The sequence below is a fragment of the Bos taurus genome, chromosome 7 (assembly GCF_002263795.3).
Source record: "Bos taurus isolate L1 Dominette 01449 registration number 42190680 breed Hereford chromosome 7, ARS-UCD2.0, whole genome shotgun sequence".
In the NCBI taxonomy this organism is placed as follows: domain Eukaryota; kingdom Metazoa; phylum Chordata; class Mammalia; order Artiodactyla; family Bovidae; genus Bos; species Bos taurus.
The window spans coordinates 40744480-40816568 of NC_037334.1; the positions used below are offsets into that span (position 1 = coordinate 40744480).

The window sequence follows — 72089 nt, forward strand, 5'->3', positions numbered from 1 at the left end:
CTGCCTCTGGAATAAGCTGCTGCAGCTGAGGGAAAGCAGTGTTGCTGAGATGAATTTGAGACATATAAGAAAGCAGGATGAAATAGTAATTCTGTCTCTTTTAGCCTGAGTACCATGCTTCTAAATGGAAGAATTTATAGGAAGCAGCCAACCAGTAAGAAGCCTTTTACTCAGAGTCCCAGTTCTGCAAAGAGGAATGCAAAGGAGTCAACTTGACATTGAGAGGCAATAACTTTAGAGCCAGCACAGTACTATTTAGTATGGAGTGTGAATAAAAATAAGTGAACATGAGAATTGAGTATGTGTGCCAAGAGATGACCAAGGGAGGTTTCAGGAGTTAGGGGTGAGGAGATGGGACTAGGGGAAGTTTTGGTGTGCCTCTTTTAGTTCAGCAAGGAAGATTTCATAAAATAGATGATATTGAGGTTCAAAGGAAGAAAATGATAAATCTCAATATACTTGGGGTAAGATCATGATTCTAATTTTCATGATGTGTGTTTCACACATTATATAGTTGAAACAGCAAGACCCTAGGGTCCTTGCCCCCACCTCCACATGTTCTCAGCTTGCCTTTCTCTGTGGAAAAACATTAGGCAAATAATAAGTTTCATCAGAGAAATGAGAACATACAGAAACAAAGGAAAGCAGACAAAGGAGACTAAATAATAATAGTTTAGTCATTAAGCATAGTCAAGGACCTTTGCTTCCTTCTCAGAGGCTATAGATAATATTCTGAATCATGTCCTGTGAGCTGTCTTATAGATACTGAAACATCTACCCTGTGGACAAGTTAATTACATGATGACCAGACTGTAGTGGTGACATAACCTGCCAGAATTCTGATAACTGGCCTCAAGGAAATGGGAACAAACTGACCCTGGAACCGAAGATCAACTGTACTTAAAATAATCAAGGTAAGGGGGAAAAGGACAGTTAAGGAGTTTGAGATAGACATGTACACACTTCTATATTTAAAATGGATAACCAACAAGGACCTACCGTATAGTACATGGAACTCTGCTCAATGTTATGTGGCAGCTTGGAAGGGAGGGGAGTTTGTGGAAGAATGGATACATGCGTATGTATGGCTGAGTTCTTCACTGTTCACCTGAAACTGTCACAGCATTGTTTGTTAATCAGCTATATCCCAATATAAAATAAAAAGTTAAAGCAAACAAACAAACAAAAAGAATTAAGATGATGCTTGTTGGACTACCAATGACCAATTTCAAGATGACTGCCAGAGCTGACTGTGCTGTTTCTGTCAAGGGGAGTTGGCCTTTGGACAGGCATCCACTCCCTCCACCTCCAACCGGTTGCCAGGCTCTGAAAAAAAGCAAGTTTTCATTTCCACCAACCTGGCCTCTTTCATGACTTTTGAGAAGTGAGCAGCCAAACCTGAGTTCAGCAACATAGTGAACAGATATCCTTGGGATAAAAGGGAATGAAAAAAGAAATTGTCAAGATGTGCCAGCAGTAATATCTATTTTCAACATCTCTCAAGGTCATTGGTTGTTACTATGTTCTAGAGATGGCCAAATGTGATGAATTTGAAAATATTAATATAAACCATGCACCATAATTGTATTATAAAATGCCAGGCCTGTCATTTTCAGTAAAATAAGCACTTAGAGAAACACTGTGATGACTTAACTGCATCTCCACCCCCAGAATAAAATGAGAGTAACAAGTTATGATCAACCTAGACAGCATATTAAAAAGCAGAGACATTACTTTGCCAACAAAGGTCCATCTCATCAAGGCTATGGTCTTTCCAGTAGTCATGTATGGATGTGAGAGTTGGTCTATAAAGAAAGCTGAGCACCGAAGAATTGATGCTTTTGAACTGTGGTGCTGGAGAAGACTCTTGAGAGTCCCTTGGACTGCAAGGAGATCCAACCAGTCCATCCTAAAGGAGATCAGTCCTGGGTGTTCATTGGAAGGACTGATGTTGAAGCTGAAACTCCAATACTTTGGCCACCTGATGTGAAGAGCTGACTCGTTTGAAAAGATCCTGATGCTGGGAAAGATTGAAGGCAGGAGGATAAGGGGACAACAGAGGTTGAGATGGTTGCATGGCATGACCGACTCAATGGAGATTAGTTTGAGTAAACTCTGGAAGCAGGGAGGCCTGGCATGCTGTGGTCCATGGGGTTGTGAAGAGTCAGACACAAGTGAATGACTGAATTGAACTGCACAAGACTTACATGTTTATGTGATATAACATAAAATGGTTATCCTTATGCTGGAGAATTTGGCTGGAATTTATGTAGAATGAAAATGTAGTTTTCAAAATCAACTGAAAAAAGGATGCTGCATTAGAACCTTATGCCTTGAATCAGTCTTTACAACTGCAATATGGATATAGGAGACAAGGATGAGCAGAGGAAGAACTAATGCCTGGTGGATGGACAGCCATCATAGGAGATGAAACTAAGAGAAAGGACAAGGATAAGCATATGTTTTATTTAGAAATTTGGGTTTTTCTTGAAATATAATGAGTTCCAAAGGCATTAAAAAAGTGAAAGCACTTGAAAAAGGTCAAATTTGTGTGCTTAACTTACATGATTTTTAAAACATCTGATAATTGCTAATGAGGGAAACATGGAAGATTGTAGTAATTCTTTAGAGAAATAAAGAATTAAAACATTTATTTTTTTTGTTTTATTTTATTTTTTATTTTTATTTTTTTCTCTAATTTTATTTTATTTTTAAACTTTACATAATTGTATTAGTTTTGCCAAATATCAAAATGAATCCGCCACAGGTATTTATTTTATTTATTTTATCTTCATGGACTAAGAGTGACCTGATTAGACTTTGGGTCTGCTAAATGATTAATGTCAGAAATAAGTGACATGCATACGCTGGCTTAAAACTCAACATTAAAAAACTAGGATTAAGGCATCTGGTCCCATTACTTCATGGCAAATATATGAGGAAACAATGGAAACAGTGGCAGATTTTGTTTTCTTGGGCCCCAAAATCACTACAGAAAGCAACTGCAGCCATGAAATTAAATGATGCTTGCTCCTTGGAAGAAAAGCTATGACAAACCTAGATAGCATATTAAAAAGTAGAGACATCACTTTGCCAACAAAGATTCATATAGTCAAAGCTATAGTTTTTACAGTCATCCAGTAGGATGTGAAAGCTGGACCATAAAGAAGGCTGAGTACCAAAGAATTGATGCCTTCTAATTGTGGTGCTGGAGAAGACTCTTGAGAGCCTCTTGCACTGCAAGGAGATAAAACTAATTAATCCTAAAGGCAATCAACCCTGAATATCCGATTGGAAGAACTGATGCTGAAGCTGAAGCTCCAATACTTTGGCCAACTAATGTGAAGAACCAACTCATTGGTAAAGACTCTGATGCTGGCAAAGATTGAGGGCAGGAGGAGAAGAGGGTGACAGAGGATGAGATGATTGGATGGCATCACCGACTGAATGGGTATGAGTTTGAACAAACTCCGGGAGACAGTGAAGGACAGTGAAGTCTGGCATGCTGCAGTTCATGGGATCACAGAGTCAGACACAACTTAGCAACTGAAAAACAACAACAAAACCATAATTCAAAAAGATACATGTACTCCAGTCTTCACCGGAGCACTATTTACGATAGCCAGGACATGGAAGTAACCTAAAGGTTCATTGACCAAGGGATGGATAAACTGAGATGTGGTACCTATATATAATACAATGGGATATCACTCAGCCATAAGAAAATATGAAGCAATGATGTTTGTAGCACCATGGATGGACCTAGAGGTTGTCATAGTGAGTGAAGTAAATCAGACAGAGAAGGAGAAATAGCGTATGATATCACTTATATCTGGAATCTAAAAAATGATACAAATGAACTTATTTACAAAACAGAGAGTTACAGATGTAGAAAATAATTTTATGGTTACCAGAGGGTAAGGGAGGAAGGAATAAATGGGCAGATCGGGATTGTCATATACAGACTATTACATATAAAATAGATATACCTACTGGGTAGTGCAGGAAACTACTCAAAACTATGTAGTGGCCTAGATGGGAAAACCGTCTAAAAATGATTCACTGAGCTGTGCAGCAGAAACTAACACGACATTGTAAATCAACTATAATCCAATAAAAATAAACAAAAATAAAAAAGAAATAAGTGCCATGGAAACCCTAGAGTTAATATCATTCTTTTTTTTCTATACAAATCTCAATAATTAATGATTCTGCCACAAGGTAATATGGCTAACAACTACCTGAATATTTTGCAAACCCCATATTTAGTGTGTGAAAAACCTTTATCGATCAAAGGCTGACCCTCTATAGGTGGCAGTGAAATTTTAGAATATATATTGCCAAGCTTTCTTGAGGAAGATTTTGATATTCTGCTGACTTTCATGTTCACTTCAAGAGGGTGTCTACTTAGGGTAGACACCTTGAGACACCAAGTTAGGCATTGAGTCATTTTGAGTAAAGTATCCAAGATGTGACCATTGAAGACCATGGCTTTGCTCTTAATTGGCAACATATAACTACTTCCAAGAACCTCTCAGAGAGTCTCTCTATATTCACAGTACAAACCAATATATTTCCAAATCTTTCTTGGGAAAAATGATATTTTTGAAAGAGTACATGAAGAACACACACATTCTATTATTTCCTTTTCTTAAGTTTTTCTCATTTTTCTACAAAGTAGTTACAAAGGCAGAGGAAAGTGAATTTCAAGAAGTTTACTGTAAAACAAAGCAGAGCACCAAGAGCATATAAAATATTTGGAGTCTTGTGTTTCATTATAAAAATTTACCTATATTTTTATATCTATCATGTCAGTTGATTGTAATATAAACATGTTTTAATTTATTTATTAGTTGAGTTATTTAAATATTTTCCCCTAAAATGTTGCATAACATTGATGCTTCTGGAAAATTCACCATGTTTACCTGTGGCTTTATATAACTAATATTGAATAGTCTAGGGGTTCCTAGTATTCTAGTTATCTATGGCTGCCTGCCACTGCCCTCTGCTGTCCCACCCAGAGTGAAATTTAGTGGCTTAGAGTAACAACTGCTGCTGCTGCTAAGTTGCTTCAGTCGTGCCCAACTCTGTGCAACCCCATAGATGGCAGCCCACCAGGCTCCACCATCCCTGGGATTCTCCAGGCAAGAGTACTGGAGTGGGTTGCCATTGCCTTCTCCAACTATTATTACTAGAGTGACAACTATTTTATTGCTAAGTCACTTCTGTTGTGTCCAATTCTTTGCAATCCTATGGACTGTAGCCCCCCAGGCTTCTCTGTCTCACCATTTTGTGGGTTAGGAATTTGAGCAGAGCTCAGCTGGGAGGGAGACTCATCTGCTCCATGTTATGTCTACCAAGGTCACTAGAAGGTCTTCAACTAGTGGGGAGGTCTAGGATGGTTCCACTCAGGTGTGGCACAGCTGGCTGGAAGCCTCGTTCATTTTGTATAGTAGAATTTACCTGCAGTTTCCCTAGCAAGGATGTCTTAGGATAGCTGGACTTCTTACCTAGGGATTTTAGGGACCCAGAAGGAATATTATTATCTGGAAGCTGCCAGGTTTTTCTTACAACCCTATCTTTATTTATTTATTTTTAAAAAATCTTTATTTTGTATTCTGTATAGTCAGTTAACAATGTTGTGATAGTTTCAGGCCTGAACAAGAAAGGGACTCAGCCAAACATATACATGTATCCATTCTGCCCCAAACTCGCCTCCCATCCAGGCTGTCACATAACACTGAACAGAGTTCCCTGTGCTATACATTATGTCTTTATTGGTTATCCATTTTAAATATAGCAGTGTGTACGTGTCCATCCCAAATTCCCTAATTATCCTTCCTCCCCTACCTTTCCCCCAGCAACCATAAGTTCATTCAAATGGTCAATCAAGTCACTAAGGTCAGTCCTCATTTAAAAAGAAAATTAGTCTCCACTTCTCATTGCAGGATAGAAAAGACCTTGAGATCATCTTTAATCTAGCATGTCTTTTGAGAAACTTAATACTCTCCATGTGTTCTAGAATTAGGTCAGTTCATTTCATAGCTGTATGTGTGGACTGACTTTCTTCCAGGTCACACTGCTTTGTTGAATTGGATCTGTGTCATCAGGAAAAATGAGAGGAGTAAGCTCTCATGCATCATTATGTATGTTTGCTACTACCCAGTGGCTGCTATATGGTCGCCCAGGGGGGAAAAGTCCTTCGTCGTCTTGGTACCAGGAATAGTCATGATTTTTTCACTTTTTCACTCCTCTTAAATCAAATGCTTTAGCTTTCTGATTCATATTCCTTTTTTTGTCCTTACTGTAGAAGGACTTCTTCAATTTTGCTTTTTCTTAATTTTTATACATTATTTATATTACTATTATTATACACTATTTCTTATGCTTGCATATTTGGCATATGCATGGCAGGGGGATAAAAATGAATGAATTAAATTTAAAGAAATCTAGAACAGGAAAAAACAAAATACAAATATAAAGTTCTAACATTATCATCTGTTTTACTACTAAGAGAAGTGGCCCACACGGTTCTGGTTTAGTTCTGGTCTCAGTTCTTTCATTTACTGGAAGGACATTGGCCAAGCTATTGCAACCTCTCTAATAATTAATTTATTTTATGATAATGAAGAATCATAACAGTGATTATACTATAAAGTTATTTGCAGATTAAACAAGATGGTCTGTGTAAATGCACTTAATGTAGTACTTACATTTTGGAAGTCTGCTACAAATACTAGCTATTGCAATAAACTTGAACTTGTTATTTAAAGTTTTTATTGTCATTAATTAGGATTGTATTTATATCCTGTGTTCTCAATTAGAATGCACTCCCTTTTTTGGAAAAGAGATTATGCCATTTTTTTTTTTTGTTTTTGTACTCATAGAACCACTATAGAGTTTTATATACTCACAATACATATGCTTGTACTAGTTCTCAGTAAATGGTGGAAAAAACTTTCTATAGAAAAAAACTTTAACTTGAAAAAAGCACCACCTAAGACAGGAATAAGAAAGTAATCTACTTCAGTTTTGGAATTTTTTCAAAAGCACATATAATTTATGAAGATTTAAATATATGAAGAAGAGCATAAATTTCTTATAAGTAGTATAAGATTGCTTAGTTTCACCTTATTTATGCTTAAAAGTAATGCGAAAAGGAAGAAAGTTTAGAAAGAGACAAAATGGGAGAAGCAGAAGAAAAACAGAAACATGAAAAGGGGAAAAGATCAGGAAATTAGAAGCTAAATAATTTGACACTTACTGGACATCAATTCAGTTCAGTTCAGTTTAGTCGCTCAGTCGTGTCCGACTCTTTGTGACCCCATGGACGAAGCATGTCAGGCCTCCCTGTCCATCACCACCTCTTGGAGTTTATTCAAATTAATGTCCGCTGAGTCAGTGATGCCATCCAACCATCTTATCATCTGTCGCCCCCTTCTCCTCCTGCATTCAATCTTTTCCAGCATCAGGGTCTTTTCAAATGAGTCAGTTCTTCGCATCAGATGGCCAAAATATAGGAATTTTAGATTCAACATCAGCCCTTCCAGTGAATATTCAGGACTGATTTCCTTTAGGATGGACTGGTTGGATCTCCTTGCAGACCCTGGGACTCTCAAGTCTTCTCCAACACCACAGTTCAAAAGCATCAATTCTTCAGCACTCAGCTTTCTTTATAGTCCAACTCTCACATCCATACATGACTACTGGAAAAACAATAGCCTTGACTAGACAGACCTTGGCAAAGTAATGTCTCTGCTTTTTAATATGCTCTTAGTTGGTCATAGCTTTTATTCCAAGGAGCAAGCATCTTTTCATCAATTCTGTTTAAACGGTTCCTAATTATGGCCTCTTAGAATTAAAGATCCCTGGGAAAGGTGGGACTTTAGATACTGTGAGAACATAGGAAGTGAGATACTTTGGGTAGCGAATTTTGGGCTCTCTCAAAAACAAGTACACTGTTTCATTATTGACTCCTTAATGAAAAGTACTCTAAGCACACAATACACCTGCCTAGTTTTCTCTAACTAATGGAAACTACCACATCTCAGGTCTGTACCTTATGCAGAACCTCCAGATCCTTGCCAGAAGTCTTCTCAAAGCACCCTTCACATCCTTGTTCCTTAGGGTATAGATGAAGGGATTGAGGGTGGGGGTGATAATGGAATAGAAGAGGGAGATAAATTTGCCCTGCTCTTGGGAGTAGCTGGAAGGAGGTTGCAGGTACATGTAGATGGCAGGTAGGTAGAAGAGGGAGACCACCACCACGTGGGAAGAACAGGTCCCAAAGGCTTTGTGCCGACCCTTGGAGGACTGAATTCTGAACACTGCACGGACAATGAAGCCATAGGAGAGAAGGATGAGAGCCAGGGGGACCAGCACAAAGAAGGCCACCAGCACCGCCAGTGTGGTGTCATTCACGGCTGTGTCAGTACATGATAGCTTGATCATGGCTGGCACTTCACAGAAGAAGTTATTTAACACCTGTCGCCCACAGAAAGGCAACTGCACTGTCAGGACCACTTGAACGAGGGAGTTGCCAAAGCCACTGAGCCAGGCCACAGCCACTAGCTGCTGGCATAAAGGGCGGTGCATGATAATGGTATATCGGAGGGGCTCGCAAATGGCCACGTAGCGGTCCAGGGCCATGGCTGCCAAAATGATGCACTCAGTGCATCCCAACCAGTGGAAAATTGCATACTGTACTGTGCATCCACTGTAGCTGATGGTCTTGCTGGAGCTGCCCATGTTGACCAGCATCTGAGGAACAGTGGTGGTGGTATAGCAGAGGTCCAGGAAGGAGAGGTGGCTAAGGAAGATGTACATGGGGCTGTGGAGCTGGGGATCCAGGCGGGACACCAAGATGATGGAAATGTTCCCCAACATGGCCAGCACATAGGACACTAGGAGGACCACAAAGAGAGGGAGTTCCAGCCATGGCCTGTCAGAAACACCCAGAAGGATGAAGTCCTTAAGGGGATCCCCCCAAATGCTTTGGTTGTCACTTCTCATGCTGAGGCACTTTCCAGCACCTGGGATGAATCGAGAAAGTTGGCGTAAAATAAATAAATAAATAAATGAAAAATGTCTTTCTCATTCCTGTGCTTGCTCTTGCTTTCACAAGTTCCACCTATCTGATTTTCCTTACCTCTTTGAAAGTGAAAATGAAAGTCACTCAGTCGTATCCAACTCTTCGGGACCCATGAAATGTAGTCCATGAAAATTTCCAGGCAAGAATATTTGAGTGGGTAGTCATTCCCTTCTCCAGGGGATCTTCTCAACCCAGGGATCAAACTCAGGTCTCCCGCATTGCAGGCAGATTCTTTACCAGCTGAGCTATCAGGGAAACCCAAGAACACTGGAATAAGTAGTCTATTCCTTCTCCAGCGGATCTTCTTGACCCAGGAATCAAACTGGGGTCACCTGCATTGCAGGAGGATTCTTTACAAGCTGAGCAATCAGGGAAGCCTTATCTCTGTAGGGACACTGAAATATTGGGGAAATCAGAACCATGAATTAGAAGAGTTACATATATGTCTTGCTCTCCTTCCTAGTCTTTGACCTTGACTATGCCATTTAATTTTTCTGAAACTTAATTTCTGCATCTGTAATGTGTGGAGAAAGTACCTGCTTCAACTACAGAGTCTTGAGGGTGATAAAGGGACATTAGGTTTGTGAAAGCAATTTTCTTCCAGTTTGGTCTAAGTCTGCCATAGCTCCCATCACTATCAGAAGGTTTGAATTCTCTCTACATAGTCATTAACAAGGCATTGGTCATTTTCTCAGGCATTCTTGTTTTGCCTTTTGGAGGTGGTAGTGGGAGGGAGCTTAAAGGTGGTATAAAATAAGAATAAGGGCTTTGTAAACAGATAAGGGGTTTCTTGATAAGAACACATCCTACTTACCTCCTAAGGCTTATATTGCCTCCCTGACCCTCTGTACCATGCTGGTCTCTCCCCCCATGACAGTTCATACATGTGCAGCACGATTATTCAATTTGTCAGTAAATAGAAAGCACAGTCCAACATCTTCTGAGTGGAGGAGTTAAGTCGCGCCCACCTTTGACTCAGTCATGTCAACAAATGAGACCCCGGAACGTAGAATTCTGAGCAAACGGGGAAAAGTGTTGGTCAGTGGAAGAAACATAGCACCTCAAGTTTTCTACTGAAAGATCCAATTGCCTCTAGAGAAAACAGACAGTTTGAATGACATTTGAATTCCCTCTACAACTTCTTTGCCAAGGAGCTGTTTCCTCTCGGAGTTGAAAGACACAACTGATTCCATTGCTGTCAGAAAGCAACTGGGTTGCTATTTGCTGATTCAAGGGGTCTTACTACTGAGCTGCGTCAATTTCCAAACTCCTGAACTCCCCATAGGACTGTACACCCTCAAGTTCTTGGTGGAGATGATATAATCCATGAAACTATTGAAAGGGAATTGAGTCCTGTGTGCAGGTAACCTATGAAGTATTCATTTTAAAATTATTTATACCAAATTCAGTTTGGTTGCTCAGTCATGTCCGACTCTTTGCGATCCCATGAACCGCAGCATGCCAGGCCTCCCTGTCCATCACCAACTCCTGGAATCCACCCAAACCCGTGTCCATTGAGTCGGCGATGTCATCCAACCATCTCATCCTCTGTTGCCCCTTCTCCAATTTTATTAAAAATTGGTATTTTTAATGCCAATTATACAACTGGCATTAAAATACAATTATATTGTATTTTAAATTGGAATATAATTGCTTTACGATGTTGTTTTAATTTCTGTTGTACAACGAAGTGGATAAACTATATGTATACATATATCCTCTCCCTCTTGAGCTTCCCTCCCCACTCCCCACCATCCCTCTAGGTCATTACAGAGCACCAAGTTGAGCTCCCTGTGTATACAGCAGCTTCTCTCTAGCTATTTATTTTACACATGGTACTGTAATATATATATATGTGTGTCAATCCTATTTTTCCAATTTATCCCACCCTCCCTTCCCCCCGACCCCATGTTCATTCTCTATATCTGCATGTTTGGTTTTATACATAAAATCTAAAATTCATAGAGATCTCTTCAGTATGCTGCTGCTGCTAAGTGACTTCAGTTGTGTCCAACTCTGTGCGACCCCATAGATGGCAGCCCACCAGGCTCCATCCCTGGGATTCTCCAGGCAAGAACACTGGAGTGGGTTGCCATTTCCTTCTCCAATGCATGAAAATGAAAAGTGAAAGTGAAGTTGCTCAGTCATGTCTGACTCTCAGCGACCCCATGAACTGCAGCCCACCAGGCACCTCTGTCCATGGGATTTTCCAGGCAAGAGTACTGGAGTGGGGTGCCATTGCTCTTCAGTCTAGATGAGGTAATAAGCATATTTCCTCCCACCCCCACAGTCTTACATTCTAAAGAACTCTAATACATTTGAAAAGAATTCAAACTCTGGGGTTGAAATGGATAAATAAATGCAAATTACCTTTCTTCCTCTGCTTTTTCAAAGCTATATTATAATATTTCCTATATTCTTGTGGAACATCCAGTTGCTGCATCTCTCCCCCACCCCCCACCCATTCTATCAAAAGTACTTCTAGGATAGTTCTTACTGAATTTCATTATTTTATCTCTAATGGGAAATCAGCACTCAGATTTTGATACATGAGTTGCAGCAGGGCAAAGTAGGGTTTTCTCCCTTTTTAAAATGAAAAGTGATCATGTCGCTTTCCTTTCCTAATTTCTGATTCTAAGGTTTCCTCTCAGAACCTAAAATATACAAGAAAGGGAACCGTTGCAGGGATATTGAAAAAAGATAAAAGTATGGGGGTAGTGAAGTCACTTAGTTGTGTCTGACTCTTTGCAACCCTATGGACTGTAATCCACCAGGCTCCTCCATCCATGTGATATTTCAGGCAAGATTACTGGGTGGGTTGCCATTTCCTTCTCCATGAGAACTTTCTGACCCAGGGATCAAACCTGGGTCTCCCACATTGCAGGCAGACTCTTTACTGTCTGAGCCACCAAGGAATCCTAAAGGTATGGAGGAAGAAAGAAAAATAGATACAGGCTATTGTAATAATAAATACAAATTATTCTTTTTTCAGATTTGGCTTGGCTTTATTTTTTATCTTATTTGAGTAAGCACTCAGTGTGAGTGAGATTCTTTAATAACAGCTTTACATGATTGACTTCCGTGGTGGCTCAGATGGTAAAGCGTCTGCCTACAATGCAGGAGACCCAGGTCCGATCCCTGGGCTGGGAAGATCCCCTGGAGAAGGAATGGCAACCCACTCCAGTACTCTTGCCTGGAAAAATCCCATGGACGCAGAAGCGTGGTAGGCTACAGCCCATGAGGTTGCAAAGAGTCGGACACGACTGAGCAACTTCACTTTCCTTTCGCTTTCACTTTTATATGATTATCTTCAGTTCAGTTCAGTTCAGTCGCTCAGTCGTGTCCGATTCTTTGCGACCTCCATGAATTGCAGCACGCCAGGCCTCCTTGTCCATCACCAACTCCCGGAGTTCACTCAAACTCACGTCCATCGAGTCGGTGATGCCATCCAGCCGTCTCATCCTCTGTCGTCCCCTTTTCCTCCTGCACCCAATCCCTTTCAGAATCAGAGTCTTTTCCAATGAGTCAACTCTTCGCATGAGGTGGCTTTAGGGCTTTAACAATCCAGTAAGGCAGATGTTTTCACTCCTGTTTTACTGCTAAGCAGACTGACTTGGGGAAGATAACTCGTTTACCTTAGATTATTTATGTAGCAGCAAGAGATAATCAATACTGAAAGCTATGATCTTAATCATTATTCTCTCTAGCACTTTGCCTTTTAATTTTTTAAATTAAGGTCTAATGGACATATAACACTATATTAGTTTCAGGTGTACAATATAATGATTCTCATATATATTGGAAAATTATTACCATAGTAATTCTATTTGACATTCTGTTTTCATATAATTACAATTTTTTCTTGTTATGAGAACACTTACAATTTACTCCCTTAGCAACTTTCAAATATACAATACACTACTATTAAGGCAATAATAGAAGGCAATGGCACCCCACTCCAGTACTCTTGCCTGGAAAATCCCATGGACAGAGGGCCTGGTGGGCTGTAGTCCATGGGGTCGCTAAGAGTCGGACACAACTGAGTGACTTCACTTTCAATTTTCACTTTCATCCATTGGAGAAGGAAATGGCAACCCACCCCAGTGTTCTTGCCTGGAGAATCCCAGGGACGGGGGAGCCTGGTGGGCTGCTGTCTATGGGGTCGCACAGAGTCAGACATGACTGAAGTGACTTAGCAGCAGTATTATTAATTATAGTTACCATGATGTATATTACATCTCCATTACCTATTTAATTTATAAGTGAAAGTTCATACCTTTTGTCCCTGTTAGTCCATTTTGTCCATCTTCCCACCTCTGCCAATTGCCAGTCTGTTTTCTGTGTCTATGAGCTTTTTTTTTTCCCTAGTAGTTCACATATAAGTACAATCAATCATATGGTATTTTTGTTTCTCTAACTTAGTTCACTTAGCATAATGCCCTCAAGGCCCATCAATGTTGTCACAAATAGCAAGATTTTATTTTTTTATCGTCCTGTAGTATTTCATGTGTATATATACCACATTTTCTTTATCCACTCATTCATTGATGAATGATGGGTCATTTAGCTTGGTTCCATATCTTGACTATTGCAAATAATGCTTCAGTGGGTGTGTATATATATCTTTTTGAATTATGCATATAGCTTGTTTTATTGAGGTTCACTTTATTGGCCTTTTCATTTATTATATTTTTTACAAGTTGAAAGTTTGTGGCAACCCTGCACTGAAAAATTTATTGGCATTATTTTTTCAATAGCATCTGTTCACTTCACATCTCAGTGTCCCATTTTAGTACTTTTCACAATATTGCAAACTTTTTAATGATTATTTTATTTATTATGGTGATTCGTGATCAGTGATCCTGTCCTCTTTTTGTTTTTAGCTGCACCACATGGCTTGTGGGATCTTCGTTTCCTGACCAGGGACTGAACTCAGGGCCTCAGCAGTGCAAGAGCAGAGTCCTAACCACTGGACCTCCAGGGAATTCCCTATGGTCAGTGATCTTTGATATTACTGTTGCAAAACAATTATAACTCCCTGAAGGCTCAGATAATGGTTAGCCTTTTTCTTTTTTCAGCAATAGAGCATTTTAAAATTAGGGTATGTACATTTTTAAAAACATGCTTCTGTTACACTTTTTTTTTTTTTTGCACATAAAGGGTTTATTTTAAATGTTTTAAGGATAGGATAGAATTACATCATAATTATAAAAATTACTTACAGAATTAACAGCTTTATATTGTTTATACTTCTAAATGCAGAGAACAGGGAACTGTCTACACATTGTATAAAATAAAATTAAAATTAAAAATGAATTCAAGCTTGAAAGATGAGGTCATTTACCTAATTTTAAAATGCGAACACGAAGACCTCTGAACTATACACATTCGTTCAACTGCACTAATGACACTTTTAATAGACTACAATATAGTAACTTTTATATGCACTGGGAAACCAAAAAAAAAATGTGTCATTTGTTTTATCGATATTTGCTTTATTGTTGTGGTCTGAAACAGAACCCACAATATCTCTGAGTTATGCCAGGATTGTTTTTGGTTTCTTCAGATGAATACCCAAAAGTGGAATTTCTGAATCATATTTAATTGTCCCACTTTTATTTTTTTCCATACCACTTACCATAGTGGCTGCACCAATTTACATTCCCACCAACAGTGAATGAGGGTGGCTTTTTCTCCATATCCTCACCAACAATTGCTGAATTTTTGGTGACAGCCATTCTGACAGGTGTGAGGTGATGCTTCATTGTGGTTTGGACTTGCATTTCTCTGATGATTAGTGATGTTGAACACCTTTTCTTGCTGGCTGTTTATAATGTTTCCTTTGGATAAAATGTCTACTCAGGCCCTCTGCACATTAGAATTGAATTGAATTGATTGTTTTTTATTATTAAGTTGTATGAATTTATATAGATATTTTGGATATTAACCCCTTATCAGTTATTATAATTTACAAATATTTTCTTTTATTTAGTAAGTTGCCTTTTCATTTTTCTGGTAATTTCCTTTGCCATGCAGAAATTTAGTTTTATGTAATCCCTCTTGTTTAGTTTTGCTTTGCTGTTTTTTCTTCTAGAACTTTGCTTTTGTAAAAGCGGTTAGTGACTGGGAGAGCAGCAGCATTTGTGCAAATGACTAAGACAGAAAAGAATGCCAGAAAGAGAAAAGTAATGTCAGAGGAGGGAGAGTGGTAAGAGAATTGAGAAGACATTTTTTGTAATTTCCAGTTCAGTGTATCAGGCATTTCTGGATGACCGTGCGTGCGCACGCGCATACACACACACACACACACACACACACACACACACACACACACACACAAACCTCAACTGCAAATCTGGGCTGTTTTACTTTATATCATATGCTTGATTTCATTATAGCTCAACCTCTACTTCTTTCATCAAGCATCCTCACTGATCCTCACTGTGGGTCATCCCCAGTAAAATCCCATAGACAGAGAGGTTTGAAGAGCATAGGTAACCATATCCTCGCAAGAAGCCTGAGGTATGATTTTTCAAGGTGTTTTACTTACAGAGATTATAAAACAGACAAACAAACATTTTCTAGCAAGCCATGAGAAAGGATAGGAAGTAAATCAGCACTGAATGAGTGTCATTACTTAGTCTGTGTACCAGACACTATATATGGACTGTTTCAGTTCCTACTTCAATAACTCTGGGAAAACAGAAGTTCACAAAGCTTAAGAACATCTTCCTCATTCAGGCTGAAGCTGCAGTATGACTCCATGGGGTAAGATATTTAAGTCCATTGATATTGGTTCATCCAGAGGGTAAGTTACCTCCTCATAAGCCCCCAGATGTCATAACTGCTGAGCCAGGACATCATTGCCTCCAGAGTATGAACAATTCCCTTTTATATTCACAAATCTTAGTTAAATATTCTGAAAAATATTCAAGACCTTGTGTAAAGGAAAATCTTATAAGTGTTATGTTTTTTGTTAATAATTTCCAATATGTTAATTTTTAATTTTGGAAGATTGTAATTTCTCTAAAAATGAGAATCTTACACATTGTGCCATTCAAAGCACTTAGCATGAGTAATGCAATTAATTTATGAAGTGATTACTGATTATGTTCACAAATCCAAAGGTCTCATTCTTCAAATAACTCCTTATTCCAGATGGTATGTAGAGTGCTGAGCTGTATGGGTTAGTCTTTCTTGTGGTGGTGGGGTTGGGGTGGGGAGGAAGGAAGAAGAAGGAGCTGGAACTCAGTAGTGATGGGTCTCTGGGACCAGAAAGAAGGGACACAAACCCTCACAGTAGGGGCACCAGCTTCTGCAAGCAGACACATGTCACTGAGACAGGATGGCCTCTCCTGCATAAAGCAGGTCCCCCACCCATTTCCATTGCCTTTTGATGCTCTCTTTATATTTCATTTCCCTGCTAAAATGCATCTGGAAAGTTGCTGTCTCTGGGACTGTTTGGCTTTACTTGCTCTGTTTATCTTTTTTCATGACAATGCAGGGTTTAATATTGTTTTTGTGACTATGACTCAACATTGTCAAAAATATTCAGAGGCAGCATAAATGAGATTGGAGTCTCATTTACTCGGAGCAATATCCACTCTTCCAGTGAATATTGAATAGCTCATCTACCTAGAGGCAGGGGCAGCCTGTTCTGTTCCTGGATGTCTTTTCTAGCTTCTATGGTGCACAGTATTGTATAAGCTGCTTAATGCTTGGCCACTCTTCATTGATCTGCCTGTCCTCTGTCCCATATCATCTTGCTCTCCATTGCAGTCCAGTGTTCCTCATACCACAGACTGACCACCTCTACTGCATGGTGCCGGCTTTAGTTTGTCTGGAGTTAAGGGCTAACTTCTTAACTTATACAGAGAGCTTGGTTAAGGAATGGAGGCTTTATTAGCAGCATGTGGTGCTTTTTGTTGGGCAGAGACATTTAGGGATGAAGCCACTGGAAACATATTCTAGAAAGATACAACATGCTTTCTCTCATGAAGTTGCTAGGACTTCACCCTTACCTGAAGCTTGTCCTCTGAGTACATGTGGAGAGGTTATTCTTAGTCTAGAAGAAAAGACTGCCTTCCGTCACAACACGATTGGTGCGGAGACTAAGTGCCTTCTGGGTGAGCTCCATGGATCTGCTATAGTCTTGGTCTCCAGAGTCCCTGCAGACATTTTGATTTGGTGGAGCAAGCTTATGTGCTTATGTAGTGGAGGTTACCTCTGAGGATAAGACTCTAAGATGACAAACCTTCCTATGTCATGCTCCATGCTCACTTCAAAATTATCCCTCAGATGAAATTTGATCTCCTTGTCTACATTTATTTCTAAAAGGGCTCTGTTCTTTCTCCCCAGACATTGAGAGAAAAACCTTGTTCTCCTCTGGCTTGTAAGTTATCCCTGATGTTTTGTTTAATTAGTGTCTGAGGGGTTATCTGATAATTGATGTAGTCTGAGAGTTTGGAGTACTTGCAATTAATGGTAAATCCTAGAAGACCAGAAGACCAGAGGAAATTGACCAATAATGAGGAATGAGAACTCTGTATTTTTAACTTTTTCGGGTAGCTCAAGACTGCTTTAAAACCAGAGTGAAAAATTAATCTGTCTAGCACATAATTCAATCCGAAAGTGGACATTGAACAGCCTTCAGCACCAAACTCAGCTAGTCACCGTCTGTGCATTTTTGAGCAAGTTACCTAATTTCTGTGTGCCTCACTCATGATCAGAAAACTACAGGAAACCCTCATGTCATCATTCAGTCTATTATAAGTGCAAAATGAGTTGATTTTTATAAAGCATAAAGCACTCAGAACAGTGACTGGCACAGAGTAATAGCTTTGGATTTTGTTTTTTTCAGACTACTACACATGGTTTCAACTGCCTGTTCTATTTGTCACATGGAAAGGATGGATAAAAACATCTTTTGGTAGGCAGCCAGTGTGAAGTGGTACAAGTTTTAATTCATGTAAATAAAAGCTGCTGCTGCTGCTGCTGCTAAGTCGCTTCAGTCGTGTCCGACTCTGTGCGACCCCGTAGACAGCAGCCCACCAGGCTACCCCATCCCTGGGATTCTCCAGGCAAGAGCACTGGAGTGGGTTGCCATTTCCTTCTCCAATGTATGAAAGTGAAAAGTGAAAGTGAAGTCGCTCAGTCGTGCCTGACTCTTAGCGACCCCATGAACTGAAGCCTATCAGGCTCCTCCGCCCATGGGATTTTCTAGGCAAGAGTACTGGAGTGGCTTGCCATTGTCTTCTCTGAAATAAAAGTTAGTGTGTACCATAAAACACAATGGATAGTGACATTTGGGGAGAGTTATTTTTACTCTGTATGTTTCAACTTAATTATTTTTGCCTATAGTTCTAGATGTCTTGATTTGGCATGATATCAGTTTATGGCAGTGGTTTCTTTTTATCCTCTGGGGTTTTAGGAAGCGTTTTGTCTAGGATTAGAATGAGGATAGAAAGCTTGCCTGCAAAAAAGATGGTGAATTGTGCCTGGGTGATGAGGTGGGTTTTTGTTGTTCAGCCACTAAGTCATGTTCAACTCTTCGATCCCATGGACTGCAGCATGCCTGGCTCCTCTATCCTCTGCTATCTCCCAGAGTTAGCTCAGCTTCCTGTTCATTGAGTCAGTGATGTCATCTGACCATCTCATCCTCTGTTTCCCTCCTCTCCATCTGACCTCAGTCTTTCCCAGCATCAGGGTCTTTTCCAGTGAATCGGCTCTTTGCATCCAGTGGTCAAAGTATTGGAGCTTCAGCTTCAGCATCAGTCCTGCTGATGAATATTCAGACTGACTTCCCTTACAATTGATTGGTTTGATCTCCTTGCAATCCAAGGGACTCTCAAGAGTCCTCTCCCACACCACAATTCAAAAGCACCAATTCTTTGGCGCTCAGCCTATTTTATGGTTGAACTCTCACATCTGTACATGACTACTGGAAAAACTATAACTTTGACTATGTGGACCTTTGTTGGCAAAGTGATGTCTCTGCATTTTTAATTCACTGTCTAGTTTTGTCATAGCTTTTCTTCCAAGAAGCAAGTGTCTTTTAATTTTATGGCTGCAGTCACTGTCTGCACTGATTTTGGAGTCCAAGAAAAGTAAATCTGTCACTGTTTTTACTTTTTCCCAATCTAGTCCATTCTGAAGGAGATCAGCCCTGGGATTTCTTTGGAAGGAATGATGCTAAAGCTGAAACTCCAGTACTTTGGCCACCTCATGGGAAGAGTTGACTCATTGTAAAAGACTCTGATGCTGGGAGGGATTGGGGGCAGGAGGAGAAGGGGACGACAGAGGATGAGATGGCTGGATGGCATCACTGACTCGATGGACGTGAGTCTCAGTGAACTCCGGGAGTTTGTGATGGACAGGGAGGCCTGGCATGCTGCGATTCATGGGGTCGCAAAGAGTTGGACACGACTGAGCGACTGATCTGATCTGATCTGATTTGCTATGAAGTTATGAGACTGGATAACATGATCTTAGTTTTTGGAATGTTGAGTTTCAAGCCAGCTTTTTCACTTTCCTCTTTCATAGTCATCAAGAGGCTCTTTAGTTCCTCTTCACTTTCTGCCATTAGAGAGATATCATTTGCATATCTGGGGTTGTTGACATTTCCCCCGGCAATGGAAATCATCCCATCTGAACAATAAGACAGTTCCCAAGAGTTCCTACATTTCCCCTGCAATCTTGATTCCAACTTGTAATTCCACCCAAACTGGCATTTCACATGATGTACTCTTCGTATAAGTTAAATAAGCAGGGTGATAATATATAGCCTTGTCGTACTCCTTTCCCAAGTTTGAACCAGTCCATTGTTCCATGCCTGGTTCTAACTGTTGCTTCTTGACCTGCATACAGGTTTCTCAGGAGACAAGTAAGGTGGTCTGGTACTCTCATCTCCTTAACAATTTCCCACAATTTGCTGTGATTCACACAGTCAAAGGCTTCAGTGTAGTTAACGAAGCCAAAGTAGATATTTTTCTGGAACTTCCTTGCTTTTCTCCATGATCCAGTGAATGTTGGCTATATGATCTGCCTCTTCAAAACCCAGATTTTATATCTGGAAGTTCTTGGCTCAAGTACTATGGAAGCCTAGCTTGAGGGATTTTGAGTATAACCTTGCTAGCCTGTGAAGTGAGCATGACTATACAGTGAGAAGGAAATGGCAACCCACTCCAGTGTTCTTGCTTGGAGAATCCCAGGGACAGGGGAGCCTCATGGGCTTCCTGTCTATGGGGTCGCACAGAGTTGGACACGACTGAAGCGACTTAGCAGCAGCATACAGTAGATTGAACGTTCTTTGACACTGATAAGGAGGGGCAATTCCCTGATTTCAATTTATTTCACATGTGCTTTCTTTCATGATGAGCCAGAAGTGGGATGTAGGAATTCTTGGGAATCGTCTTCATGTTCAGATGGGATGATTTCCAAAGGTATAGAGGCTTAAATATATGTGAAGGTGGAAAAAAATAGATGAAATTTAGAGTTTGGTGATAAGGAAATGCTGGTATACATAGAAACTGTCAGGACTGAGACAGAGTCTCTTTATACTAATGATCAACTTCCACACTTCAAATATCTGTTGTGCCACTCTTATTTTTGGCAGTCCTTTTTACTCCAGACTGTAAGGAACCTTGTGAAGGAGTTATATTTTTCACTTTCTTTGATAGAAGACTGTAATGAGATGAATGAGATGCTGGGAAATCTCATAGAAATATTTGTCAGTCCTTTTTTCTCCATTTTTTTGGTGTCCAGTTTAGATTTGATGGCTGGAATTCTAGCAGCCATATTTCTCCTTGAGGCAAACTTGAAGATGAAAGCTGCACACTATGAATGATGGAGCATTCACATAAGCCAGGGTCCCTGATGATCATGGAAGTGCCATGAGCTGTTGACCTCTAGCATCTGTGATATGAGAGAGAGTCTTCCACTTTGTTTTTAGCACCAATTTGGTTTTATGCTTTAGAAAGCTGAACCTAATTATGACAGATGTTTCAAGATTTTCTGAAATTTCTTTCTTAAAATTATTATATTATAGGCTGTAAAAAAGGTATTGATATCAGTATTTCCAACAATCTCCCAAACTTTGGGAGAATATAACCTGAAGCAGTCTGTCTTGATATGGATTAAATAGATTAATAATTGAATTAATAGTGAACAAATGAATGATCAGTTTAATGATCAAATGTGATAAAAATACTTAATGTGGCTATGGTTAGTGGAGAAGAGAGATGCCTCTTCTCCTTGGAATGAACTGGAAGGTTCTCTTGTGGAGGGGGAGGGTATAATACAGATTGCCTATATTTCTGGAATTTCATGTTATTTCAGGCATGGTTAAAATTAAAGGAGAAAAATATTTGTACCTGATAACCACAAGAAACATCTCCAGACCAATATTTATTGAACATGAAATCAGTAAAAATTGGTGGTGAAAAATAGACTTTTGTAATCAAATGAACTGAATTCTCATCCCAGTACCCATGTATTCACTATTGGACTTTGAATGAGTTGCAAAAGTTTTCTGAGGCCCAGTCTATTTATCTGTAAAATAGAAATAGTAATATCTGAGCCCTGGGTTGTTATGAGGAAAACTGAAATAATAGATGCAAATTTCTTAGTATTCATGGTATATAATTTAATAAATAGTAGTTTACACTTGGGCTTCCCTGGTAGCTCAGCTGGTAAAGAATCCGCCTGCCATGCAGGAGACCCCAGTTCAATTCCTGGGTCAGGAAGATCCTCTGGAGAAGGGATAAGCTACCCATTCCAGTATTCTTGGGTTTCCCTGGTGGCTTAGACTGTAAAGAATCTGCCTGCAATTCAGGAGACCTGGGTTTTCGACCTTCAGGGATGTTCATTGGCAAGCACTGACTGAGATGACACATAATCACACTTCTGAGTTATATCTGTCTTAAACCCATAAAGATGTTGGAATTGACCTGTCTCTGAGCAGAACATGCAATCTATGTGATGCAGCCATGGATAATTATTGTACTTCAGTACCTTTGACCTACCCTATTGAATGGCAACTGCTGGGAGCCAGCGTGAGGAACTCCGCCCGTGGCAAAGGTCATGAGGAAGGAGGCTCAGCATACGCAAAGGCGGGATCAAGCCTCAGGAGTCCCCCTGGAAATTCTCGAGCATCTACCCCCAAAACCAGAGTCTGCCTAGTTTACTGCTTTGTGCTCTCACCTACACCTCTGACTTTACGGGGGGCTGTCCCCCACTACCTCTCTCTGAAAAAAGAGTTAACTTACAGCTCCAGTTAATAAAGTTCCTGGGTGTGATAGTGTTTCAACCTACAAACTCCTTTGGAAGTCCTCTAGCCTGCCTGAATAGGTTTTTCTGGCCACATGTGATTGTTCAGAGCCTCCCAACTGTGAAAGGCATGAGATGTTCTAAACTGTCTAATACAGATTCCTTTGAGCAGTTAAAAGATTGATTAGAAATTGTATTGGTGAATGGTTTTTCACTTGTTGGGCCAATGTTTGCTGCTAAGTCTCCATATCCCTTACCTACTGTGTCCCTGGCAGTGTATTGATTGATATAATTGGTGTATAGAAATGTAAGTAGTAGCTTTAATGTCTGTAACTTTGGACCCTTGAGTTAATTCTTTTTCTTGTTATAGCCCACCATACCTTTTCCCTGTAGGAATGCAACTTTATCTAATGCTTTTGGAGGGTGGCGCCTGACTAATCACCTTTAGAGAAAAATAAGTTTTCTGAAGAAAGGGTCTTAAAATGTTAACAGGCCTCTGGGCCAGAAGATTATGCAAATCACCTAAACTTTTGCATATGATAAGTTTGCAGGAAGAAAGCCTGGCTTACTGCATGACTCTACCCCTTCCCCCATTATCCTCTATGCATAACTTAAGGTATAAAAACTACTTTGGAAAATAAAGTGCGGGCCTTGTTCACCGAAGCTTGGTCTCCCCATGTCATTCTTTCTCTCACCTTCTGGCTGAATTATTCAGCCTCTTTTCTCCACTGAATTTCCTCACTGAGCTATCCGTATTTAACCACTCTGTATATACTTAATTAACGTTTAATTAAGCAATTGTTTCCTGATCCTTGCTGACGCCGTCCCCGCTTCGAATTCCCTGGATCCACTGGGGCTGGACCCCCATAGGCAACTTCCATAGTATCCAATAAGACCCATGCTCAGAAATAAATAGAAGATGATAAGATCATTATTTATTAACATCCATGATTTGGTCTCTTTGGCATCTATTCCAACCAATTAAAATGAAAAAAAAAAGAAAGAAAAGCAAGGTTTCCTTTCAGATCATCAAATTTTATTTGTGTCACAATAAAAATTATGTTAAGTATACTAAAGTCATCATATGTTGTACATAAATTAATAACCAATTTCAGACAACTTTATCTCAGTCATGTGGGTATGAATCACGACTCAGCTGGTAAAGAATCTGCCTGCAATGCAGGACACCTGGGTTTGATCCCTGGGTTGGGAAGATTCACTGGAGAAGGAAATGGCAACCCACTCCAGTATTCTTGCATAGAGAATCCCATGGACAGAGGAGCCTGGCAGGCTACAGTCTGTGGGGTCGCAAGAGTCAGACACAACTTAGCGACTAAACCACCACCACCACTATTAATGAAAGAAAAATGAAGGACTGCTTCTGTGGGAAAAATGTTTCAAAATTAAATTTGGTGTATAAGGACTGTATTTTCAGATTAACCAAATAGGAAAAACCAAATGGGAAAAAATAAAGACTTATAATATTTGGGAAAAATAAACAAATAAAATTAAGAAAATTAAAAAAAAACTGAGATTTTTTTTTAAGAGAAAAAAAGAATAGAAAGACTGATAAAGAAGGAACAACAATGATTAAATAGCACCGTTTATGAGAGACAGTGTTACAGACAACATGACAGGTTTTAATTTATATTTTTGAAACACTATACTATTAAAATCATTTCCAGGACATTTGAGAGTATGACCCTGAATTAAAACTTTATGTTTGCTAATGCCTTATGACTACTAGAGGTTTTTCTGGAATAGTTAATTTATAAGTGCTTCCAGATAGTTGCTGTAAATATTCAACTGATACATCAGAGTGCACTGCTAACAGGCTATGCAGAGATAGTTACATGCTTCATGGGAGACCAGGAGAAGAAAAATACAGGTAATTATTTTCAGACCAGCTTTAGGATGCATTACCACTGGACCATACCGTCTGCCATGTTTCTTGCTTAGACTCAAATTAAATAGGATAATTAAATTAAAATAAGGAAAATTGTCCAGATGGGTGAGAAAAATAAGAAACCTTATTTTTATGATTTACTTGCTGTGGCTTTGACAAGATACAAGAGGCAGGACATGAATGAGAGATGCTGTCAGTGGCAAAAGTAGGAGCAGGAAGAGCTCTGAGCAAAATCAGGGGCTATCCAGATCTCCAGACTTGTCTTCCATTCTCTCTGCTTATCACTCTTTTTCTTTCCAGAACATTTTGTCTTTCATTGCCCTGACAACATGAATGTGCTGATGTGTTCTTCAATATAGGTCTCTGCATCCACAGAATTCTCAGCATATACATATTAAAATACATGCTCATTTATATTATATTTATATTGATACTATATAATATAAATCACATAATTATGTACATTGTATAAAACATACCTATATAATTGTCTACCTTTCTATTTTTTAACTTTTTATTTTATATTGGAGTAGAGTTGATTAACAATGTTGTGTTGGTTTCAGGTGTACGACAAAGTGTACACACTTCTATATTTAAAATAGATAACCAACAAGGACCCGCTGTATAGCACAGAAATGAGCTACCAGCAAACCCTTATGATGTAACTTCTTGTAATCTGGTTTTAGTTAAGGCTCTGTTTAGACTACCATTCCAGTTCTGAGTCTGAATGTTGAGGTCCCCGTGTGATGCCACACCTCTGTAGCTTCTTGTTCTTCCTTGTTCTGCTTCGGGGAATATTTCAGATATTTAGGACACAGCACCGGGAAGATTTTCTCAGTACAGATTCATCTTCCAGATAACATTGTTTTCACAATTTCTAGGATCAGGAGCCAAACAGCTTCTGACCTGTACAATCTTTCATTATAAAATTAAATAATTTCTGAGATTCACAAAGGCTTCATGAGAGGTATTACAAAGAAACTGAAAGACGATGTTTGATAGATACTATGGGAGGTACGCTTCAACTTTCACGTGTTCTTTCTCCCAAAATGCTTTTCTGAAAATCCAGAAGCTGACTGCTAGTTTTTCTTCCCCATCTTCCTTTACACAGTTAATCTCCTCCCACATATAGCCCACATATGGCCTTCCCAAATGGCACTAGTGATAAAGAGCCTGCCTGCCAATGCAGGAGATGTAAAGAGACGTGGGTCTGATCCCTGAGTCAGGAAGATCCTCTAGAGGAGAGTTTGGCAACCCACTGCAGTATTCTTGCCTAGAGAATCCCTTGGACAGAGGGGCCTAGTGGGCTACAGTCCATAGGGTTGCAAAGAGTCAGACACTTTGTGACTGAAGTGACTTAGCATGCATGCACACACACATATAGCAGAACAGGTATTTCTTTCACTCATCCCTAATATTTCTGAGTAGATGACTCTATATTGCAAACAAGGGGCTAATTAAAACAAAGGGATGATTTTTTTTTTTTAAAGTATCACTTTTAAAGGAGTATCACTTATAGCAGAGAGCCCAAGAGAGGTTAGGTAGGAAATGTTGAAGGCAGGATTGCCTCATTTCCCACGATGATGAATATGATGAGTCCCATGCCTTCTCCCTCTCATCTAACTAAATTGATCTATCTCTGCCAATTTACTTTTTCTCTGTTTCTCATCTCCATATTAATGTCTATTTCTAGGTTAAAATGTAGACTTGACAACAATGTCACAGGGATGTATTTTTAAAGACACATTTAATAAAAATAGTTTTATTATTTTCAGATTTTTCAGATGAATAATAAATCTAATAGGCTTGTTCATTAGAAATTGACAACTGGGTCATGGAGGTAGATGGGAGACGTTTTCAAAGAGTTAATAAACTAAACCTACAAATCCAACGTGTGATTAACATGTTTAAGTCAAGCAGATGGTAAATAATGCACCATAGCATACTCCCTTGCAACTGTTTAATGAAAAATAGTTGGCTGAAAATGTGCAGACAAGTGCTTACTTTCCCCAGTGTATAAGCAAAAGTATTTTACAGACTGTTGTCCTATTGTAAATAGTGCTGAAATGAACACTGGGGTACATGTGTCTTTTTAAAATATAGTTTTCTCAGGTTATATGCTCAGAAGTGGTAATGCTGAGTCATATGGTAGTTTTATTTTTAGTTTTTTAAGGAATCTCCACGTTGTTCTCTATAGTGGCCATATCAATTGACATTCCCACCAACAGTGCAAAAGGGTTCCCTTTGCTCCACATCCTCTCTGGCATTTATTGTTTGTAAATTAAAAAAAAAATTAATTTATTTTTATTGAAGGATAATTGCTTTACAGAATTTTGCTATTTTCTGTCAAACCTCAACATGAATCAGCTGTAGGTGTACACATATCCCCTCCCATATTCTGCCCATATTTTGGAAATTAATTCTTTGTCAGTTGCTTCATTGGCAAATATTTTTCCTATTCTGAGGATTGTCTTTTCATCATGTTATAGTTTCCTTTGCTGTGCAAAAGCTTTTAAGTTTAATTAGGTCACATTTGTTTATTTTTGCTTTTATTTCCATTACTCTAGGCAGTGTGAAGAGAATCTTGCTGCAATTTAGGTCAAAGTGTATTCTTGTCTATGTTTTCCCCTTAGAGTTTTCTACTTTCTGGCCTTATATTTAAGTCTTTAATCCATTTAAAATTTATTTTTGTGTATGGCATTAAGAAGGGTTCTAATTTCATTCTTTTTTAAAATAAATGGTCTTTATTTAATAAGTGATCTTTCAATTTTTCAAACATACAATTATGATGACTACTCTTTTTTCTCCTGAAAGAAGAAAAGAGTCCTATATGACTTTTTAAAGGAAGTCATAAATGTGACTTTACTTAAAGCTGAATAGAGAAGCTAGATTCCTTCTTGGTTACTTCTTTTAATGCTCTTGGTTTTGTTCTTGAAGGACAATTGCTTTATAGAATTTTGTTGTTTTCTGCCAAACCTCAACATAAATCAGCCATAGGTATACATGTGTGCCCTCCCTCTTGAACTTCCCTCCCACGTCCCTTCCTATCCCACCTATCTAGATTGTTACAGAGCCCCTGTTTGAGTTTCCTGAGACATACAGCAAATTCCTGTTGGCTATTTATTTTACATATGGTAATATAAGCTTCCATGTTACTCTCGCCATACATCTCACCCTCTCCTCCTTTCTCCCTGTGTCCATAAGTCTGTTCTCTATGTCTCCATACTTCTCCATTGCTGCTGCTGCTGCTAAGTCGCTTCAGTCTTGTCCGACTCTGTGTGACCCCATAGACGGCAGCCCACCTGGATCCCCTGTCCCTGGGATTCTCCAGGCAAGAACACTGGAGTGGGTTGCCATTTCCTTCTCCAATACATGAAAGTGAAAAGTGAAAGTGAAGTCGCTCAGTCGTGTCCGACTCTTAGCGACCCCATGGACTGCAGCTTACTAGGCTCCTCCATCCATGGGATTTTCCAGGTAAAAGTACTGGAGTGGGGTGCCATTGCCTTCTCCATTGCTGCCCTGCCAATAAATTCTTCAGTACCATCCTTCTAGATTCCATATATATGCATTAGTATACGATATTTATCTTTCTCTTTCAAACTTACTTCACTCTGTATAACAGATTCTAGGTTCATCCACCTCATTAGAACTGACTCAAATGTGTTCCTTTTTATGGCTGAGTAATATTTCACTGTGTGTATGTACCAAAACTTCTTTATCCATGCATTTGTCAATAGATATCTAAGTTGCTTCCATGTTCTAGCTATTGTCAATAGTGCTGCAATGAACATTGGGGTACATGTGTCTTTTTCAGTTTTGGTTTCCTCAGTGTATATGCCTAGGAGTGTGATTGGTAGGTCATATGGTGGTTTTATTCCTACTTTTAAAAGGAAACTCCATACTTCTTAGTGGCTGTATCAATTTGCATTCCCACCAACAGTACAAGAGGTTTCCGTTTCTTCACATCCTCTCCAGCATTTATTGTTTTAGACTTTTTGATTATGGCCATTCTGACCAGTGTGAGGTGATATCTCATTGTAGTTTTGATTTGCATTTCTCTAATAATGAGTGATGTTGAGCATCTTTTCCTGTATTTGGTAGCCATTAAGTATGTCTTCTTTGGAAAACTGTCTGCTTAGGTCTTTTTTCACTTTTTGACTGGGTTGTTTGTTTTTTTTTGGTATTGAGTTGTATGAGCTACTTGTGTATTTTGGGACTTAACCCTTTGTCAGTTGTTTCATTTGCTATTATTTTATCCCATTCTGAGAGCTGTCTTTTCACCTTGTTTATAGTTTTCTTTGCTGTGCAAAACTTTTAAGTTTAATTAGGTACCACTTGTTTACTTTTGCTTTTATTTCTGTTACTCTAGGAGGTGGGTCATTGAAGACCTTGCTCTGATTTATGTCACTGAGTGTTCTGCCTATATTTTCCTCTAAGAGTTTTATAGTTTCTGGTCTTACATTTAGGTCTTTAATCCATTTTGAGTTTATCTTTGTGTATTGTGTTAGGAAGTGTTCTAATTTCATTCTTTTACACATAGCTGTCCAGTTTTCCAGCAGCACTTATTGAAGAGGCTGTCTCTTCTCCATCATATATTCTTGCCTCCTTTGTTAAAGGTAAAGTGCTCATAGGTGCATAGGTTTATTTTTGGGCTTTCTATCTTGTTCCATTGGTCTATATTTCTGTTTTTGTGCCAGTACCGTACTGCCTTGTTGACTGTAGCTTTGCAGTATAGTCTGAAGTCAGGCAGGTTGATTCCTCCAGCTCAGTTTTTCTTTGTCAAGTTTGTTTTGCTATTTGGGCTCTTTTATGTTTTTGTACAAAATGTGAAATTTTTTGTTCTAGTTCTGTGAAAAATGCCATTGGTAATTTGATAGGGATTGCACTGAATCTATAGATTGCTTTGGGTAGTATAGTAGTTTTCACACTACTGATTCTTCCAATCTAAGAACATGATATATCTCTCCATCTGTTTGTATTGTCTTTGAGTGCTTTTATCAGTATCTTATAGTTTTGTACATACAGGTCTTTTGTCTCTCTACGTGGGTTTATTCCTAGATATTTTAATTTTTTGTTGCAAAGGTGAATGGGATTGTTTCCTTAATTTCTATTTCTGATTTTTCCTTGCTAGTGTATAGGAAAGGAAGGGATTTCTGTGTATTAATTTCATATCCTGTGACTTTACTAAATTTATTTACTAGCTCTAGTAATTTTCTAGTGGCATCTTTAGGGTTTTCTTTAGATGTATAGCATCATGTCTTCTGCAAACAGTGAATGTTTTACTTCTTTTCCAATCTAGACTCCTTTTATTTCCTTATGTTCTCTGACTGCTGTGACTAGGACTTCCAAATCTTATTATTGAATGATAATTATGAGAGTGGACACCTTTGTCTTGAAGTACTTCTTTCCCAATTTTAAATCAGTTTTTTGTTCCATGTCCAGTTCTAACTGTTGCTTCTTGACCTGCATATAGATTTTTCAGGAGACAGGTAAGGTGATCTGGTATTCCCATCTCTTGAAGAATTTTCCAGTTTGTTGTGATCCACAGAGTCAAAGTTTTTAGCATAGTCAATGAAACAGAAGTAGATGTTTTTTTTTTGAATTCTCTTACTTTTACTATGATCCAATGAATGTTGGCAATTTGATCTCTGGTAGATCTTTTCTAAGTCCAGAAAAATGCAATATAACAAAAGAGTGCAGTAGAAATAGGAAATAAAATAAATTTATTTAAAAGTGAAAGCATTAAAAAGTAAGTAAAAAATAAAAAATTAAAGAACAATAAAAATAACAATAGAACAAAACAGAAAAGAACAGAAGAAAATTAAATATAGAAAGAGTAGTAGTAAGAAGACTATTTTCCTGTGGCCTCAGCTGTCAGTGTTCATGCTCCCCACAGTGAGCTCCAGCCAATCTGCCTACTCAGGAAGTCATTCAATATTTCTAGGAAGGTGTTTGGACCTGCTATGAGCACTGTGGGGCCAGTTCAGATTCTAATCTGGCTTTACTCCAGCTTGTACTTTCTTCCAGTGTCCACAGTTGTCCTCTTCTTTAATCACACAGCCACTGTGCTTAGTTTTAGTTTTGGCCCCACCTCTGCTTATATGCTTCTCTCCAGTTCCCTGCCCAGACAGAAGCGGGGCAAAAGCAGTGGTTAATTAGGGCTCACTTGCTCAGTCTGACTTCCCTGGTGGCTCAGATGGTAAAGCGACTGTCTACAATGCGGGAGATCCGGGTTTGAGCCCTGGGTTGGGAAGATCCCCTGGAGAAGGAAATGGCAATCCACTCCAGTACTATTGCCTGGAAAATCCCATGGACAGAGGAGCCTGGTACGCTACGGTCTATGGGGTCGCAAAGAGTTGGACACGACTGAGCGACTTCACTTTGGTTCAACTTCACTTGCTCAGTTTGGCCAGAGTGAGGAATCCAGCAGTTACAATTGGAATGCACCTGTGGTGGTAGAGACCTTGAGGGTGTTGCTACAGCCTGAGGGGGGCCATGCATTCTCCTTGGGGAGTTGGCTCTGGGTCCCTTGGCATTGCCAGGCTGCACAATCTTCTGGGATGGTGTGGGCAGTGACCTGTACTTGCTCACAGCTTAGTGGCATCAATGGTGGCTGTTGTGGCCACATCTGGGGTCAGAGATAGAAGCCACAGCTTGCATTGCCTCTGGAACTCATGATGTTGGTGCTCTGCCATCTGTCATTTATGGAGTTAGAGGGTCTTTGGGAGGCCTGCCCTTCTCCTTGTATACCCCATGACAGGCATCTCTTGCCTCTCTGGCTAGCAGAAGCTTTTCCCTGGATTCCCTTGGCTATGTCATATTAGCCCCCACAGACTGTCTTCATGGCAGTCAACCCCAGTCCTCTCCCTGGGGTCAGACCTCCAAAGCCTAAGCCTCAGTACCCAGTCTCCAGCTGCCTCAGCAGGCATGCAGACAAACATCTCAGGTTGGGGGGTGCTGGTTGGTACCAATCCCTGTGTGGAATTCTCTATACTTTTCCCTCTGCACCCCTGCTGCTTCACTCTTCTCTGAGGCCCTGAAGCTCCGTACTGTCTCCACAAGTGAGGGGGTGTCTAAATGTATGGAAAACTTTCCTCCTTCACAGCTTCTTCCCAGAGGCACAGGTGCCATCATGATTCCTTTCTCTCTTTCTTTCTTTTTCCTTACTTCTTTTGTCCTACTCCATTATGGGGAAATTAACTGACCTTTTTGGAAGTCTGTGGTCTTCTGCCAGTTTTCAGTTGATGTTATGTAGTTGTTTCAAATATTTTTGATGTATTTGTGGGGGTGGAAGGTAATCACCATGTCTTACTCCTCTGTCATCTTGGAGGTCCCCCCCACAACACATCTCTTTTTCTTTATCCATTTATCTGTTGGTGGACACTTAGGTGGCTTTCATATCTTGTCAATTGTAAATAATATTTCTATGAACATAGCATTGGGGTGCATTGTATCTTTTTGGATTAGTGTTTTGATATTTTTTGGATAAATATCCAGGAGTGGAATTTTTAAAAAATTAATTAATTTATTTTAATTGGAGGGTAATTGCTTTACAATTTTGTGATGGTTTTTGTCATATATCAACATGAATTTGCTTCATGTATACACATGTCCCCCCATCCTGAGCCCCCTCCCACCTCCTTCTCCACCCTATCCCTCTGGGCTGTTCCAGAACATCAGCTTTAGATGCCTTGCTTCATGCATCAAACTTGCACTGGTCATCTATTTTACATATGGTAATGTACATGTGTCAATGTTTTTCTTTCAAATCATCCCATCCTTGCCTTTTCCCACTGAGCTCAAAAGTCTGTTCTATACATCTGTGTCTCCTTTGCTGCCGTGCATGTGGGATCATCGGTACCATCTTTCTAAATTCCTATATATGTGTTAATATACAGTATTTGTGTTTCTTTTTCTGACTTACTTCACTCTGTATAATAGGCTCCAGGTTCATCCATCTCATTAGAACTGACTCAAATGCATTACCTTTTATAGCTGAATAATATTCCATTGTATATATGTATCACAACATTCTTATCTATTCATCTGCCAACAGACATCTAGGTGGCTTCCATGTCCTAGCTATTGTAAATAGTACTGCAATGAACATTGGGGTGCATGTGTCTCTTTTAATTCTGTTTTCCTAGGGGTATATGCCCAGCAGTGGGACTGTTAGGTCATATGGCAGTTCTATTACCAGTTTTTTAAGGAATCCCAGGAATTGTTGGGTCATATGGCAGTACCCAGAGAAGGTAATGGCAACCCACTCCAGTAATCTTGCCTGGAAAATCCCATGGACAGAGGAGCCTGGTAGGCTGCAGTCCATGGGGTCACTAAGAGCTGGGCATGACTGAGCAACTTCACTTTCACTTTTCACTTTCCTGCATTGGAGAAGGAAATGGCAACCCACCCCAGTGTTCTTGCCTGGAGAATCCCAGGGACGGCAGAGCCTGGTGGGCTGCTGTCTATGGGGCTGCACAGAGTTGGACATGATGGAAATGATTTAGCAGCAGCAGCAGCAGCAGCAGCAGCATGGCAGTACCAGTTTTAGTTTTTTGAAAAACCTCCATACTGTTTTCCACAGTGACTGTGCAAATTTACTTTTCCACTAATGGTGTACAAGGGGTCACTTTTCTCCACACATTCTCACAGACATTTATCATTTGTGGTATTTTTTTCAAGGCATTCTTTTTAAAGAATTATTTATTTCTTTGACTGAATTGGGTCTTCATTATGTCATGTAGGATCTTCATTGTGTCATGCAGGATCTTTCATTGTGGCATACCGACTATTTAGTTGTGGCATGCGGGCTCTCTAGTTGTAATGCACAGACTCTGGAGCATGAGAGCTCAGTTGTGGTGCATGGGCTTAGTTGCTCCATGGAATGTGGGATTTTAGTTCCCCAACTTAGGAATTAAATGTATGTCCCCTACATTTCAAGGAGGATTCTTAACTACCATATGACCAAAGAAGTCCTTATTTGTGGTCTTTTGATGATAGCCATTCTGACAGGTATTAGGTGATAAGTGATCCTCAATGTCTTGCTGCATACTACAGAAGAGAAAAGGTATTAGATTTAGGCCCAAATATAAAAATTCTCTCCAATTTTCCATAAGCCTTCCTATTTTCAAAGTCCAAGAAAAGACAGAATCCTGTGCAGTGAGCACATATTTTTATTCTACAAAAACAAGAGCTTAAACTTGTAGCCTTAACAGCATAGTTTGAATCTTATTACTAATTATCTCTTACTTCAATGAGTAGCATTGCATTTTATCTGATTTCATGGAAATATTGTGTGTTAAGAAGGTCTGAGAGCTTGTCCTATTTGGTAGTCACTGGCCATTAGTGACCTGACTTTGAGTTCACAACGTGTCTGGAAATTAATTTCTTTATATATAAAGTTAGAATAATTTAAACTGTATGTAGGATTGTATTCTTTAAATTAATGAAGTGTGACCAGCTGGGCTCCAAGAAAATCATATATATTCTGTTTTCTACAACTTCTCAAAGAAATTCTTGTCTTATTGCAAGAGGTAGTGCCAACACCAATTTAAAGAGCTAAATAAAACACTGTTTTGTTGTTGTTGTTGTTCAGTCACTGAGTCATGTTCTACTCTTTGCAACCCCATGGACTGCAGCACACCAGGCTTCCCTGTCCTTGAGCATCTCCTGGAGCTTGCTTAAACTCATGTCCATTGAGTCAGTGATGCCATCCAATTATTTTGTCTTCTATTGTCCCCTTTTCCTCCTGCCTTCAATCTTTCCCAGAATCAGGGTCTTTTATAATTGGTCAGCTCTTTGCATAAGGTGGCCAAAGTATTGGAGTTTCAGCTTTGTTGGGAAGCCCAGTACAAAATAGCCAGTTGGAGGAAGTCCTTGGGAAAATGGCGAAGGACCAGAAATACCCCAGCTTGGTGTGCTCGGGCAGAAAAACATCTCCTGCCTTTGGTTATGCCTGGCGCCAAGATTTAATAATAGATATTAAGGATGTTGCTTGAGAAAACGGGTTATGGGATAAGTACATGGGTCACTTAGAGCGCGTTGTCCTTGAAATATTTTTACTGACTAGGTGTTAACCCCATATGCACTCTGCTGGCTGTATACTCTAAGCTCTTCGTTCCTACTTCTATAAAAAAGGCTTGACTGCAGAAATAAACTTGTCAGTCCTTGCAAGAGACTGTCCGAGTGTCCTTCTTTCAGGTTCGTCGCTTCCAAGTCCCGGAGAGAAAATCCTTAACAAGTGGCGCCACGAACAGGGGCTTGAAAGGAAGGCTGAACAAAGCGACTAGCCCTGCAGAAAGAGGTAAGCAGGATGGGACAACATAGCAGTAAAATTCCTTTCATTTCTATAATGCATCATTTTTTGAAACAAAACGGTGTTAATGTTTCCAGAGATCAGTTGAATGACTGCTATCATATACTATTGGAACAATTCATGGTTCCCAGAAGAGGGGACACTCAATCTAGACATATAGAAAAGGGTTAAAAATAATGTTTTGCAAGCATATCGGCAAGGGTTACATGGTCACTCATACGGGCTATCATAGAACAAATTGAAGGGCATAACGTTAATTTGGAAGTGAAAAACTATTCAATCTTTACATGAATATGAGCATAAGGAACAAGATATGCAAGGTGCTTTGAAATATAAGGATGTTATGCTCAATCAGACACAATCCTTAGAAAAACAACTTAGAGACCTATATACAGGATGTGTCAAAACTGAAGCCGCTTAGAACGGAGGTCATTTCATTCAATGGACAGCCCAAATCTGAGGTTTTTCCTTCTGCTCCACCTGTAACAGCAATTGCTAACTTTGTTCATACTAATCATTTCGCTCCTCCTCAGGAGATGCCTGCTTGCGCTTTCGTTTTCCCAATGCAATTTAATCAACCTGACCAAGACCAAAATACTTGGGCTAATCTAGATTTTGGCATGTTGTCTAGCTTTAAGAAAGCATTCACTCTATATGGACCTAATTCTCCTTACTGTATAGAATTTCTCAGAGGATGGGCTGACCTTTGGATGCCATATGATTTTTTTCAAATAGCAAAGATAATTCAAAATCCTTGACAATTACTTCAATGGCACATTTGGAAAATTCCAGCAGCCTTACAGCACTTCGCTAGTGTTTATGGGACTGTGGGTGTGTTTCGTCCTTCTAATTATACCTTCCTATACAATAGTACTGGCTATATTCAATCGTGTGTTCACCTTCCGTACTTGTTTATTGTAGGGCATTTTGATATTGACTTATCGGCCAAGATTGTCGATTGTACTGCATGTGCATTGTATACCTGCCTTAATCACACCATTTCATATCACAATGCTAGCATTGCACTAGTTAAACAAAGATCTGAGTTATGGCTTCCAGTAAACTTAACTAAGCCTTGGACTGGTTCTGTATTTCTTTCTGTATTGTTGAAAATTGGACTTAGGTGATCTAAGTGAATCATTGGGTGGATTATTGCAGGCATCTTAAGCCTTATCTTTATTGTGACTGTAAGAACTTTGTCCAGTATGGCTTTACATAATTCTATACAAAATCATGATTTTATCACTGCTTGGCACAAAGACTCTCATGATCTTTGGACTCGACAAGCTCAAATAGATCAGCAATTACAAACATGAATTAATGAGTTACAAACTGTGGTTATCCACTTAGGAGATCAAGTGCAGCAACTGACTTTCCATACACGTATACGTTGTCACTGGAATTTTACTTCTTTTTGTCTGACTAACATGCCCTATAATAGCACTGAATATCCTTGGGATAAAGTTAAAGCACATTTGCAGGATCTCACAGATAACTCAAGTTTAGACATCAATTTGTTGAAACAACAAGTTGCTAATTTTCAAGTTAAGGTACCTAAGGAATTGTACAGCACTCAATTTTATGATACTTTAACCAAAACCCTATCATCTCTAGACCCTAGAGCTTGGTTTTCAGGAAGCAATATTTTTATATATGTATTAATCACCCTGCTTTTTCTGTCATTGCTTATAGGATTCAGATGTCTCTACTCAAGACTCTGTACCTCCCACGATGGAGTCCAACTAGCAGCTGCCATGCTTAAATTAAAAACAAAAGGAGGATAGTTGGGAAGCCCAGTACAAAATAGCCGGTTGGAGGAAATCCTTGGGAAAATGGCGAAGGGCCAGAAATACCCCAGCTTGGTGTGCTTGGGCAGAAAAACATCTCCTGCCTTTGGTTATGCCTGGCGCCAAGATTTAATAATAAATATTAAGGATGTTGCTTGAGAAAACGGGTTATGGGATAAGTACATGGGTCACTTAGAGCACACTGTCCTTGAAATATTTTTACTGACTAGGTGTTAACCCCATATGCACTCTGCTGGCTGTATACTCTAAGCTCTTCGTTCCTACTTCTATAAAAAAGGCTTGACTGCAGAAATAAACTTGTCAGTCCTTGCAAGAGACTGTCCGAGTGTCCTTCTTTCAGGTTCATTGCTTCCGAGTCCCGGGGAGAAAATCCCCAACAAGCTTTAGCATCAGTCCTTGCAAAGAATATTCAGGACTGATTTCCTTTAGGATGGACTGATTGGATCTCCTTGCAGTCCAAGGGACTCTCAAGAGTCTTCTCCAACACCAGATTTCAAAAGCATCAACTTTTTAGTGCTCAGCCTTCTTTATGGTTCAGCTATCACATCCATATATGAAGAATGGAAAGCCATAGCTTTGACTATATAGACCTTTGTTGGCCAAGTAATGTCTCTGCTTTTTAATATGATGTCTAAGTTTGTCATAGCTTTACTTCCAAGGATCAAATGCCTTTTAATCTCATAGCTTCAGTCACCATCTGCAGAGATTTTGAAGCCTAAGAAAAAATAAAATAAAACATTGTAATCAAATTATTTTTACTAGTATGTGGAATACTGATATTCCCATCCCATATTTGTGTTTGGTGGGTCTGCAAGAGGCGAGACAAAGCAGTCTTGGGCCCTGGAAAGTCATATGAACAGTAAATGTGGAAAGCAGAGGGGCAGAGACACTATCTAGTCACTTGAACTAGATTGGACTGGCTGAACACCAGCCTCAAGTTCTGGCACTATCCATACAAGATGAAGACACATTGGGTGGAATAGAAGGAAGAAGTGAGTTTTCTCTTGACTTCTCAATATGTCAGGAGACCAAACCACTCTCTATAATATCTGGTCTCCCTTACCCCATTTTTCCCATGTTAGAAGGTGTGGATTCAGCTCTTTGGAGTTGCTTGGCTCCCCACAATTACATGGTTTTAATTTTGTGAGTCCAGGATCAAAATAAATTGATCTAACTTAAATTTTATGTAAAACTCAGTAATCATTCTCTCTTCAAGAAAATCTGACTTCCATACTTGGGAATTTCCCTTGATACTGCCCTTGTGAGTTTTGCCTTCATGTGTGGGGACCTGAGCTGATCTCTAGATGAGAGCATCAGTCCCTAAGGTCTTAACTCTGTAAACAAACTGATATCTATCTTCAGGCCTCTAGATTATTTCAAATCCCCAAGGTGACATGATATTGAAGTTGTCCTCCCATCCCCTTATTATGCACAAGTGAAATATCATCATATGTATTAAAGCTCTTAGTGATGCATGCTTCCCTTCATCCCTGGGGAACATCTACTATCTCCTTAATCCTAGGGTGCCTGTTTATATAGGAGTAAGATAAAACATACAGATTTGAAATGTGGCACCACGCCACCTCATCCATTTAGCTAAGAAGAGATGCTATCTGTGGCCATTCCTGACAACTTTTGCCCACAGTTAACTATTTCTTTTTCAAGCTGTGATACTTAAAGTTTCATTTTAAGGCATTAATGGGGCATAAATTATTTTTGTGCTCAATCCCCCATCAGTTTTTGTTGGAGTTTCCTTCCTTCAGAAGATCCAGAAACTAAAAGGGACCAGAATTAGCTGCCTTATCCCTGAGAAAACTCTCTGGAATCAAAGTAAGGAGGGCTAACAGACTGTTAGGTCTTCCACTTTCTGGGAGGAACAACAGTGAAGATTTTGATATGTGCTTTGCTGTAGCAATGAATCTTTTTCTGTACCTTTGATCATTTGAAGGATTTATGATTATCTTTGTGATGGTTCTAGTAGGGTTTTTATCTGTTAGGGTGACAGAATAAGAAAGTTCTCAAAGCCAACTCACACTTTAATTTCATCTTGGAACACAGCAACTGCATCCAATTAGAAAACAACAGAATGCATCACATTTTAACGAACTGGATCCAAGACAGGTAGATTAGGATAAATTACATTCTACTTGCTTCCTCTTCATAGCTGGGACAATCCAAGGGCATCCTGTCACCTTAGATTTACACATATCAAATTATCCTTTTTAATCTCCTCTTGAAATAATAGCCAATTTGAGCAGAAAACCTCTACTGCTGTTCTATTTTGTCACAGTGACAAATCAAGCATTGCAAACCTTCTCTGGTAATGTTGAGAATGATCACAAATTTCACCCCAGCAAGTATTCAGAATATAGTAGTTAGGTCTGTATGTGCAGATTCATGGGGGAGTAGTAATAAAAGATCATCTTTAAACAAGTGTAACTAGATAGAAATAGGGGAGGAAGCAGAGCAAATGAAACTTCATGCTAATAAGTAGGATTATGGATTTACCAGGTGGAGCTAATGGTAAAGAATGGCCTTGCCAATGCAGGAAATGTAAGAGACGGGTTTGATCCCTGGGTCAGGAAGATCTCCTGGAGGAAGGCATGGCAACGCACTCCAGCATTCTTGCCTGAAGAATCCCATGGACAGAGGAGCCTGGTGGGTTGCAATCCATAGGGCTGCAAAGAGTCAGCACTACTGAAGCAACTTCACACACATGCAGCTTTATGGTTCCTGCTATGATATGAAATTTCAAGTGTTGGCTATCCTTTTGACCCTTCTGTCATTGAGATTGTTCATCTCTGAAATGGAGATCCTAATGCTTGGCTTGCCCACATTACAGAGTTGTTGTGAGGATGGTGTGCAAGTGTAGGTGTAAAAGCTCTTCAAAACATGTAATGTATTGTAATTGTGAAACGAGTGATGATTGTTTAGGATATGTTTATACCTGAAGCAGACAAATTTAGCTCCACTACTTGATATTGTTAAATCCCATTCAGGTAGTCTTCCTTTATGAGTTGGTGGTACAAGTTTGGGTATAATCCTTAGTCAGAGAATCAAGTCCAGTGCATCTGTCCAGATTTTTAGGCCAAAGTTTTCAAAATTAGTACAAGTTTATAGTTTTAAGACCCTGATGCTGGGAAAGATTGAGGGAAGGAGGAGAAGAGGGAAACAGAGGATGAGATAGTTGGTTGGTGTGATCAACTCAATGGACATGAGTTTGAGCAAACTCTGGGAGATAGTGAGGGACAGGGGAGCCTGGCATGCTGCAGTCCATGATGTTGCAAAGAGTCGGACACAACTGAGCAACTGAACAACAATGCTAACTAAACTACTACTGGTGTTTGAACAGCTTAATTCTTTTCAATTTCCATTTGCAACAGCTTTATTCCTTGCAATTTCGTGATTCTGAACTAAGGATGAGTTAAAAAAAGAAAAGCATGACAAATCAAGTACATTATACTTGAAATGCTTGTTAGGTGAAACAGGGTGAGTCTCCGGTATGGGACAGAGGCCTAAGCGTTAGGGCATCTTGGAATGAAAGAATAACACATTCATAAACTGCCCTTTAGAATAGGTAAATTATAAATAAATGTGATGTTGGAATTTGGCTGAGGAGTTATGTCGTGTCATGCGAGTGTACGTTCCTCAGTTCTTTGTCTCGTCACAACAAAGATTTGGAGCGATGGACATTAAAGCCCTCGGCGCATCACAGCTCTCGGGTCTTGGACAAACCGTGTTACAGCTCTTAGGCAAATCAGTGTTACAGCTCCATTTTATTTAGAAGATAGCAGGAGAATCCAAGACTTAAAGAGAAGAAAGTGGAGGAGTGCGTAGGGAGGGAGAAAGAGAGAGAGAGAAAGAGAGAGAGAGTGCGCGCGCATGCACGCGGTAGAGAGAGTCCGAGAGAAAGCGCTTTGGCTCCTCCTTTTATATGTTTTTTCCTCCACCTGGGCCTGCCCTATGCAAATTGGGCTTAGCCAGGAGTGCTGTTTGTTCTGCCTGAAGTTTTCACTCTGGTCCTCGGACCTTCCTTTGACCTTCCTTGTCTTTTAGCCACCACCATTTTGGACTCCTTTTCCCTATTCTACCTACCTAACATGTCCTAAGTGATATATATAACTAAGCAATTTGTGTACATTGTCTAATTGTCACTCACAGGATCTGTTTATTGATTCTCTTAAGCTTGAGTGAGAACTGTAACAGGTAGGTGGGAAAAACAGTGCAAGTTGTTTTTCAAACAAATGCCAGCAGAGTGTGTGTGTAGGAGTCTCCCTTTTGAATACTCAGTTGACCTAGTAAAGTCTTTGGTACTTGGCTGATTATTTCTGATCATTCCCTGCACCCTTTAATCTCTTCATGGGATTTTGCTGAGCTTCTTGTGCCTTTATGGGAATGGGAACTTAGATTCAGTCCTATGCCTGAACTGAATGGGAACTTACAGAATTTCTATCTGCAGCTTCAACTAGAGAGAATTTCATAACTTTTTCACTATCAGGCTCAAAACAGTGGTGACAGCAATCTCATGGAGCCACTCACCTTTCAAAAAGGTTTTGTACTCTAGTTCTTACTGCTTCTTTCTTGTGTGTTGCTTTGATGCCATTTTCTATTACCACAGTTGATACAAGCTTGGGTGAATGCCAGTGCTCTCCTATGAGGCAGAGCCCCAACAAATCCCTTGGTATTGACTGTAGAAACCATGAGAAGTTAAAAATGTTCATGGAATATACCTGATGTCATGAATCATGAAAACATGTGACATCTGGATGGAGATGTAGAAAGGATCTAGCCCCTCTCTTGCACAAAGAAAATCCAAGATACAGAGAAAGAAATCAGATATTTGGCCACACATGTGCAGACTTGAGGCAGAATCCAATCTATCTCAACTCCTCCTTTTAGAGCCAAAGATATTGTGTTTAATCTCAATAAAATTCCATGTCATTAAGAAGTTGCCAGACATATACATTCATGGATATCCTGAACATCATCCATGAATTTAACCTTTGGGCCTTTCTATGTACTACTTTCTCTCCTTGAAACATATTGCTCAATCTGCCACATGTAAAATTCCTACTTGGTATTTGAAAAACAGGCAAAAACAAGGACCTCTCAGGTGCAACAGTTTCTTGCAATGTGTATGTGTGCTCAGTCTTGTTTGACTCTTTGCGACTCTATGGACTGCAGCCTGCCAGGTTCCTCTGTACATGGAATTTTCCAGGTAAGAATACTGGAGTGGTTTTCACTTCCTACTCCAAGGGTCGTTCCTGACCCAGGGATCAACCTTGTGTCTCTTGCGTCTCCTGCATTGGCAGGCCAATTCTTTACCACTGCGCCAACTGGGAAGCCCTTGTAATATACGCACTTCTATAAGTTCTTTCCTGATCAATTGGAAATAACTTGCAAAACACTCAGCTTTTAAACAAGTTTTCTTTTAGAGAACTTTCACTTTTCTCCTTTCTTTGTCATTATTTGCATATATTATTCACCAGGGAGAACAACTCCCAAGTCAATTCACCCTTTAATCTTCAGCAGTATCAAGCACACTGCTTTGTGTAAGAAATATATCCATAAGTGTATGCTAAAAAAGTAATGGAAGGGCAAATGAACTTGCAAAATTCACAGACCCATAAGTGGAAATTGGAGAGTGTTAGGTAGTCTTCACCTGCTATCTTATCTGATTCTTTTCTCTGTGTCTCCATAACAACTGGTGAAGATTATGGGAAGGGACAATGACAGCTACCATCAGGCATTCATCTTGGTGGGCTTTTCTGACCGGCCTCAACTGGAAATAATTCTCTTTGCTTTTATCTTGATCTTCTACATCCTGACTCTAGTAGGCAACACAGCCATCATTCTCTTGTCTATCGTGGACTCCAGGCTCCACACACCCATGTACTTCTTTCTTGGGAACCTATCTTTCTTGGACCTCTGCTTTACAACGAGCATTGTTCCCCAGCTGCTGTGGAACCTTTGGGGTCCAGAGAAGACTATCACCTACCATGGCTGTGTGGCCCAACTCTATATCTATATGGTGCTGGGCTCAACTGAGTGTGTTCTCCTAGCTGTCATGTCCTACGACCGCTACGTGGCTGTCTGCCGGCCACTGCACTACACTGTGGGCATGCACTCACATCTCTGCCTGCAACTGGTGGCTGTGGCCTGGTGCTGTGGCTTTCTAAACTCCTTTGTTATGTGTCCCCAGACGATGCATCTGTCCCGATGTGGGCGTCGCGAGGTGGACCACTTTCTGTGTGAGATGCCTGCTCTTATTGCCATGTCCTGTGAAGACACAATGCTGGTGGAAGCACTTGCCTTTGTCCTGGGGGTTGCTCTTCTCCTGGTGCCCCTTTCTCTGATCCTCATCTCCTATGGCATGATCACTGTTGCTGTGCTGAGGATCAAGTCAGCAGCAGGGCGCAAGAAGGCTTTCAACACCTGCTCATCTCACCTAACAGTGGTCATTCTCTTCTATGGAACCATCATTTACATGTACCTGCAGCCAGCCAACAGCTACTCCCAAGATCAGGGCAAGTTCCTCACTCTCTTCTATACCATTGTCACTCCCAGTGTCAACCCCCTCATCTATACTTTAAGGAACAAAGATGTGAAAGGGGCAATGAGGAAACTCTTGGGGTGCGAGAAAGAGAATAAGGAAACCTAAGAGAAATGTTGGAATAATACTTTGGTGTTCTGCTGTCTTATGTGTATCTTAACTGTGTGGAAAACTAATATGTAAAGTGTGAAGGGAACATGGATAGGCACAATGGGCTTTTGAGTTTGATCCCATTCTTTACTCTCTGGATGTGAAGCGTCTTTCTTCTGTTTAAAGGTGTCTACTTTAGAAGATCTTTAGTGCATTTGCATTTTATCCATCTTTGGGCTTTATTTAGAACTGCAGGGGATATGTGGAATGAATTCAGATCACACAGTCTGCAGACAACGTCATGAGATGTCAAATAAAAATGAGACAACATGAATGGCTTCCTCTTGAAGCTCCTTTATTTATGATGACAGTGTTTTTTCAGAGAGGGTTGAGTCAGCATCAGTAAAATCATAGTGTGCTGTCCTAGATATATCTTAGCTCTCTACGACTAAGGAGTGTTCTTTGATTTGCTTTTTGAAAAGGAAGGAAGATTTTTTTTTTTTTTTTTGTCATTTGTACCTTTTCCTTGACCTTATCTCATAGCCAAAGCATTTGCAAGATAGTTGAGTAGATTTAGGCATTTAAGACTTTGTAGAGAATAGAGCAAGTGGAAAATATTAGAATGAAACACTCTGGAATCTTTAGCAGGCTACTTTAAATAGGTGCAAATATTTTTCTTTTTAAAAAGCTGTTTTATAGACAGATCGATTATTACCACCTCAAAAAATTTTTTTGGCAGCCAAAGTTATTGGGCCTGGAAGTTACTAAGAGCAGTATTACCAGAACTTCATTTTCTATCAGACTTGTAAAATACAGATTTCCAAGAACTCATTAGATTTCTTGTAGTTGAAACAAGTGTGGGGTCTAGGCATTTCTATTATTAAAAAGGTCTCTAGATGTTACTAGATGACAGTCAAATTTGGAAATCATTGTTATTTAGAAATACTCTAAATCCAACTTCTTACATCAACCAGAAATCCTCCTAGAGCATTTTGAATGTTTGGCCACCTTCACTGGGCATGAATGATGCTACAAAGCAGATACAGGAGATGATATCATCCATATCTGTGCTTGGTACTGGTTTATCCTCTTACCACTTATATCTTGGAGTCTAGGGTTTTTCATCTGTATCATATAGGGGTAAATAATCCTAATTTTACAAGATTGTAGCAAAGGTTAATGGAGAGGGAAATTTCAGCCCACTACAGTATTCCTGCCTGGGAAATTCCATGGACAGAAAAGCTTGGTAGGCAGAGGAGCCTGGTGGGCTACCATCCATGGAGCCACAAAGAGTTGGACATGACTGAATGACTGAGAACAATAGAGATTAAATAAGTTTAGAGATGACAAATGTGAGGTAAACGGCCTCTCAATAATATTTACAGTCATTGGTAATCTATTCCTTTTGGAATAGATTCAATTTTGTTATTTAGATTTTTTTTTTTTTTTTTTTAGTAAAAACTGACTTTAGTATTTTCCCAGTGAATATCTGCAAGGTAAAAAATGCTTTCTCTTAGTTATAGGAATCACCCTTTGCTTGTTTCTTTTATATTAAGTAAATAGGGTCCTTTATAAACTCTCAGAGAACTTTGCTGTATAAGTTAGCTGCTGCTGCTAAGTTGCTTCAGTCATGTCCGACTCTGTGCGACCCCATAGACGGCAGTCCACCAGGCTCCCCCATCCCTGGGATTCTCCAGGCAAGAACACTGGAGTGGGTTGCCATTTCCTTCTCCAACGCATGAAAAGTGAAAAGTGAAAGTGAAGTCATTCAGTCGTGTCTGACTCTTTGCGACCCCATGGACTGCAGCCTACCAGGCTCCTTAGTCCATGGGATTTTCCAGGCAAGAGTACTGGAGTGGGGTGCCATTGCCTTCTCCAGTATAAGTTAGCACCCTAGTATAAATGTGAGGTCTCAGGGTGAAGACTCAGGATAAGTGTGATGATTCTATATTGTTAATGGATAATACAAGTTCAGGCTGTTGGGATTATGGGGAGAGTGGATTCATAGACTATGAAAGAAGTCAAATCTGCGATAACAAAATATCCAGATGGAAATGGAAAAATTATTTCAAAGTCATTCAAATATATATCTAGGAGATATTAGGAACAAAGTAAAACTTATTTGCTTTTGTAATCTTCCTGTATTATGTAAATGATCACAGACACATGGAAGCAAATTACACGACAAAACACAGAGAAGCTAAGGAATTTGCTTAGAATTACAAGGCAAAAGAGTACCCAAAATAGTTCTTAATATATGTTAAGCATTTTCCATTTCCCATTGACCTTTTCCATTTCACAATTTCCCTCCTGTGAATTTGGGTTCTATGAAGTTAAAATTTTGACTATCTAGTAGCCAAATGTGGCCTATTTGCTAAAACAGAATATTTAAATTTTCATTTTAAGATTAAGAAATCACCCACAGGGCATCGTCTTGGAAATAAAGTGTGGAAGAAATTTAGTTTATTTCCCCCAATACCAGTCCTTTTCTTTATTCTTATTTTCCTTGTTGCATCTCTGTGATATTACAACCACAGACCAATCATCCATGTTTTGCAGGAAGGGGCCTGAAACTGGGCTCTTGTCTAACACTCGGAATGAATTGTCCGCGGAGACACGTGCTGACAAAGCAAGAGATTTTACTGGAAAGAGCGCCTGGGTGCTCCTTACTGGAAAGAGGGTGGAGAGCAAGAGGGTAAGGGAACCCAGGAGAACTGCTCTGCCATGTGCCTCACAGTCTTGGGTTTTACACTGATGGGATTAGTTTCCAGGTTGTCTTTAGCCAATCATTCTGACTCAGAGTTCTTCCTGGTGGTGCACGCCTTGTTCAGCCAAGATGGATGCCAGCGAGAAGGATTCTGGGAGGTGGTCAGATATGTGGTGTCTCCTTTTGACCTGTCCTGAACTCTTCCGGTTGGTGGTGGCTTATTAGTTCTGTGTCCTTACTAGGACCTTCTGTTGTAAAACAAATCATGCAAATGGTGACTATGGTGCCTGGCCAGGGTGGGAGGTTTCAGTCAGTGTGCTTCCCCTAACACACACAGATAAAATGAGTGTATTTCCTGCTTACCTCAACTAGGGCTTTGGCAACAGCTGTGAACATGACTTCCCAAAAGGGTTTATTCTTTTGCCTAAAACCTCCTGTAGTCATAATGTTACTGTGATAAATTTCAGTGGGTCAACAAGTACTTTATAAATACACAAACGCATATATACTTCAGAAATTTTAAGGAAATCAAATAAAATGGCATAGTTGTAGGAAGCCCATTCATTCACACCTCTTTGGGTATACCTCCACTCAGAAATGTGACATTTGTTCTGGCATTGACACTGGAGCAGTGGAAAAATTCTGTTTCAACAAAACCTCATTCTTGTATATAGGTAATGGTGAAAGGAAGCTTCAGGAGATGGAGTGGGAAATCAATTAGTCCATCCATAAATTGGCCTGTGATTTCCGTACTGTCTCTTTAGGGACTTAGGAAACTGATTCTTTTTGTTGTTGTTGTTGTTGGGATGTAATTGCTTTGTAATGTTGCATTAGTTTCTGCTGTACTACATCATGAATCAGCCATATCTACACATATATCACCTCCCTCTCACCCTCCCATTCCACCCCTCTAGAGAGGGGTGTTACAGAGATGTTGAGCCAAAACGTCATCATTTGGAAATAAATTGGAATAAACTACTAATATAAGAAAATACAACAAAAAATAAAATGAAGAAAAGAGGAAATTAGTGATAAAATGTTTGACCAGAGAGTTGAATTAGAATAGCTAGAAATTGTGGGATTCTGAAAATCTGTAAAAAATATTTGAAAAGAGCACAAAAAAAGTAGTATATGGAAATAGACATTTCCATCTGAGAGAGAGTTTGTTTATGCAGTACATGTAGAGTAAGATTGACTGTAAATAGTCCTAAACCATGGATACAAAGTTTTCAGGTTAAAAAAAAAAAGATATTAGTAAGGCAAACTTTTGCTGGAGGAATACTCTCTTGGCAGCAGCTAACACACCACATGTTTGGATTTCCATTGGAGTGTGCTGTGATGTAAGCACTGAGATCCCACCTTACAGAATACCCTTTGGACCTCCATAGTGACTTGTAGTCGAGCAGGCTCAGAGATGCAGATTCACTTCAATCAACTTAATAAAAGCCCTAGTATAGGAAAATAGCATTGAAACATGTATAATATCATGTATGAAACGAGTCGCCAGTCTAGGTTCGATGCACAATACTGGATGCTTGGGGCTGGTGCACTGGGACGACCCAGAGGGAGGGGAGGGGAGGGAGGAGGGTGGAGGGTTCAGGATGGGGAACACGGGTATACCTGTGGCAGATTCATTTCGATATTTGGCAAAACTAATACAATATTGTAAAGTTTAAAAAAAAAAAAAAAAAGCCCTAGTATATCATACCAGAATAGCAGCGTGCTGCTTAATGATGAGAGAAAACTCTCTTTAAATGTCCAGTCTTTCCTGCCACTTTGTTGTTGTTTTTCAGTTGCTAAGTCACGTCCAACTCTTTGTATCCCCATGGACTGCAGCATGCTGGACTTCCCTGTCCTCCACTATGGCATAGAGTTTGCTCAAGTTCATGTCCACTGAGTCAGTGATGCCTTGCAACCATCTCATCCTCTGTCTCCTCCTTGTCCTCCTGCCCTCAATCTTTCCCAGCATCAGGGTCTTTTCTAGTGTAGATTTTATTCCTTTTGGGAAGCTAAATGATGAAGCAAAATTATCAGAGAGTGGCTTGGTCAACATGTAAAGTGAATAACAGGAATTTGATTTAAAATGATCAGTCTCTGACAATGAACAATATCTAACACCTGACTAGTGTTTACTATTTGCCAGGCACTCAAACATTTGCCTTCTATTACTCACTTAGATCCTTAAAACTACCTTGAGAAGAGATGGAGAAGAGAAGGAGACCTATGCTGTGACTCAGCATAGGTCACACAGCTTAATCTGGAGCCAGGGCCATGTTCCAGAGTATCTAGCTCCAGAGTTCATGCCCTTGACCCGGAGATGCATTCATGCTTTACTAAGTTATGTGCTAAGTTGCTTTAGTCATGTCAGACTCTTTGTGATCCTATATACCGTGGCCTGCTAGGCTCCACTGTCCATGGGATTCTCCAGGCGTAAATACTGGGTTGTCATGCCCTCTCCGGGGGATCTTCCTGGCCTAGGGATCAAATACACGTATCTTATGTCTCCTGCATTGGCAGCTGGGTTCTTTATTCTAGCACCACAGGGCTTTACTCACAGCTCTGAACAAAGAATGAACATGGACCCAGGTTTAGCATGATGAACTTCTAGCTAGCAGCCCCTTGGAGATATGATGTGGCCTGAAAAATGATCTGAGCTTAAACATTCTTATCATTTTCATGTACATTTAGAATTAAGAATTTGAGGAACTAATATAGCAGTGAATAAGTGCTGAAGTAGACACATTGTGATGAAGAAAAAGATCAATCAGAGATCAGACTGAGATTAGCAACATGGGATATGTATTAGGTAGGATGGTACTTGGGTGAGCCAGAGGAATAAGTAAAGGAAATCAGCCAGTAGGGAAGGAGAAACATTAATAGAAAAGCATCTTATGTGAGAAGTATCTTGTGTTTTTACAAGTTCTTTTTCTCATGAAAAGGACTGTTTGTGCTCTGGTTCCTGCCCTGAATTCCTGTGAAATCACACAGAATCAGATGCAAGTGACTGAAGTCTGAGAGCATAAGGATGTGCTGTGCTAAGTCACTTCAGCCATGTCCGACTCTTTGGGACGCTATGGACTGCAGCCTGCGAGGCTCCTCTGCCCAGGGCATTCTCCAGGCAAGAATATTGGAACAGGTTGCCATTTCTTTCTCCAGGGAATCTTCCCAACCCAGGGATAAAACCCAGGTCTCCTGCACTGCAGGCAGATTCTTTACTGTCTGAGCCACCAGGGAAGAAATGCCAAGTTCACACAGCTTCTTGTTAGAATGAGCATTAGAAACAAGACTTCTAGATGCCTGGTCTTGCTACATTTCTCATCAGTCAAGATATTGTTAACTCTGCCCCATGAAGGTGCTGGTTCAGTGGGTTAGACTCGGGATCAACAACAGAACATCTCATGTGACTCCTGCCATTGAGAAAGTCTGTACCTTGTGTGGACTTTTTCCTAGCTTTTAAAAACCAAGTCTCATTGTTTCATTCTTCTGGGTAAGAAAAAACTTTACCAGCCGAAATTTTCTTTCAATTGCAAAATACTGACTTTTGGAACATAGACTATTCACATAATTTTCTAAAAAGTGACTTTAACACTCTGACCAAGATTTTCCTTTCTGTTGTTAACATAGTTCATAGGAGTGATTTTTACCATATTGCAGTTTCTCTGATAGAAATATTTCTTTTGAAGTTTTTGGACATTTCCCCTTACTTGGTAACTTAAGAACTTTATTAATTCATTTTCATCAAGTAGTATTGAGACTTGGTTTAATAAAATATTTTGTGAATGATAAGGACTGGAAACGCAGGCCCTGATGGTGAGTTATAATGCAGTTTGAATTCCAAAAGAAAGTGGGAGCAGAGATTGAAGGGTGGAAAAAGAGTATCAGAGGAAATCTAGTTTGTCCATAGTCAAAGAGCTTATGAATGGTAGAGTACGGAATTGAATCTGAATCTACAGAGATCTAATGTTTGGCCCTTTTTGGTTGTACCACTGGATGAGGATATAATGAATTACGCTAATTAAACAGTGAAAAAATAGTACCACATAACTGTTAGTTAAATATATAAAAGAATATTGCAGTGTTTTCTTGTGAAAGGAACAAATAAAGTTTAATTATATTTCCTGCTACTGCTGCTGCTAAGTCGCTTCAGTTGTGTCCGACTCTGTGCGACCCCATAGACGGCAGCCCACTAGGCCCCTCTGTCCCTGGAATTCTCCAGGCAAGAATACTGGAGTGGGTTGCCATTTCCTTCTCCAATGCATGAAAGTGAAAAGTGAAAGTGAAGTCACTCAGTCCTTCCCGACTCTTAGCGACTCCATGGACTGGAGCCTACCAGTCTCCTCCGTCCATGGGATTTTCCAGGCAAGAGTTATTAGTATTTGTTCTTACTACAAGCACACCTTTCACCCTCTCTTGCAAATTCCTATTACCCACTTTAAGACCCAAATAAAAATCTATCTCCTCTCAATATTGATCTATTCAGACTATGACTATACTGTATTTTTAATTTCAACAATATGGGCCATGTTTAGAAAACATGATTTGCTTATTTGGGCAATTTTCATTGTAATTGATATGAAAGATTAGGTAATTAAGTGTATAAAGGTTCAAGATAGCAACTCTGTATGCCTTATGAATTTTTCTGTATGTCAAATATTGAACAAAATGTTGAGTGTTGGGTCAGGATTCAGTTGAGTTCAGTCGCTCAGTTACATCCAACTGTTTGCGACTCCATGGACTGCAGCATGCCAAGCTTCCCTGTCCATCACCAACTTCCTGAACTTAATCAAACTATGTCCATTGAGTCGGTGATGCCATCCAACCATCTCATCCTCTGTCATCCCCTTCTCCTCCTGCCTTCAATCTTTCCTAGTATCAAGATCTTTTCAAATCACTTCTTCACATCAAGTGGCCAAAGTATTGGAGTTTCAGCTTCAGCATCAGTACTTCCAATGAACAGCCAGGACTGATTTCCTTTAGGATGGACTGATTGGATCTCCTTGCAGTCCAAGGGACTCTCAAGAGTCTTCTTCAACACCACAGTTCAAAAGCATCAATTCTTTGGCACTTACCTTCCTTTATAGTCCAACTCTAACATCCATACATGACTACTGGAAAAACCATAGATTTGACTAGATGGACCTTTGTTGGCAAGGTAATGTCTCTGCTTTTTATGCTGTCTAGGTTGGTCATAGCTCTTCTTCCAAAGAGCAAGCATCTTTTAATTTCATGGCCACAGTCACCATCTGCAGTGATTGTGGAGTCCAAAATAATAAAGTTGCTCACTGTTTTCCATTGTTTCCCCATATATTTGCCATGAAGTGATGGGACTAGATGCCATGATCTTAGTTTTCTGAATATTGAGTTTTAAGCCAACTTTTTCACTCTTCTCTTTCAATTTCATCAAGAGATTCTTTAGTTCTTCACTTTTTGCCATAAGAGTTGTGTCATCTGCATATCTGAAGTTATTAATATTTCTCCCAGCAATCTTGATTCCAGCTTATGTTTCTTCCAGTCCAGCGTTTCTCATGATGTACTCTGCATATAAGTTAAATAAGCAAGGTGACAATATACAGCCTTGTTGTACTCCTTTCCCTATTTGGAACCAGTCTGTTGTTCCATGTCCAGTTCTAACTGTTGTTTCTTGACCTGCATACAGATTTCTCAGGAGGCATGTCAGGTGGTCTGGTATTTCCATCTCTTTAAGAATTTCCCACAGTTTGTTGTGACCCACATCGTTAAAGGCTTTGGCATAGTCAATAAAGCAGAAGCAGATGTTTTTCTGGAACTCTCTTGCTTTTTTGATGATCCCACAGGTATTGGTAATTTGATCTCTGGTTCCTCTGCCTTTTCTAAATCCAGCTTGAACATCTGGAAGTTCACAATTCACAAACTGTTGAAGCCTGGCTTGGAGAATTTTGAACATTACTTTGCTAGCGTATGAGATGAGTGCAATCGTGTGGTAGTTTGAGCATTCTTTGACATTGTCTTTCTTTGGGATTGGAATGAAAACTGACCTTTTCCAGTCCTGTGGCCACTGCTGAGTTTTCCAAATTTGCTGGCATAATGAGTGCAGCACTTTCACAGCATCATCTTTTAGGATTTGAAATAGCTCAACTAAAATTCCATCATCTCCACCAGCTTTGTTTGTAGTGATGCTTCCTAAGGCCCATTTGATTTCGCATTCTAGGATGTCTAGCTCAAGGTGAGTGATCACGCCATTGTGGTTATCTGGGTCATTAAGATCTTTTTTGTATAGTACTTCTGTGTATTCTTGCCACCTCTTCTTAATATCTTTTGCTTCTGTTAGGTCCATACCATTTCTGTCCTTTATCAAGCCCATCTTTGCATGAAATATTCCCTTGGTATCTTTAATTTTCTTGAAGAGATCTCTAGACTTTCCCATTCTATTTTTTCCCTCTATTTCTCTGCATTGATTACCGAGGAAGGCTTTCGTACCTCTCCTTGCTATTCTTTGGCACTCTGCATTCAAATAGGTGTATCTTTTCTTTTCTCCGTTGCCTTTTGCTTCTCTTCTTCTTTTAGCTATTTGTAAGGCCTCCTCAGACAATGATTTTGCCTTTTTGCATTTCTTTTTCTTGGGGATGCTCTTGATCATCACCTCCTTTACAATGTTACTAACCTCCGTCCATAGTTCTTCAGGTACTCTATGTATCAGGTCAAATCACTTGAACCTATATGTAACTTCCACTGTATAATTGTAAGTGATTTGATTTAGATCATACCTGAATGTCTAGTAGTTTTCCCTACTTTCTTCAATTTAAGTCTGAATTTGGCAATAAAGAGTTCATGATCTGATCCACAGTCTGCTCCCGGTCTTGTTTTTGCTGACTATATAGAGCTTCCTCATCTTTGGCTGCAAAGAATATAATCGATCTGAATCCAATATTGAATATCTGGTGATGTCCATGTGTAGAGTCATCTCTTGTGTTGTTGGAAGAGGGTGTTTGCTATGACCAGTGTGTTCTCTTGGCAAAACTCTGTTAGCCTTTGCCCTGCTTCATTTTGTACTCCAAAGCCAAATTTTCCTGTTATTCCAGGTATCTCTTGACTTCCTATTTTTGCATTCTAGACCCCTGTAATGAAAAGGGCATCTTTTTAGGGTGTTAGCTCTAGAAGGTCTTGTAGGTCTTCATAGAACCATTCAACTTCAGCTTCTTCAGCGTTACTTGTCAGGGCATAGACTTGGATTACTGTGATATTGAATGGTTTGCCTTGGAGACAAACAGAGATCATTCTATTGTTTTTGAGATTGTATCCACATACTGCATTTTGGACTCTTTTGTTGACTATGATGGTTACTCCGTTTCTTCTAAGGGATTCTTGCCCACAGTAGTAGACATATTGGTCATCTGAGTTAAATTCACCCATCCAGTCCATTTGAGTTCACAAATTCCTAAAATGTCAATGTTCACATTTACCATCTCCTATTTGACAAGTTCTAATTTACCTTGATTCATGGACCTAACATTCAAGGTTCCTATGCAATATTGCTCTTTACTGCATTGGACTTTACTTCCATCACCAGTCACATCCACAACTGGGTGTTGTTTTTGTTTTGGCTCCATCTCTCCATTCTTTCTGGAGTTATTTCTCCACTGATCTACAGTAGCGTATTGGGCACCTACCGACCTGGGGAGTTCATCTTTCAGTGTCTTATCTTTTGGTTTTTTCATACTGTTCATGGGGTTCTCAAGGCAAGAATGCTGAAGTGGTTTGTCATTTCCTTCTCCAGTGGACCACGTTTTGTCAGAACTCTCCACCATGACCCATCCGTCTTGGGTTGCCCTACATGGCATGGCTCATGGTTTCATTGAGCTAGACAAGGCTGTGGTCCACGTGATCAGATTGGTTAGTTTTCTGTTATTATGTTTTTCATTCTGTCTCTCTTCTGATGGATAAGGATAAGAGGTTTATGGAAGCTTCCTGATAAGAGAGACTGAGGAGGAAAGTGAAAGTGAAAGTGAAGTCGCTCAGTCATGTCCAACTCTCTGCGACCCCATGGACTGTACCTATCAGGCGCCTCTGTCCATGGGATTTTCCAGGCAAGAGTGCTGGAGTGGATTGCCATTTCCTTCTCCAGGGGACCTTCCCAACCTAGGGGGGAATCGAACCCGGGTCTCCCGCATTGCAGGCAGATGCTTTACCGTCTGAGCCACGGAGGAGGAAACTGAGTCTTATTCTGATGGGCGGGGCCGTGCTCAGTAAATCTTTTATCCAATTTTCTGTTGATGGGCGGGGCTGTGTTCCCTGTTGTTTGACCTGAGGCCAAACTATCGTGGAGGTAATGAAGATAATGGCCATCTCTTTCAAAAGGTCCCATGCAGCACCTAGTGCCCCTGACCCTGCAAGAGGCCACTGCCAACCCTCACCTCTGCCAGAGACTCCTGGACACTCACGGGCAAGTCTGGGTCAGTCTCTTGTGGGGTCACTGCTCCTGTCCTAAGTGTTGAGTATTGGGTCAGGATTAAGGCTTGCTAATGTAAAGATTCAGTACTTTTTTATTCTCCCTGTAAGCACAATGTAGCATTTTCAAATACAACAGAATTCAAATACAAATGCAATGGCAATGTTAGCCAAATTATTTTCTAACTCTAGATGAATAAGTGGAGAAGGCAATGGCACCCCACTCCAGTACTCTTGCCTGGAAAATCCCATGGATGGAGGAGCCTGATGAGCTGCAGTCCATGGGGTCGCTAAAAGTTGGGCACGACTGAGCGACTTCACTTTCCCTTTTCACTTTTATGCATTGGAGAAGGAAATGGCAACCCACTCCAGTGTTCTTGCCTGGAGAATCCCAGGGACCGGGGAGCCTGGTGGGCTGCCATCTATGGAGTCGCACAGAGTCGGACACGACTGAATCGACTTAGCAGCAGCAGATGAATAAGTGTTCAATCAGTCTTTTGTAATTAACCAGTACTTAGGAGAAATTATTTCTATCTCGTCTTTAAATTTGAGACATTTTAGTGATTGATTTGAAATAAAATTATTGCTTATGCTATTTGCCTTCTTCTGTACCCACCAAAAAACGCACGAGATCTCTTTCCCTTGAATCTCTAAGGGAGATATTTCTTGAATCTCTAGGGAAGAGAAGGAGACCTAAGAACTCAGGCAGTTTAATAGCATAAGCATAATTTGCTTACTAATAAATCTACAGGGGTTTAACGATAATTTCCTGACAACTTGAGAAGTTTTAAAATACCTTCCAGTGTAATATGTGAAAGGAACCCTGGGATGGGAGTGGGGGCTTACTGTCAATGACTCCCCAGTCTAGGGAGCAAGTGGAGAGATGATGTTTTCCAGAGTGATAGAATTTCATCACCCCATTTCAGTAAGTATTATGAGCTCATGATCCCCTTGTAACTGAGCTTGTTGAACACCTACATACTTACTTCTTCCTCTGGGTCAATGTTTCAGAGAAAGTTAATTTTATTTTCTCTCCTCATTTTTAGGCTGTATTTGGAGGGTAACATTAAAGCCTAGGCCAGTACTGAATTGCTCAAACAATTTGGTCATGCAAATAGTTTGACCATGCGTTTTCATTCCCTAGACATTTGCTATTTTAACTCTAAAATTAGGCTTCCCTGTTAATATGCAATCATTTTTTCAGAAAACCTTCTTATCTCTATTTCCTTGTTTCCCGGATTTACCCACCCATTCTTCCGCAAACTCATTAACTTCAGTGTGAGCTGCTGAGTACATTCTCTCAGGTTACACTAAATGCTGCTATAAAAATGATTCGTATATGTGTTTATACCACTAGCAACACATTGAATCTTTTAATTTTATTTATGCGGCAATTTTCCAAAGAGCTGTGCTTTGTACAATGTGCAAAGTATTACAAAAATCTTATCTTAAATGATTTTGCAGTTTCTTTTTCCTAAGACAAGGATTGATCAAAGCATTACCTTCATCAGAGCTATGGCTTATGTTTCTTTTGACCATCTCTAGTTAGAGGACTTAAAAATCTACCTTAATCAAAATGCCTTTTTTTTTGCTTTTTGCTTTGTTTTGATGTCTGCCAGCAAATAGCATGCTGTTCTTGGTCTGCCAACATAACAGGATGAGCAAGAAATCAGCTGCTGGCTTTTGTAACACATGAACTTATTAAAAGTTGAAACTCTTTTACAAGATCTTGATGAGGATAAGGGCAATCAAGAGCTGTGAGCTCTGAGCATGTGCTGTACCTTGAAAATTCTTAGAGAAATGCCCTGGTTCCCTAGGTCTACCACCTGCCCCCTAACACAGGAGGATGACTCTGGGAAGTGACTTCATCAATCCAGGGACCATCTCTCAACCCATACCTACTTATTATTTTTTTTTCTGAGAACTTAATCCAGGTCAGCATAAATGTATGATTTTGCTGCAGTGATGACAGCATATTTCCCCAAAAGACTCGCTGGCAGATGTATGCCATGTGAGATCATGGGGTCCCAGAACAAGGTCCCAGAATACTGATGCTGTTGCAAGTTTAGAATCTTTTAAACATATTTTGGAAATAATTTTGCTATTTTTCCTAATATATGTTCTGATTGTCATCAAAACATTTACAAAGTTGTATTTATTTTTAATTGGAGGATAACCCTCCTACTATTTTCAATGACTTATGAAAACCATAATTTGATTTTTAGTGGATACGACTTTCTCTAATGAATATTCTAACAAATGCTTCCCATAGCTAACATGCAGAGTCTACCTTTAGGAGATAAATATTAAAACCTCTGTATTTTACCAAAAAGTACTTAAAGATTTTTCAGTAATTACATATAGTCAGAAATTATAAATTTGTCGGAATTTTGACAGAAATTCATTCTGATAAGATATAGAATTAGAATAAGTGAATAGTTGAATTTACTAAATGTACCCCTTTTCTTTATAAAGAGAAAGAGATCTCAAAGCCATTTTTCCATTACAAAGGCCTTCATGTCAACAAGTTTCATCATTAAATATGATTCCAATTTGTAGATGTGGTTCCAAATAGAATTCTAACTAAAGCAAATAATAACTTTATTTCATACAACTCCATCATTCTTTGTCTTTGTTTCCCTTTTATTAATATCAACTTTGCAATGTTGTATTGGTTTCTGCTATACATCAACATGAATCAGCCATAGGTATACATATATCCCCTCCACCTTAAACCCCCCTCCTTCCTCCCATCCTATCCCACTTCTCTGTATTGTCACAGAGCACTGTGTTGAGCACCTGCATCATACAGCAAATTCCCACTGGCTATCTCTTTTACATATGGTAATATATATGTTTCCATTGCTACTCTCTCAATTTGTCCCACCCTTTCCTTCCCCCACTTTGTCCACAAGTCTGTACTCCAAGTTTACATCTTTATTGCTGCCCTATGAATAGATTCATCACTACCATTTTTATATGCTTTTCTCTTTCTGACTTACTTCACGCTGTATAACAGGCTCTAGGTTCATCCACATCAGTAGAACTGACTCAAATTTGTTCCTCTTTATGGCTGAGTAATATTTCATTGTATATACGTAAAACAACATCTTTATCTATTCATCTGTTGATGGACATCTAGGTTCATGAAAACATTTGAGTGTTTTTAAATAGCATAATTTCAGAGACTGCTCTGAAAAACACTGTGATATAATTGTTAATATTTCCTTGTATGATGAAATTAATTCTGATGATTATACTCAGGTCTTGGGGTGTATGGATATATATTTCAGATCCTAGGATAAACGGCTTCAAGCCCTATAGCAGTTTCATAGATCTGACTAGTAAGTTATCACTATAATGGATAATGAGGGAGGTCTGTGGTTGCTGGTTTTAGAAAAGGCAGAGGAACCAGAGATCAAATTGCCAACATCCACTGGATCATGGAAAAAGCAAGAGAGTTCCAGAAAAACATCTATTTCTACTTTATTGACTATGTCAAAGCCTTTGACTGTGTGGATCACAATCAACTGTGGAAAATTCTGAAAGAGATGGGAATACCAGACCTCTTGAGAAATCTGTATGCAGGTCGGGAAGCAACAGTTAGAACTGGATATGGAACAACAGACTGGTTCCAAATAGGAAAAGGAGTACGTCAAGGCTGTATATTACCACCCTGCTTATTTAACTTATATGCAGAGTACATCATGAGAAACGCTGGACTGGAAGAAACACAAGCTGGAATCAAGATTGCTGGGAGAAATATCAATAACCTCAGATATGCAGATGACACCACCCTTATGGCAGAAAGTGAAGAGGAACTAAAAAGCGTCTTGATGAAAGTGAAAGTGGAGAGTGAAAAAGTTGGCTTAAAGCTCAACATTCAGAAAACGAAGATCATGGCATCCGATCCCATCACTTCATGGGAAATAGATGGGGAAACAGTGTCAGACTTTATTTTTCTGGGCTCCAAAATCACTGCAGATGGTGACTGCAGTCATGAAATTAAAAGACACTTACTCCTTGGAAGGAAAGTTATGACCAACCTAGATAGCATATTCAAAAGCAGAGACATTACTTTGCCAACAAAGGTCCGTCTAGTCAAAGCTATGGTTGTTCCTGTGGTCATGTATGGATGTGAGAGTTGGACTGTGAAGAAGGCTGAGCACTGAAGAATTGATGCTTCTGAACTGTGGTGTTGGAGAAGACTCTTGAGAGTCCCTTGGACTGCAAGGAGATCCAACCAGTCCATTCTGAAGGAGATCAGCCCTGGGATTTCTTTGGAGGGAATGATGCTGAAGCTAAAACTCCAGTACTTTGGCCACCTCATGCAAAGAGTTGACTCGTTGGAAAAGACTCTGATGCTGGGAGGGATTGGGAGCAGGAGGAGAAGGGGACAACAGCGGATGAGATGGCTGGATGGCATCACTGACTCGACGGATGTGGGTCTGAGTGAACTCCGGGAGTTGGTGATGGACAGGGAGGCCTGGCGTGCTGCGATTCATGGGGTCGCAGAGTCTGACACGGCTGAGCGACTGAACTGAACTGAACTGAATGGTTAGAAAAGAATATTTTTTCAGAATAAACTTTCTAGCTTTCTACATATTTTTTTTTAATTTTAAATTAATTTTATTTTATTTTTAAACTTTACATAATTGTATTAGTTTTGCCAAATATCAAAATGAATCCACCACAGGTATACATGTGTTCCCCATCCTGAACCCTCCTCCCTCCTCCCTCCCCATACCATCCCTCTGGGTCATATTTTCTCAATATTTAATAGTCTCTGTTTGAACATAGTTCCCAAAAAACTTACATGATTAGATAACAGTGCAAAGTAACATAAAAATCAGAAAGCCCTGACAAAACACAAATCTGGTGTTATTAATTCTGTTCCTTGGTGAAGGAAATGTAGCTACAAAGAATTAAAATTCACTCAAATAACCCTCTTTAGACAGCCGTGATCTCTAAGATATGGTAAATTGTCCCAGGTGACTTAGATGCTCAGTTCCATTTCCAGTGCCTAAAGCATCATAACAAATATCTTATAATTCTAGGGGCTCCTTCTTAGGAAGCATGCTGTCATCTGGGAAATGTGTAGATTATCTCCCTTCCAGATACCATATTTCTTCTGAGTTCACAATGGTCTTTTCCCCACATTTAGTTCTCCCACCCTGTTTTATTTTCATCTTCCTCCAGTTTTGCTGAGAAATACTCGACATATATTACAGTGTAACTTTAAGGCATACAGCATTTTTAAGGCATGAAAAGTGAAAGTGAAGTCGCTCAGTTGTGTCCGACTCTTTGTGACCCCATGGCTCCTCAGTCCATGGAATTTTCCAGGCAAGAATACTGGAGTGGGCTGCCATTTCCTTCTCCAGAGGATCTTCCCAACCCAGGGATTGAACCCGGGTCTCCCGCATTGCGGGCAGACTCTTTACCATCTGAGCCACCAGGGAAGTCTAAGGCATACAGGTTTGATTTACATATACTGTGAATTGATTATCAAGATAGGCTCAGCAAACATCTATTTTCTCATATAGGTACAATTAAAATTAAAAAAGGAAGAAAATAATAAGAAAGAAAAAAATAACCTCCTTGTGATGAGAACACTCAGGATTTATTCTCTTAACAACTTATCTGTATATCATACAGCAGTGTTAGCTATAGTCTTCATGTTGAAACTTATATCCCTAGTACTTATTATTTATTTTGTAAGTGGAAGTTTATATGTTTTGACCACCTTCTTCCAATTTTGTCTCCTACTACATTCCACCTCTGGTAACCACAAGCCTGATCTCTTTTCTATGCATGTGTTTGTTTGTTTAATTCCCCATGCAAGTAGATCATAGAGTATATGTCTTTCTCTGTGACTTATTTCACTTAGCTCAGTGCCTTTGAGGTCCATCCATGTTGTCACAAATGGTAGGACTTCCTCGTTTTATGACTGAATAATACTGAAAACTTCATTATTCTTTCATCCATTGATGGGCACTTTGGTTATTTCTATATCTTTTTTCTTGTAAATAATGCTGCAATAATTCTTGTATAATGTGGCAGTATATATATATGTCTCCATCAGGGTTATTCTTTTCATCTTCTTTGGATTTAGTCTCAAAAGTGGAATTGCTCAATCATATTAAATTTGTATTTAAGTTTTGGAGGATCCTTTATATGTTTTCCATAGCAGCTGCACTATATATGATTATACATATAATACACATATGTATTAAACAAATCTGGAATAATAAAGTAGGGAAAAAAGTATACACATGAAATAATTAGCTATAATTGTCTATGAGTGAATGGGATTATGGAATTTATTTTCTTCAATTGTCTTTGCTTTCTTGTTTTTCTGTAACAAACACATATTGTTTTTATGAGAAGGATTGTTTTCAAGTAATTAAGAAACTAACTAAAAGGCCCTTGTCTTTAGGGCATCACTCTTCAGTCAAAAATAAGAAAGAAAAAGAAATCTTGTTCTTTTATATACAGTGTTTACAAATCACAAGTTTCCTTACAAAGTGTTTCTTTTTTTGAAATGCAGTTAATGATTCTTCTACTAGAAAAAAAATTTTGTCCTGTCCATGTTACGATTTTCAAGCTTGCAATTTGTGCTGACCTAGTTTCACTCTCAGTGTGTATACTCACTAGGAGATCTGTAGATATGATGCACTCATAGCAGACCATCCCTTAGGTTGGTTTGCTACAATTTTCAAGTTAATTTTTTAAAAAAATTCTGACTCTAATTGTTCTTTGCAGGTAGATTCATTTCAGACAATAATTCTTTTCTGAGTCTACAGCCCTTTCTGATTGCACCACAAGTGAACACTCTCTACATGTGGACAGCAGAGCTGTGGAAGGCCACAATGATGCATTTACTCTCCATTTGAACTGTATCCTAGTTTCTCTAGCCACTGGGTCCTTGTCAACTCCAAATGTGCTGATGTAGAAAATTATATCCATACAGCTAACATTTAATGGTTGACATGGAGACTTTTTTTTCCCATTAATTTCTAAATCCTAGGAGAGTTCTATATTTCCAGGCCAAACACTTGACTGGTGTCTATTTGACAATGTAAACATTCAGTTAACTCTCACTGTACCAATGCAGGTCAGAAACAAACCTGCAAAAATAACCTTGCACAGTTATCCTGATTTTTCCTTTTAATTGGTCTCTGTACATAGTATTATATTGAGCTGAAATGCACAGAACACCTCTCACTTGTTTTCCTTTATCTATTTCTTTTATTCATTTGGAGTATTTGGAAACAAACTCTTAGACATTAGACCATTTCTGTTTCATACTTTAATATGTATCTCTAAACAAGAACATGTCTCATCTTTCTGCCTGTTTTGTGAACGTTCCTGTCAGGTACAAAACAAACAAATAAAACCCCTTACCTTTGCGCAAACAAAGCTGCTTTTGGTCTCATGGATAATGTCACTGTAACCACTGGTTCAAGAGACTGGACCAAATCATGAACAATTCAGAAGCAAGTAAATTTGGGGCTTTCTTATTTCAAGTTTCTATTGACCCCCACCCCATGTTGTTACTTCCCTTACAATGTATTGGTATTGTGAGTATCTTGTAAATAGATACTGTGTCTGAGTCTCATCTATACTTGTAGCTTACAGTGCAGTATCTGGCCCATGGTCAGTCACAAATACATTTTTAAATTTGATTTTAAATATAGTTATGAAAATATGAGCACTGATAATATTAATTGAAGCTATTGTTCCATAAATTTAAGGGGGAATTTATCAGTTAGTAAACAGGAAATGGGCTCAATGTTAGCAGAGTCTGACAAAAGTATGCTTGCCACCCCTCGAATTACTTTATTTCTGATTATATCAGTATATATAGATTTAAAAGATTTATTCACTTAACTCACTTGACCATATTAGAGGCTACTGAAGAAAAAGTTATAACTTCCATTCCTTTATAGTCAAATGTCTTTGTTTAAGGGCTTCCCCAGTAGCTCAGAGGTAGCGAATCCGCCAGCAATGCAGGAGCCACAGGAGATGTGGGTTTGATCCCTGGGTCTGGAAGATCCCCTGGAGGAGGGCATGGCAACCCACTCCAGTATTCTTGCCTGGAGAATCTCATTGATAAGGGAGTGTGGCCAGCTACAGTTCATAGGGTCACAAAGAGTTGGACATGACTGAAACGAATTAGGATGCATGCACGCATCTTTACTTAATGCCTTGCCCTGCAATTCCCAATAATCAGCTGGAAACAGTCCATTTAAATAGTGTGGGTAGCAAAATAAAAAGCGTTCTTACTGTGGGGATAAAATAAGATGCACCTTTTCTGTATGGATAATAGAACACATATTAAAGTAGGTTTATCAAGCCAAAGGTGATGGAGAGAAACAATGAGAGCTCTGGAGGAGATTTCATTTTGCTTGGGTTCTCTGACCGGCCGAAGCTGGAAGATGGTCCTGTTTTTTGTCAACATGATCTTTTACTTTCTGGCTGTTGCTGGCAACTCCACGATCATCTTTCTCTCCCTGGTGGACCCTCAATTGCATACCCCTATGTACTTCTTCCTCAGCAACCTGTCTCTCCTGGATCTCTGCTACACAACCAGCAGCATTCCCCAGATGTTGGTCAACCTCTGGGGCCCATACAAAACCATCACCTATGTGGGTTGTGTCATCCAGCTCTTTGCCTTCCTCTCTGTGGGGGGCATTGAGTGCATTCTACTCTCTGTCATGGCCTACGACCGCTTTGTGGCTGTGTGCAAGCCACTTCAGTACATGGCCATCATGCACCCACAGCTGTGCCTGCAGCTGGCAGCCTTCGCATGGCTTAGTGGGATTGCCAACTCCATCTTGATGTCCCCACTGACGATGTCCCTGGGGAGGTGTGGTCACCGTCACATCAATCACTTTGTGTGTGAGATGCCAGCTATCATTCGAATCTCCTGTGTGGACACCAGTTGGGTTGAAGGCTTGGGTTTCTTCCTGGCCATTCCCATCGTTCTTGTGCCTCTCACAATGATACTAGTCTCCTACGGTTATATTGCAGCTGCGGTGCTGCGGATGCAGTCTGCAGCCGGGAGGCAAAAGGCCTTTAACACCTGCTCCTCCCACATGGTCGTGGTATCTCTTTTCTACAGCAGCATCATCTACATGTATATGCAGCCTGGGAATACAGCGAGCCAGGACCAGGGCAAGTTTCTCACCCTCTTCTACTGCCTAGTGACCCCTACTCTGAATCCCTTCATCTACACGCTGAGGAACAAGGATGTGAAGTGGGCCATGCGGAAGGTTCTTGGGAAAGACCGCAGCCTGTTGGATGCAGGAAGGCACTGATGTAGGCAGGAAGGCACTGATGTAGGCAGGCAGTACTCATCCTGAGGTTCTTTCGTCCATGAAAACTGCTCTGTTCCAGGACAATAACAATGCACAATTCCTTGTATAATGCTGAAATGTTATAAAGCAGGGTCTTCTCTCTTTCAGGGGCCCTTTACTCAATAACTTGTTTCCTTGCTTGCAGATAGACCCTCTATTTTCTGCAAAATGACAGAGTTATTATAGTTACAAAAGATAATGTGCCAGCTAATCACAAAGGATAATGTACTACTCAGTGGAGTTTTACAGGGAGATAATTGTTTCTTTGCAGCTAACTTGTGACTCTGATTCCAGAGATTTGTAATGTCAATTTCAGGTCAGACACACAGGAAAGGAGGCATTGTGTCAGAACAATACGTGTGTGGACATGTATGTGTGTGCGTGTGTTTGTGTGTGTGTGTGTGTACGTGAGAGAGAATGACCATTATTTTGTGTTTGTTGTTGTTCAGTCACCAAGTCATGTGCATCTTTGAGACCCCATGGATTGTAGCACACCAGGCTTCCCTGTCCTTCACCATCTCTTGGAGTTTGCTCAAATTCATGTCCATTGAGTCGGTGATATCATCTAACCATCTCATTCCCTGTCATCCCTTTCTTTTCCTTATTTTTAGGGGCACACTTGTTCTATTTCATATAGAAATAGTTCTGAATTTTTAGTTCTGAATTTTTCAGACCTCCATGGATATGATACTGTTGATTCTTCAGGCCACTGCTTGCCTTCTTCTGTCCTGTGTAAGCAATTTGTAGCTGTTTCAGTTAGAGCAATATTTCTTTTTAATTTTAGGTCATATGTCCCTTACTTATCATGAAATCAATTAAATGAATTTTAACAAGCATTTAAAAGTGAGTTAACACAAAATAGATTAGAAAATTTTAGAGGATCACACAGAGTAAGGTGAATCAATTGTGTGAGTGTGCATGTCTGTTAAATACGTGTCTTACTGTGAACCATGGACGCAAAAGTTTGAAAGTCACCTCCTTAAAGAGTCTCTATTGGAAAAAGCTCCTAAGCAAGCTGTATATCTCCACTGGAGAAACCATTAGGGATACAAGTTTCAATAATTCAAAAACAGAGGGTCATTGAAGGAGAATAGTGGTGTGGTAGCACATGGACAGGAAGAGTCTGGGAAACAAGGGAAACACAACTGCTTGATATAAAAGAGTTTTCCAGGACAAATGATGATGATGATGACAATGCTGACAATGAAACTAATTATTATGAAAATAGAGATGTGTTTTGTCAACTCATGCATTTTCACTTTTGACATTTCTGAAGTAAAAATGATTCAAGATTTAATGGCAAGTCATAGTTAGCTTCACATTATTTTTTTTCTTAGACTTGACAGTGTAAAGTGAAAATAAGAAACTTTGAATAAGTTTTAAAATAATAAAATGTCAACTATTTCCAGGAACTAGTTAGTCTTTATGATGGTTAACTTGTGTTAACAAGTGTCAACTTGTCTAGGTCATAGTACCTAAAATAGAACAGGTCTTATCTGATCAGTTGAAGGTCTTAGAAAGAGGTCACCAGAGGAAGAGGAAGAGGGAATTCTGCTCCCAAACTGCCTTTGGACTCTAGTTACAACATCACCTCTTTCCTGGGTTTTTAGCTAGCTCTGTAGATTTCAAACTTGCCAGCCGCCTATACCACATGAGCCAATTCCTAAAATTCTCTTTCTTATGTAGATATATAATCTCTCCTTCTCTCTCACCCCCTCTCTAAATATCTATCTCAGCTCAGTTCAGTTCAATCACTCAGTCCTGTCCGACTCTTTGCGACCCCATGAATCGCAGCACGCCAGGCCTCCCTGTCCATCACCAACTCCCAGAGTTCACTCAGACTCACGTCCATCAAGTCAGTGATGCCATCCAGCCATCTCATCCTCTGTCGTCCCCTTCTCCTCCTGCCCCCAATCCCTCCCAGCATCAGAGTCTTTTCCAATGAGTCAACTCTTCACATGAGGTGGCCAAAGTACTGGAGTTTCAGCTTTAGCATCATTCCTTCCAAAGAAATCCCAGGGCTGATCTCCTTTAGAATGGACTGGTTGGATCTCCTTGCAGCCCAAGGGACTCTCAAGAGTCTTCTCCAACACCACCTACAAATCTCCCTACCTCTACATATCCTATTAGCTCTCTTTCTCTGAGAACCCTGACTAATACAGTCTCTATCAGTACTTTCCAAAAATCTTATATAAAATTAAGTATGTCTCAGTTAACCTTTGCATAAGCTTTATGTAATTTTCAAACCCTAAATTCTTTAGGTTTATACCCCATTTCATGTTTTCCCTGCATATTCAAATAGCTGTTTCCTCAGACAAGATAAAATTTGCCTTTTTGTTTTTTTGCTCAGATTTTCTCTTTGAATTGTCAGAAGTTAAAAAATTGTGGGTATTGCAGAAAATAAAGAGGACAAGTGAGCCTACGTCTACAGTACTATTTTTATTTTTTGATTTCTCCAAGTAAAAGGAAGTTTGTTTCAATTTTTCTTTCTTTGTGTCTCATAAAGTCTCTGAATTTTTTTCACTGTTTTGTCTATTGATAGTTTTGATACGTTTATGCTTGTATCTCCCAGGCTTTGTATACCATCTCTTTCTAGCTTTTGGTACATCAAATGCATTTAGTGTAGGCCTGTATAAACAACAGGGCTTCCCTGATAGCTCAGTTGGTAAAGAATCCACCTGCAATGCAGGAGACCCTGGTTCAATTCCTGGGTTGAGAAGATCCACTGGAGAAGTGATAGGCTACCCACTCCAGTATTCTTGGGCTTCCAATGGGCAATGCAGGAGACCTGGGTGGATCCCTGGGTTGGGAAGGTCCTCTGGAGAAGGGAAAGGCTACCCACTCCAGTATTCTGGCCTGGAGAATTCCATGGACTGTATAGTCCATGGGGTCACCAAGAGTCAGACACCATTGAGCAACTTTCACTTACTCACTTCACTCTAGATAAACAACAGTCTTAGAATAAGATTTTATGCTATATTGAAATAAATCATATAAAATAGTAATTAATCATTCAAAATTATATTCATTTTTTTCCTGGAAAACAAAAACAGCCTGATAAGCACTTCTAATGTACCCATTTAAAAAAATATAGCTGAAGTGTAAAGTATATCAAGATTGATAAAAATCAATTAGGATAAGGTTGCTCGCATTTTCAATGATTTATGAAAACCATAATTTGATTTTTAGTGAACACAGCTTTCTCTAATATATATTCTAGCAAATGCAACTTCACAAAGCTAGCAAACAGAATCTACCTATAGGAGATAGATATTAAAACCTCTGTATTTTACCAAAATGTACTTAATGGCTTTTAAGTAATTATATGTATACAGAAATTGTTCTTTATTATGATGACACAGAATTTTTCATCACAAAAATGTCAATATTATTAACTTTCCAACACTGTTTTGAGTTTTAAATCAACAAATACTGTGATTGCTCTGTGAACTTGATTCATCTTTTTAGAGCAGCACTGTGTGCTAGTTAGCCTAACCTCCAGGAATAGATCTCATTTAAAGATCTCATTTTAGGAATGAGTAAATGCACTGATTGGACATATGAAAAAAGAAAGTAAAAATATTCTACTGAATGAAAAAATAACGTTATATTTCTTGTAAACTGAAGGCATAGAGCTGAGTAGGAAAGTTGATATTTCTGTAATTAGAGATGAATCTGTATAGTATGTTACTGATGAAATCTCTAATTGGCTGGAAATCCAGCTAAAAGTTCTACTCTTGAGACATTTGCATCTTTATATTCCTCCTCCTGAAGCAGTATGAATTGCTTTTTGCTCACAACATTTCTGGCACCAAATGTGTGAGATTATTCCACATCAATAACCAATATTCCAACTCTCCAAAGACCAGCTGTATATCTGATAATTCAATTTAATTCTGACACTAAGTACACCTGAATTTAATACCAGATCCCACTGATTTAAGAGCAAAGTCCTGCACAAGATCCCTACCCCCTGCCCGGCCCCAGTTCAAAAGTCATTTGCAAGTTCTAGATTGCCACAAACCACCAACTGACTATAATCATAGACTGCCAGGACCTGTCCTTTGGTCAGGTTAAGTGATTTTCTAGAATGACTTACAGAACTCAGGGAACATTAAGTGTACTGGTTTATTATATAGAATATAAATGAAGAGGTACATAGGATGAGTCCTGAGCAAAGGAGTTTCTGCAAAGTTTGGGGTTCACTACCTTCTTGCCACATAGATTTATTCACCATCCTGGAGCTTTCCAAATCCTAGTGTTTAAGGTTTTTATATAGGTCCATTGCATAGGCATGATTGATTAAGTAAAAACTGACCATTGGTGCCTATTTTCCAGCTACTCCCCCTCCCCAGAGGTTGGATGTGGGGCTGAAAGTTCCAGCCTTCTAATCATATGGTTGGTTCCTCTGACACCCAGACTCCATCCTGAAGCTATCCAAGGACTCTAGGTTGAGTTATTTCATTGTCATAAACTCAGGTATGGTTGAAACGGACTTGTTATGAATAACAGAAGTCGTTCTTCTCACTGTTAGCACTCAGAAAATTCCAAGGGTCCTAGAAGCTCAGTGCCAAGACTCAGGATAAGAAAAATCTACCTATTTCTTATTACACCACAGGGGATTATAAGAAAAATGGCAGAGATAACTATGGATAAATATGCTAGACTTATATATCAGCCTAAAATCTTGATTTGTTGTTGATCAGTGGCTCAGTTGTGTCCTGCTTTTTGCATCCCCATGGACTGCAGCATGCCTGGCTTCCCTGTCCTTCACTGTCTTCCAGAATTTGCTCAAACTCATGTCCATTGAGTCACTTTGTAATTATCTAACTGCTACGAGGTCAATAATATCTACATCACTGAGTCACTACAAATATTGGTGGGGAAAGGCAAAGGACTTCGCACAAATTAGCCACCCTTAATTGCAGACATTCTATAAAATATTAACAAAATAATATAACAATTAACATATGTACCTACATAAACAATTTACAATACCATAACCAGCATACATATACATATAAAACTATAGAAACAACCAAACAATATAATTATGAACAAAAAATGAAAACAGAAAATACTTTATCTTTATCTTGGCCTGAAAACAGTATGAGTACATCCAACTCAATTGGTCACCTAATTTGAACTCAAGAAATTTTGTACAGAGATGACGTCCCCAATATTCTGCCCCTCTGAATCATTTATTTCTTATTCTCTCATTTTTAAAAAATAACTTTGATCCCTTTAAACCAGCTTCCTCCTCACAAGTGATGAGTTTCTAAATATCACCTCGTGTCCCTCCGGAACCACAATTCTGTAATACAGTGTGCCTAAGTGCCTTCTTCACAGTCTTGTTCCTTAGCGTGTAAATCAGGGGGTTCAGCATTGGGGTGACCACAGTGTAGAAGAGGGCCACAAGCTTACCTTCCTCATGAGAGTTTCTCTTGGCAGGCTGGAGATACATGAAAATGATGCTCCCGTAAAACAGAGTCACTACTGCCACATGGGACGAGCAGGTATTGAATGCCTTTCTCCACCCTTCTGCTGACCTGATCGTCAACACAGCCCAGGCAATACGGCTGTATGAGACCAGAATGAGACCCAGAGGCAAGACAACAAAGATAAAGCTGGCCACGTACATCTCTACTTCATTGAAGCTGGTATCCACACAAGCCAGCTGCATAATGAGGGGCATCTCACAGAAAAAGTGGTCAATGCGATTGTTCCCACAGAGAGGCAGGAGCATGGTGAGCGTGGAACCTACCATGCTGGTGGTCAGACCCCCAAGCCACGAGGCAAAAGCCAGGCTGCAGCAAAGCTTTGGATGCATGATGACAGTGTAGTGGAGTGGCCTGCAGATGGCAGCATAGCGATCGTAGGACATGACTGCCAGGAGGACACATTCAGTTGCCCCCAACCAGTGGGAGATATAGAACTGGATCACACACCCTCCATAGCTTATGGTTTTCTGTGGTCCCCAGAGGTTGACCAGGAGTTGTGGGACGATGCTTGTGGTGAAGCTAATGTCCAGGAAGGAAAGGTTGACAAGAAAGAAGTACATAGGAGTGTGGAGATGCACATCCATGCAGGAGACCACAATGATGACGCCATTACCCAAGACAGACACCACATAAATCCCCAAGACAAAGATAAAAAGGATGGGTTCTAGAGAGGGTCGTTCAGAGAAGCCCAGCAGAATAAAAACTTCTGGAAAACTTACATTGGCTATTTCCATCATCACATACAGCTAAATGTAGGGCAAACAAATCACCTGCAAATGAGTGGGGGGCACAGGGTATGAGGCATATAATGATTATATTAGTTAGCAAACTTTAAACATAAATTTATATCCTTTGTTCCTGAAAGCATCTGATCAACTGTTTCATGGGTAATGGTCCATCAATTTCTTGAATGTCAGTTTGGAGTGTGTGCCAAGTGACATGGAAATATGCATAGCCTGGGGAAAAATGGATGCATGCATAATTCTTGGCACTGAGTTTTTATTGAAATATTACTTGTAGTAACAAATTTGGAATCAACCTAAATTTTTAGAGATAAGGTTTTCATTGGGTGGAGGATGGCATTTCATGTGATGAGACACAGCACAGATATTAAAATTGAGCCTGTGCTACTTCCTGACTCAGTTAGTAGCCACATGAGTTCATCTTGACATTTCTCCTTCTGTCAAATCTCACAAACATTTGCAAATTTTTGTCTTATTATTAAATATAGCCAGCTTGTCATCACTTCTCACCACCTCTGCTGCTTCTACCTTGATGTTTGCTGTTATCATTTACCACCTGAACTGTTGCTGTAACATCCTAGCTTGTCTTCCTGCTTCCCTGTTACTTCCTTTCAAAGTATCCTCAACACAGTATCCAGAAGATTATGTTAAAATGTAATATGGTCATAATCGGTCCACTGCTTTCTTATCATAGAAAAAGGCTTGCAGTGGTTTTCCTCCAAGGTAGCCACATGCTCATATTCCTCTCTTCCTTAAGGTTGGTTTTAAAACGTCATCTTTTACTGAAGGTTTCCCTCACTGTGTTTTTAAAATAGAAAATAACAGCTCTCTCCCATCTCCCTTATCCCCTTTCCTGCTTAATTTTTTTTGTCCGTAGTACTTATCGTCATAGAACAAATATTCTATTCTAATTTGTTGTGTCTATTACCTGCCTCAACAAATTCCATGGACATAGGGCTTTCTGTTACTTTATTTTTGAGTTCCCAGTGCTAACTCAGTGTCTGAAGCACAGAAGGTAAAATAAAGCTATAGTTGAGGGACGTGATGGAGAAGGAAATGGCAACCCACTCCAGTATTCTTGCCTGGAGAATCCTGTGGACAGAGGAGCTTGATGGGCTGCTGTCCATAGGGTCGCATAGAGTCGGACACGACTGAAGCGACTTAGCGTGCATGCATTGGAAAAGGAAATGGCAACCCACTCCAGTATTCTTGCCTGGAGAATCCTGTGGACAGAGGAGCTCGGTGGGCTGCTGTCTATGGGGTCGCACAGAGTAGGACACGATTGAAGTGACTTAGCAGCGGCAGCAGCAGCAGAGGGACATGAAAATGCAACATCAAGCAGTTCTGTCAAGAAGGAACACTTAAAGCCATCAAAGTCATGCACAGCTGACCCAGACTATGCCTTCCTCTTATAAATGTTGAATAAAACAAACCAGAACTGAGCACGGACAATGTGTGAAGTCAGAAGCCCTCTTAAAGGGAAACAGACAAGCACTTTGCTTCAGGTATCTCTGAAAAGTTCTGGAACTTTTGTTTACAGACACATGAAATTTTTCTCCCCTGGTTTTTGAGAGGAAAAATAAATGCATTATAATTAGAGTTCATTCAAGTGTGAGGATCTGAGCAGCTATAAACTCAACTATCAATGCTTTAAAAATTCCAGAGAGGGAAACTTATCCATCTCTATAACTGGAAGTTGACCAAGCAAAATAAATTCAACACATGTATGTTTACAGTGTTTTATAATACATGTAGAATTTCCCCATGCATTTGTAGAAATGGGGCTCAGGGAGCTTCATGCCTTTCCCAAAATTCAGGCACAGAACTTATACTTGGATTTTACTGAGCTAGAATGCTGAGAAAATCATCTTCTTACATATAGTACACCAGAGCAGTACTGAGCCTCTGAGAAAGCACCAGGAAGAGGATTCTGCACCCCTCCAAATTCAGTAAGCATAAAGAGTGGTTTCATAATGTGAATGTGGGAGAGAAGAGGTGAATGAGGATAGTGCTGTGCAATTGATTCATGACACAGTAAAGTAATTGAGCCATATAAAGAGTCACCTCAGATGAACTGATGAGTGCATAGAAAAGTAAAAGGCTAAACTGAAGACTGCATTGTTTCTCATGGGCTTAAGTATCCCTACTGGAGATATGAAAATTTTATTAACACACATATGAATAAAATGTGTGACTGTCACCAAAAGATAGGGATCAGAATTTCACAGTCATGAAGTAACAGTTTGGTAGAATTTTTGAGAACATGGAGATCTTAGTGATAATTTGATTCATTTTTAGAAATGATCAGTGAAGTGAAAGTCACTCA

General features: G+C 39.7%; 3 protein-coding genes and 1 long non-coding RNA gene across 4 annotated transcripts; 3 read left to right on the top strand and 1 right to left on the bottom strand.

Moving 5' to 3' along the window:
• Positions 1-8037: 8037 nt before the first annotated feature.
• OR2B11 (olfactory receptor family 2 subfamily B member 11) lies at positions 8038-9012 on the bottom strand. Its single transcript, NM_001389898.1, has one exon. The coding sequence runs from the start codon at positions 9010-9012 to the stop codon at positions 8038-8040; it is 975 nt and encodes a 324-aa protein (NP_001376827.1).
• A 6775-nt stretch (positions 9013-15787) lies between these two features.
• On the top strand, positions 15788-36732 carry LOC523292 (uncharacterized). The gene is made up of 3 exons (XR_235242.4): positions 15788-15859; positions 34464-34566; positions 36271-36732. It is a non-coding gene; the product is annotated as an uncharacterized lncRNA (long non-coding RNA).
• A 5370-nt stretch (positions 36733-42102) lies between these two features.
• On the top strand, positions 42103-43047 carry OR2W53 (olfactory receptor family 2 subfamily W member 53). Its single transcript, NM_001390800.1, has one exon. It carries the CDS (start codon positions 42103-42105, stop codon positions 43045-43047), a length of 945 nt encoding a protein of 314 aa, NP_001377729.1.
• Positions 43048-62470: 19423 nt separating this feature from the next.
• On the top strand, positions 62471-69362 carry OR2W25 (olfactory receptor family 2 subfamily W member 25). Its single transcript, XM_002707830.3, is given in 3 exon segments — positions 62471-62597; positions 62599-63435; positions 69177-69362. Coding segments are annotated over 3 exon segments (1095 nt in total). The 5' UTR covers positions 62471-62525.
• Positions 69363-72089: the final 2727 nt, after the last annotated feature.

Excerpts from the sequence above, each read along its gene's own strand:
- OR2B11 (NM_001389898.1), bottom strand. The coding sequence starts at position 9,012 with ATGAGAAGTGACAACCAAAGCATTTGGGGGGATCCCCTTAAGGACTTC.
- OR2W53 (NM_001390800.1), top strand. The coding sequence starts at position 42,103 with ATGGGAAGGGACAATGACAGCTACCATCAGGCATTCATCTTGGTGGGC.